This window comes from Tenrec ecaudatus, chromosome 12 (genome assembly GCF_050624435.1).
Source record: "Tenrec ecaudatus isolate mTenEca1 chromosome 12, mTenEca1.hap1, whole genome shotgun sequence".
Taxonomy (NCBI): Eukaryota; Metazoa; Chordata; class Mammalia; order Afrosoricida; family Tenrecidae; genus Tenrec; species Tenrec ecaudatus.
Genome location: NC_134541.1, coordinates 127,296,975 through 127,367,481, shown reverse-complemented (window position 1 = coordinate 127,367,481; position 70,507 = coordinate 127,296,975). Strand labels below are relative to the sequence as shown.

Sequence of the window (70,507 nt, the reverse complement as noted above, 5' to 3'; positions counted from 1 at the left end):
TCCGTGATTCACTCCCTTCACTCAGCATCATGTCCCTGGAATCCATCCAGGGCACGAGCAGCCTCCTCCTTGTTCTGTATTGAAGAATTCCACTGTGCGCAGGCACCGAAGTGTACCGCCACTTGGGTTGTCTCCATTGTCTTGCTCTCGTGATCAGTGCTGTGATGGATGAACAGCGGATACCTGTGCTCACTGTGCTCCTCACTTCTCTCTCTCTCTCTCTCTCTCTCTCTCTCTCTCTCGTTCTTTCTTTCCACAAGGCATATGTGTTAGTCCAGCTTGACTAGAGAAACAAATTCAGAGACGCTCACATGTGTGTAGAGAGAGTTTTATATCCAAGAGCAATTGGATCTTAAGAAAACATCCCGGTCCAGTCCAGATCAGATCCATAAGTTCAATATTAGCCCCAAAGTCCGATATTAGCCCATATGTCCGATACTAGTCCATAAAGTCTTCTACAGACTTAGGAAGCACATGCCATGATGCTGAAAGCAGGAAGGTCACAGGTCAGAGGGTGAAAAGTCTTGTGGAAGCACCTCAGCGCTGGCGTGGCTCTCCACGTGGCTCCTCCAGCTCCAGGGCTCTGGCTCCATCAGTGTGGTTCCATGTGGCTTGTCAGCAGGAAGACAAAGCAGAGAGAGAGTATGTTCTGCCTCCTGGGAGGAAGAACAGAGTTCCCAGAATCTTCAGGAGAAGGCCACGCCCACACAGGCCTGATTGGCGATGGCCTGATTGACAGACTAGACTCCACCCCTTCGCTCAGGTTGACAGGAGATGATGTCACTGCCACAGCATACAATTCTTAGTTTGATCATATCAAGAAGGATTGTACAGGCATCGTCGCGTCCCCTGTTACTGGATTCCCGCGGGTTTGAGAAAGTGCCATACTGCTGTCCCGACTGGTTGGACAGGGAGGTCCACTCTGTCTGCATCCTCTCCAGCCTCCGTTGTTCTCCCCTTCTTTGAACGTGGCTGTCCGTTCTGAGGGCAGGTGGCATCTTCCCGTGGTTTTCGTTTGCATCTCTCAGATGGCTAGTGATGGTAACTGGGCTTCTTCCCATGTTGGTGGGTCTCCCTGCATGTCTTCCTTGGTGAAATGTCTCTTCAGGCCCTCTGCCTGTTTTTTCATTGGGTGATTCGCCTTTTTGTTGTGCCTGTTGACGTTTTCTAGGGATTTTAGAGATTGGTCCCTTGCCTGAGAAGTCATGACTCCCAGTTTTTCCCAGGCTGTGGGTTTTCTTTGGCCTCTCATGGTCCAATTAAAAAAATGATTATTCATTTGGATGAATACATGTATCATATCATTCCATAGTTCAATCACGTCCAGCAGAATTGTATATTTACTACCACAAGCCCTTTCCAAACATTCTTTTTCTCTGTGGACCCCTTGACATCATCTCCCTTTCACTACGCCACCACCTCTGTGCTCCCCTACCCCCCCCCCCAACCCTTATTCTACTTGCTGACTCTACAGGATCATCAGAGATTTCATACACCAAAAACTGGAAAAACAATTACCGCAACTCCAAGAGGGTGACCCCCAATGACATAGCACTCCCGAGAGACCCCCTAATATGTACAACCCAAACCCAAAACACACAATACAAGCCCCCAGTACATACGATGTTGGAACCCAGATCAGGTCCAGCATGCATCCCAGGGGGATCTGCTGACACGTTTTACCTGCTCAAGTCAGGCTTTTGTCTTTGATCTTATGTATTTTTAAGTTCAAAATCAAATGCTTATTTCTTAAATTATAAAGTACATTTGACCGTGTAAATAATAATAGAAAAGTCAGAAATGTATAAGGAAGGAAAATATACCACATTATTTTCCTTGTAAGCAGTTCAAAAATAAGAATCAAAATAATAATTCTACATTCACCACCCAAACAAAACAAAACAAAACAAAACAAAACATCATTACAAGATTTATCTAGTATAACTGCTCTTAATTTTCTGGTCTGGCAGCAGGCGCTCCGGGCGGATACATCTACCGGGACGCCATGTTGGGGGCGGGTCTTGTCTTTGTTGTTCTCTGTTCCACTCAGCGGAGCACTCTGTTTAGTGACCTGTTTTCTCAATCCCTCAACTGTGGATGGAGGGAGGTCATGGGGGGTATTTCCTCTAGTTCTACCAACGCATCTTGGGCTCCCTCTGTCAGCCAAGCCTTCTGCAAACCAGAGTCTCAGACTTCAGGCTCTGATACTCATCCCTCCTTCGACTTTGGATTAAATGCTTCACGATCCTTCGGTGACGGATGACGGTGTGCTTCTTCCATGTGGGCTTAGTTGACCTCTCGCTTGATGTACGTTTCTCCTTTGTCAGAGCCCCAGTCACCGGCGTTGTCTTGTGTTTTGCATCGTCATTCTTCTTGTGCCCTGTCTGGGGGCCCCTACATGTGTCCTTGTTTTTGCTTCCATGGTCTTTACGGTTCACATTTAGGCCTTTAGGCCATCTTGAGCCTGTTGTCTAGAGTGAGGGATGCCAATCTTCCGCCAGAGGAGACCCACCTTTGCTGGCACCATTTGTTGAAAAGGCCATCTCCTCCCCAGTCAATGTGCCTGGACTCTTTGTCAAAGGCCGCTTGTCCGTAGGTGGTTTGATTTCTGTCTGTGTTTCCCACCCTGTTCCATTGCTCTCCTGTCTCTCTATCGTCATCCTGGCTGCAGGCTGGGGATGGCATTGTATTTCTGGATGGCTTTGAGGACTATTGTCTAGTCTTCCCCTGGATGGTCTTTGGCGCTTTGATTGGTAGAGTGCCATTCTGTCGTCTGACTGCCAATCAATCACTTGTGTTTAAGGGCTGAGCCTGTCTTCTTCCAGGCATGTGACTTAGCTTCCGCCCCACCCGATTGTTATGGTTTTAAGGTAACTTTTTGTCATCTAGGGTTGGGTTTTTTTCCCTTCTGTTTTTGAGGCATATGGGTAAAATGCATTCAGGGAGTCCATTGAAAAGCACGCTCCTACAGGTGCACGGCAGACATGGCGAAGATGGCGTCTATTTCCTTCAGTTTTTTTCCCTCACCACAAGAAGAGTTCCAAGACAAAGGATGTATGGATGGTGATAAGAGCTGTAAGGGCCCCCAATAAAATGATCAAAAAGAAAATAGAAAATTTACAAGCAAAAGAAAAAGCATCTTAAAGGGACAGTTGACGAAGGAAAAGTTTCCACTTGTACGTACCCCTGTCAGCACGGCCCAGGCTGGAGGCTGAGACAGAAAGCATGTTCCTCACGGCAGAAGGTTCCTGGGGTCCCGTCCTAGTCGATACCACTGCGCCCCCCCCCAACCGTGTCCCAGGTGACCCCAGCTCTACCTTCTACCACTGGCGAGCTGCCAGCGTGTCTCTGTGCTTCCTATAGGTGGACACACGCTCGAGCTGACGACCATGAGAGTCGCTCATGCTGTCCCATGTGTCACGAGTGTGTTCCTTCCGTCATGGCGGTCGGGCAGTATTCCAATAGGGGAATGAGTCGGCCACAAATTGTGTCCGCTCTCCTGGGGATGAGTATTTGGATTTCTCCCCCAGAGCAAAGAACGCGGCGACTCGGTGCATCCTTGCAAATGTTTCCAGCTCCTGATGAACGCGAGGGTCTCCAGACCCGTGGGATTGCTGGGTCAGAAGATGCGGTAGTCACATCATCTGGTGTCAATTTGGGACTTGATAGGATTAAGAGTGAAGGGGTGGGGGGCGGAGTGTGAAGGAAGGGGAACAAATGAAGAGCTGATGGCTGATGCCAGGGGCCTAGGTGGCAAGCAAATGTTTTGAGAATGATGAAGGAAATGAATGTACAAATGTGTTTTACACAATTGATGTATGTATGGATTGTGATGAGTTGTATGAGCCCCTACTAAAATGATTTTTTAAAAAAAGAGTGAAGGGGTGGAGTCTAGTCTGTCAATCGGATCATAGCCAAGGAGGCCTCTGTGTGGGCATGGCTTTCTCCTGGAATTCTGGGAAATCTGGTTTTCCTCCTTGGAGGCAGGAGACACTTCTCTCTACTCACTCCTTGGCGCTCTGCCCTGGGAACTGGAGAAGTCACATGGACCTACCCTGATGCAACCAGACCTCTGGAGCCAGAGAAGCCACATAGAGACCCCTGCCAGCACTGAGATGCTTACAACACCACCACTAGATCTACAAGACTTCCAACCCACTGGCCTGTGATCCTCCTGTCTTCGATATCATTGCATCTATTTCATGAGTCTGAAGAAGACTTTATAGATAGGTATTGGACATATGGGCTAATATTGGACTGATGGACTTGATCTGGAATGGGCCTGGGTGTTTTCTCAATATTCAGTTGCTCTTATATAGAAACACATTTCTTATACACATTTGCGTGTTTATGAATTTGTTTCTCTCGTCTACCTGGACTAATACAGAAGATGTCCTTAAGCCTCGCCTTGCCAGGAATTACCAAATCATCCTCGGAACACGGTTGGCCACTCACCACGCCCGCCAACCAGTCCTTGAGTTATTGCTTCACATTCCTGCCAGCCCTCTGTCTCTCTGTGGGCGGGAGATGAGATGAGAGCTCAGGGTTTTCATTTGCTGGTGGCCAGTGAGGCTGGACAGCTTCTCGCCTGTCCGTCACGCCTTCCTGCCCGTCGTCTTTGTCCAGCTTTCCACTCGCTTGCCTTGTTCCCATGGACTTGTAGCCCTTTGCTCAAGGTCCCGAGGAGTGGGGACCGTGTGCGGGCCGTGTGGGGGCCGTTAGTGGTCGATCCCTGAGATGAGAGAGCCAGAATCGACAGGATGGCAGTGACTTTGAGCGTTTGGAGTGAGAGCCCTGTAGCAAACCCTCCCCTAGGCCCAAGGCGTCGAGGTCTTCCCTTTGCTCCCTTCTGAACATTTTGTAGTTCTTCGCCCCCCCCTCCTTTCTCTACATTTAGATATTTCACTTATTGCTAAATGTTGTGACCATTGTGAAACATATATATTTCCCACTTGTTTGGCATCTCTTATTGAATTGTCTGTTGCTTTTCTCCCAGGCTTGTTCATCTTCTAAATAGGCTTATCTTTTCTTGGTTTTCTGCTCTGATGTATGAACATTAGGATCAGCTTGTCAAATTCTTTCTTTTTTAATCATTTTATTGAGGGTTCATACAGCTCTTATCACAATACATACATACATTGTGTCAAGCACATTTGAACATTTATTTCCATCATCATTTTGGAAACATTTCCCTTCCACTTGAACCCTTGGTATCAGCTCCTCATATTTTCCTCTCCCTTCCCCCCCACTTCCTTCCATATGAACCCTTGATAATGTATAAATTTTATTATTTTTTCATGTCTTACAATGACTAATGTCTCTCTTCACCTACTTTTCTCTTGTCCATCCCCCTTGGAGGGGGTGATATGTAGATCATTGTGATCCGTTTTCCCTATCTCCCCCCACCTTTGTATGACTACTTCCAATATTGGTCCCGAGGGGTTTATCTGTCCTGCATTCCCTGTTTCCAGCTCTTATCTATACCGTGTACATGCTCTGGTCTAGCTGAATTTGTAAGGTAGAATTGGGATCATGATAGTGGGGAGAGGAAGCATTAAAGAACTAGAGGAAAGTCATATGTTTCATCAGTGCTACACTGCACCCTGACTGGCTCATCTCTTCCTTGTGACCCTTCTGTAAGGGGATGTCCAGTTGCCTACAGATGGGCTTTGGGTCTCCACTCCGTGATGCCCCTCATTCACAATGATATGATTTTTTGTTCTGGGTCTTTGATGCCTGATACCTGATCCCATTGACACCTCATGATCACATAGGCTGATGTGCTTCTTCCATGTGGACTTTGTTGCTCTCAGCTAGATGGCTGCTTGTTTGTCTTCAAGCCTTTTAGAGCCCAGGTACAATATCTTTTGATAGATGGGCACCATCAGCTTTCTTCACCACAGTTGCTTATGCACCCATTTTGTTTTCAGTGACTGTGTTGGGAAGGTGAGCATCATGAAATGTCAGTTTAATAGAACAGAGTGTTCTTGCATTGAGGGAGTACTTGAGTAGAGGCCCAATGTCTGTCTGCTACCTTAATACCTAACATATATATGTACATAGATCTATTTCCCTATCATTATATACAAATATATTTACATATATACATGCCTGTATTGAGACCTCTATAAATGCCCTTTGCCTCCTAGTTCTTTCCTCTATTTCCTTTTACTTTCCTCGTGTCCCACTATCATGTTCAGTCTTCATTTGGGTTTCAGTAATTCCTCTTGGTTACATTGCCCTTGATCAAGCCCCACCAGGCACCCTACACCATCCTTGCCATCGGTTTTAGTTTACTTGTTGTTCCCTTGTTCCTGGGTTTGTTAACACCCACTTCCTTTCCCCCACCTCCCCCTTTCCTGTATCCCTCTCAGAACTGTGGGTCCCATTGTTTTCTCTTCCAGATTGTTTGTCCCTCCTATCTTATCTAGATAAACACTCAGAGACACTAATAAGTAAAAAACAAGGCAGTGCCAAACAGAACAACAAATGAAAACCAACCAACCAACTAGCCAAACAACAAGAATAAAACCATTGACAAAAGAAAAGCCTATAAGTAGTTCCAGGTCTGTTTGTTGACCTTTGGGAGTGTTTTCCAGTCGAGTCTCGTGGTGTGCCACACGCTGTCCCCAGTCTATTTTTGTAGTGCTATGGGTCTATGAGGGACGTCATGTCTTGTCGTGGGTCCTCACTGTGCATCGGCTGCTCTGAACAAGGCAGTTTGTCAAATCTACTAATTCATTACAAAACCAAAAAATAAAAAAAACCAAAACACCTCCATGCCAATGATTTGACTCTGACTCATAGTGACCCTATGGGATGAATTGAACTGTCTCCATGGGTTTCTTCTGAGACTGTAAATCTTGATGGGAGCAGAAAGCCTCATCTTTCTCCTGCAGAGCAACTGGTGGTTTTGAACTGCTGGCCTTGTGGGGAGTAGCCCAGCCCCTGCCCCAGTACACCTTCAGGGGCACAGCAAGTTCCACTCTAAGCAAATAAACAAAAACAGTTGGGATTTTGATGGGAATTGCTTTGAAATTAGAGATCAATTTGGGAAGAATTTCTATCCCTTCACGATAAAATTTTTTATGTATTTCAAGGAGTTGTCAATGCCTGTGGTGTGAGCTGCTATTACGAATGTCCTCACCAATTATATTCTCTTTACGATAAAACAAAACTAGGAGCAACATCACTGAACATACACATTTTACACCGTTTCATTGGCACATCAGCCACACAGCATGCCGCCCAGTAGTTCAGCCAATCAAGAAGATTGTCCAATCTTCACCACAGTCCGTTTTAGAGCATTTTCCTTTTCCCCGCACTCATTGCTATTTGTGTAGTATTTACAATATACACAAGAAAACACCCTCCAATTCCAGTCCCTCTTCAGAAGGGCCACACGGAAGGGATGGTAAATCCAGGGTGCAGTGTGGCACACGGACCACATCACAATCCTCTAGTTCTCTAATCCTTCCCCCCCCATATGGCTTTTGTTTGTTTTACCTCACTAGTCATGTTAGATTCGCATGTGTTCACTTACACGTTTAGGATCCTTTGGTACATGAAAGTCAAGATAGATGACCCATCAGAAACAGTAACAGGAGCAATGGGTCCCTGAGGGTACGGGAAGGGGGAGGAAGGGGGCTAGGAACTGAGAGCATTGGTGACTGTATAACCCCACTAATGGAATCAGACAACAGAATTGTATGTGACTGGATATATTGGGTGGTGTACGACATGGCAAAACCCCCACAAAACCCCAAAAAACCCATTATGGAAAATAAAAAAGGAATAAAGGTTCCTGGGGGTTTGGTGGGGGAGGGAGGGGATAAAGAGGAGCTGGTATCAAGGAGTTCAAGGAGAAAGAAAATGTTTGGAAACGAATTGTGGTAGCAATTGTACAACACTGCTCCATGTGATTAAACTATGAAATGTTATGACCTCTGTAAGTGCTCCCAATAAAATGATAAAAATAAGTCCCCAGTTCAACAGCTTCTGCATGTACCATTGATTATGCTCTTCGTGCTGTTCAACCACTATTATCAGTATCACTGTATTTCTGTTCTTCGCTGACCTTAACTTTTATCACGTCACACGTGTGTGCGTGTGAACACACACACACACACACACACACACGCTGGTTCCCAGGCTGCCCCACTTTATGAGTTTTCTGGAATCTGAGGGATTCATTCTTGCTCAGCTCCCATTAGGAACCCCAGCATTTATCCGATAAACAGCCCCGTCCGCAACTTCCCCCCTTTTTTCAGCTTAAGTACATGGTCCATTTTGTTGCTTTCTGTGCAGAAAACCCTCTAAAAGTGGGCTGTTCTCTCTACCACAGGGACTCAGTCTGCAGTGGGGAGGCCGGGCCTGCCTTGGGGAGACCCATCCACCCATCCACTGGGTCAAGCACATTTGTTCCTACGTGGCCACCATCATTTAAAAAACATTTTCTTTCTACTTGAGCCCTTGGTATCAGATCATTCCCCTCCTCCTGAATGAACCCTTGATAATTTATAAATTTGTTTTTTTTCATGTTTTACGCTGACTGCTGTCTCCCTTTACGCACTTTTCTGTTGTTTGTCCCCCTGGGAGGGGGACTTACATATAGATCATTGTGGTCGGTTCTCCCTTTCTCTCCCCACTTTCCCCTTACCCTCCTGTTACCACTACTCTCATAATGGGTCCTGAGGGGTTTATCTGTGCTGGACTCCCTGTGTTTCCATTTTTTATCTGTACCAGTGACATGCTCTGGTCTAGCCAGAATTGGAAGGTAGAATTGGGGTCATGATGTGGGTGGGTGGGATGGAGGAGGAAGCACTTAAGAATTAGAGGAAGGTAAGCCTCCCCTTTCGCCCTCAGAGCGGCTGGTGGTTCCAAACTGCTGACCTTGCGGGCTGTGGGGCCCGGAGACTTCTTGGAGAGGTGGTTTTTTGAGGACACAGACTTCCCGTCGGGTGGCCACGCTTTCTGCGAGTTCCCTAAGCCACACAGGGGGAATGACCCGAGACAGTGACGGGCTGGATGGGGGCTGCTGAGCAAACTTGGACAGGAAATTTCACCTGAGAGCGACTAGTCTGTGGCATCTCAGGTATGTGTAGTGATAAAGAGTCTGACCTTGGGGGTGGGGAGGGGTCAGTTAAAACCCAATTTTGTGCTTTTCTCACAAGAGTGAGTCACTGGTGTAGACTTTCTTCCTCCTCCTCCCCTCCCCGCCCCATCCTCCTGGACCCCGTGTCCTGCTGTTGCCTCCTTGTCATATGGAAGCTGGCTTGCACCTGCTGTTTCCAGGTGGGTCTGGGGAGGCTTGTGTTGGCGTCTGTCCTCCGTTCTGGGCGCGGTGCCTGGTGATCTGGCAAGGCGAGTGAAGCGCGCAGCCGGGAATAGGCGGTACTGCTTTGGGGAAATTCCCAGGCTCCCGCGGTGTCACCCCGCTACTGGCTAGTAGGCAAGGAGGCGTGAGTCACTCCTTCCTCCCCACACGTGGAGAAACTCCCCCTCCCCCTGGAGAAACTGCTTCCCTGTCCTCAGGGCCAGGTTTCACCGGCAGCCAGAGAGAGGCGCTGCCCAAGCTTGGGGCTCAGTTTCTTCTGTCTTCTGCTGGGCCCCAAGACTAGAGGCAGGATCTGGGGGCTGTGTTCAGGATAAGGGCGCCCAGGGAGACTTCTCAGGGCCTTACCAGGCCAACTCGGCTCTGCGTCCAATGTCCTGCGTCCCTTCGGCCCACCTGAGAGCCCCTACCCCCTAGAGAAGCCCCAACCCTACACGAGACGCACAGGGAGCCCCCAGTCCTTCCTTTGGTCTTCATTCCCCAAGCCTTGCCCCTCCTGAGCCCTCTTTACCTGCTGAAGCCCCGCCCTCAGCGAGGCTCCGCCTTCCCTTTGCTCCCACCAATCCCTTCCCAGTGCTCTAGGACCCCTCTTCTCCTGGGGTCCCTTCCCCTCCCTTAGCTCCGGGAACACTGCGGAGAGAGGGAAAGGGGCTGCGGACAGCTGGCGCGTGTCCAGGGCCTGGCTGGCTCTCCGGGTCCTTATAAACCTGTGGGCCTGGGCTTCTGTGATCTCCCCAGGCCCAGGGGGACCCGTGACCCAGGTGGAGGAAGAGTAGGGAGTCCTGAACAGCTCCTGCCTCCATCTCCCCCAATCCCCAACACCCCAGGTTCTCTCTCCTAACAGAGACGCCCACTCACCCTGGATCACCAAGCGCTGGATCTCTGTCTGCTTGGGCCTTCACCTGTTCCCAGGGCAGGAGAAGTTCTCTCTCCCCCTTATCGCCTGGCCCGCTGGCCTCAAAGCCATCCTGGGGCTAGGCTCCCTCCCTTCCCAGCCCACTCTAGGTGGTTGGCACTGGGAGGGATGTCACACTTTCACTGGGGGCTCCCCTTCAGCCCCGGGGGCCACAGCCGCCTCACTGGGTGGCCTTTCTTTTCTAACCTTCCAAGGGCCTGGGGCTCAGTCCTGGCCTGGGACCACCGCCTCCTAAGCTTCTCCATCATGGCCCCTGCTGTGCGCCATTCAGAGGCAAAGGGCCATTGTCACGTGTCCTGGGCCCAGGCCTGTAGTTCCCAAGGCCAGACACCAGAGGGAGACCCCTGGCCGGGAACCGTCGCTGACCCAACCTTGCAGGGAGCATGGACCAGGCCTAACCTTGGCAGCAGTGGCCGGCTGGAATGCCGGAGGTGTCCCTGCCAGGGGTGTAGTCACCTTGCTGGGTGTCCCAGTTATTCTGGACAGGGAGTGGCAGTTAGGGGAAAGGGGGTTACTTGGAGAGGGACTCTGTACCATCTGACAAATTTTTTGGTGGGGTGGGTGATGTGTGTGGCAGAGCATGCTGGTCAAACCGGAAGACCAAACTCACTGCCGTCGAGTTGATAACGACTCACAGAGACCCCATACCCCTCCTTCTATGTCCCCACACCCTCCCCTGCTCTCGCAACGTCTCAGGCAGGTCTGACCCGCCCCAGCGTGTCCACAGCCCCACCAGGAGCCTTTGGGCAATGCCTGTGAACATGAGGCTCTCCGCAGCACGAGCAGGCTCAGCAATGTCGTGGAAACAGCAGACTCTTGTGGCTGCCTACCTTGGCTTTGGTTTGGAAAATTTCCAGGGTCGAATCCTAGCTCCATTGGCGGTGTGACCCTGGGCAAGTCACTTAGATGCTCTGAGCCTCGTTAGAATGGGTGCAATATGGTAGACCATGGCTTTTCCTGAGGATTCACAGAGGCGCGTGGAGAACCCAGGTGGCATGCGGCTAACCCCACTTGGGGTTGCAATATTCAAGGTTAGTAGTTCGAAACTGCCAGCAGCTCCAAGGGAGAAGGACAGGGATTTCTACTCCCACTAACAGTGATGGTTCCCAGAAACCCCCAGCGGCAGTTCTACCGTGTCCTACAATACTGACTCCTCTCCCTACACACACACACACACACACACACACACACACACACACACACGTTTCCTTTTGTGTCTGAATCATTTGGGAATTAGACAAGGGCATCAGGACAGCTGGCCGCATCATACGCCAGCACGCGTCCTCTCAGAACAAGGGCATTTCCATCAGGCGGTCTGGAGCTTGTGCAAGCCTGATCCTGGCCGCTGGCTCCTGTCATGCTCCCAAGGTCCTCTCACTGCCTGGGGACAGAAATGGGGAGGAGGAGCGGCCCAGGGGCTCAGCTTTCGTTCTTTCCTCCCCTCTTTCATACTCAGAGAGAGTTTCTAAAGAACAATGTTAGATTTACAGAGAAATCGAGAAGGGACTATTGAGTTCCCTCCTCCCTGTAGGCAGTTTCCTGTGTCACTCACACCTCCACTGCTGTGGGGTATGTTGAGAATGAATGAATGAACCAAGAAGGACACATTACACTTCATGAAACTCCGTACTCGATCTGAGTTTCCACAGTTACTAGTTTACGCGTTGGACAGCTAACTTCAACGTCGGCAGTTCAAAACTACCAGCCGCTCCTCAGGCGAAAGAGGAGGCTCTCCTCTCTACTGCTGTAAAGAGTGACAGTCTCAGAACCCCACAGGGGCAGTTCTGCCCCATCCTACAGGGCTGCTGTGAGGTGGCATCGATTCGAGGGCAGTGCGTTTGGCTTCTTGGAATGTGGTCCTTTATTTTCTGCTCCGGAATTCCGTATTACATTGAGTTGCCATGTCTCCTTGCACCTCCCTCAGAGACGGCAAGGGCTCTTAGGCTTACCCTGGGGCTGTGAGCTTGGGGAGGAAGACCTCACAGTGTTTGGAATGTGCACGCGGTAGGTGCCTTCACCAGACTGGGAGTTCCTGAAGAGCAAAACCCAAGCCACACCAAACCAAACACCACATCCGACCAAACGGGTGTCAGGGCAGAACCCCGAAAGGTTTTCAACAGCTGAATTTTCAGAGGTCGATGGCCAGCCCCTGCTCCTGCACCCCTCTGGGCGACCGTGACCTTGCCCACCTTTCAGTCAACACAGCGGTTCTCCACCTTCCTCATGCCTCGGCCCTTTCATACAGTTCCTCATGTTGGGGTGACCCCAACCGTAACATTATTTTCATTGCTACTTCATCATGAATCATCATGTCAATATCTGTTAGGCAGGATGTATTTTCATTGTTACAAATTGAACATCATTACACATAATCAAAGCATCGTGATTCATCACAAAACAATGTCATTCTATATTGTGAAATATTTATGTTTTCTGATGGTCTCAGGCAACCCTTGGGAAAGGGTCATTCAACCCCCAAAGGGGTCATGACCCACAGGTTGAGAACCGCTGAGTTAACATCTGAGCTCATTAATGCCTTGCACCACTCAGTGACTCCACCCCTAAGGCTCCAAACCACCCCCAAAAACAAACTCACTGGCATCGAGTGGACCCCGACTCACTGCGACCCTGTAACTCTTCACAGGAGCTGAAGCTCCATCATTCCCCTTCAGAGCAGCTGGTGGTTTTGAACTGCTGACCTTGCAGATCGCAGCCCAACGTGTGACTACTACACCACCAGGGCTCCCTACCATTGAGGCGGGGAGAGTGAGTTCTCTGTGAATGTTCTACCGGGCTCACGGACTGTGCATCCCCCAGCAACTCCTGGATCTGGTTTTCTGAATTCTTCGCATGACTGAAGAAAGAGATAAGAAAGAAAACTAATCTCGATAAGCATAAAAGATGAAATAAGTCTGTAAAAGGGACCAAGATACAAGTCACACAAAATAATGTATGGCGGTATCTGCTCTCTAAATGAGCAGTCTCAAGATGAGGCCGGCGTGACCCTGTCTTCAAGAACTAGCGATGCACGGGGAAGTGACCCTTGAAGAAGACGGTCTTCGCTGACCACTGGTCTCTGTGATGGGCTGGGTTCTCAAGAGACGCAAACCCAGTGATCCTTGCCTGTGTGTGCATACAGGAAACGATTTATATACCCCCAAATGGCTCACACTGTTGTTGAATGAAGTCCAGCTCAGTTCAAGGCTGTGGGTCAGAGAGATGTCAGCAGAGGGCAGCTCCTGATGATGAACAGAAAACAGGACGATGAAGCAAGAAGACCACAGGCTGGTGGATGCTGAGCTGAATGAATCCGAGATCGAAAGGATCCAAGGGTACAACTCTGCTGATGGGTCCTGGGACTGGCAGGTGACATAACCGGAGTTCGATGACCCAGATAGATGCAGCATCCAAGTCCAGTAGTAGAAGCCCACCTGTGACTAGATTCAGGGGGTCGTGTTCCCCACAAGTGCTTGGCTGCTTCACAGAAGATCCCACTGTGGAGTTGACCACACGCTACCCTAGGTCATATCAGGGGAGAATCCTGGCTTACTCGAGTTGACACAAAACCCAATTATCACAGTGCCCTAGGCCCTGTTGATAGAATTCTGAGTTGCCCACCCCGAGAGCCCAGAGGAAGGTTCTAGAAGATGAGGACAATGCTCCATGGTTACCTTAGGGACCCAGAGGAGAACTCCACAGGCCCCAGCAAGCACTGCTGTGTTCTTGGATCTATTACCAGTTCTGTTTTGTTCCTTTTTTAAATCTTGGGGGAGGAGGAAAGTGGGATTGTGCTAGGTGTACAGGCTGCATCCCCTCAACCATGCTCTGCTCCTCTGAGTGAGGGGCTCTCACCTTGCCTCGCCTGGGATCTCAGAATCCTGCAGGCTCAATGCAGCTGGTCTGGCTCCCCCCACACCTTCATCAGGGCATGTTGGCCAGCAGCAGGACCGCATGCTGGGTCAGGACAGGCAGGAGCTTGTGGGGACCCTGGGAAGGACCAGCTCCACCTATTTGGGATGTGTGGGCACCACCACCACCCCTGGCTTCCTGACTATAGACGGTCTTGAACTTTGGTGACACCCCCTTGGTTTGATCTTCCTCTGCTGTTTCCCTGGCTCCCAGCAGGAGGACTGATGCTGTGGCAGTGACATCATCTCCTGTCAACTTGAGCGAAAGGGTGGAGTCTAGCCTGTCAATCAAGGCATAGCCAATGAGGCCACTGTGTGGGCGTGGCCTTCTCCTGAGGATTCTAGGAACTCCTTTCTTCCTCCGTGGAGGCGGGACACACTCTCTCTGCTTTGTCTTCCTGCTGACAAGCCACATGGAGCCACGCTGATGGAGCCAGAACCCAGGAGCTGGAGGAGACCCACGCCAACGCTGAGATGCTTCCACAAGACTTTTCACCCTCTGGCCTGTGATCTTCCTGCTTTCAGCATCATGGCATGTGCTGCCTGAGTCTGTAGAAGAATTTATGGACTAGTATCAGACATATGGGTTAATATTGGACTTATGGAGTTGACAGATGGGGCTGGGATGTTTTCTTTAGACAATTACTCTTTGATATTAAGCTCTCTCTTATACACACACACCTGAATGTTTCTGGATTTTTTTTCTTTAAAAATTATTTATTTTAAAATTATTTTATTGGGGCTCTTAACACCTCTTATCACAATCCATCCATCCATTGTGTCAAGCACATTTGCACATTTGTTGCCATCATTTCCAAAACATTTTCTTTCTACTTGAGCCCTTGGTTGATATCAGCTCATTGTCCCCCTCCACCCGCCCTCCCTCATGATCGCTTAATAATCTATAAATTGGTATTTTTTTCATGTCTTACACCAACCGCTGTCTTCCTTCACCTAGTTTTCTGTTGTTTGTCCCCTGGGAGGGGTTTATAAGTTGATCATTGTGATCAGTTCCCCCTTTCTCCTCCCACCTTCCCCTTCCCCTCCTGGTATCGATACTCTCATTATTGGTCCTGAGGGGTTTATCTGCCCTGGATTTCCTGTGTTTCCAGCTCTTATCTGTACCCCTATACATGCTCTGGTCTAGCTGGATTTGTAAAGTAGAATTGGGGTCATGATAGTGGGGGGGGGAGCATTAAAGAACTAGAGGAAAGTCGTATGTTTCATCAGTGCTACACTGCACCCTCACTGGCTTGCCTCTTCCTTGTGACCCTTCTGTAGGGGAATGTCCAATTGTCTACAGATGGGCTTTGGGTCTCCACTCCGTGACCCCCCTCATTCACATTGATATGATTTTTTTGTTCTGGGTCTTTGATACCTGATACCTGATCCCATTGACACCTAGTGATCACACAGACTGGTGTGCTTCTACCATGTGGGTTTTATTGCTTCTCAACTAGAAGGCCATTTGTTTATCTTCAAGTCTTTAAGACCCCAAACACTACATCTTTTGATAGCTGGGCACCATCCATTCTCTTTACCACATTTACTTCTGCACTAATTTTGACTTCAGAGATCGGGTTGGGAAGGTGAGCATCACAGAATACCAGGTTATTAGAACAAAGTGTTCTTGCGTTGAGGGCGTACTTGAGTAGAGACCCAATGTCCATCTACTACCTTAATACCTAACATGTAAATATATGTACATAGATCTATGTCCCTATCATTATATATCCACATATTTACATATGCACATGCCTTTATTAGACCTTTATAGTGTCGTTTGCCTCCTAGCTCTTTTCTCTATTTTCTTTTACTTTCCTTTTGTCCCACTATCATGTTAGACCTTCATTTTAGTTTCAGTAATTCCTCATGATTACATGGCCCTTGAGCAAGCCATACCAGGCCTCCTGCACCCTCCTCGCCATTGATTTTGAATCACATGATGTTTCCTTATCCCTGGGATTTTTAACACCCACTTTCTTTGCCCTGCCTCCCCAGAACCGTGGGTCTGGTTGTTTTCTCCTCCAGATTGTTTATCCCACCTATCTTATCTAGATAGACATGCAAAAACAATAACAAGCACAAAAACAAAGCAAAACAAAACAAAACAACACAAGAAAATAAAAATAAAAACAGCAAAAAAGAAAAGCCTATAAATAGTTCCAGGTCTGTTTGTTGACCTTTATGAGTGTTTTCTGGTTGAGTCTGATGGGGTGTCACACCCTGGTCTCATAGACCATTTTTGGTACTCCCTGGACACTTCCTTGCTCTGCTCCCCTTGCTGCTCTGTTGCACACTCTTAGTGTTTTGCCCCAGTGTGGTGGGGTCAGATCGGGCACAATTCTAGAACTGTGTCTCCAGTGTTGTCCCCTGTAGTGCTATTGGTCAGTGAGGGATGCTATGTCTCATAGTGGGGCTGGCCCTATGGTTCTCTCTGTGCCTTGGCTGCTGTGAGCCGGAATATCGTCCTCAGGGCTTGGTGGGTCAGAATGTGTTCCACTCTCTCTCCTTCCCTCTTTGTTTGTACCTGTGTGCTCTGATCCGGCGTGCCCCTCTCCCTGAGCTGTAGCTTCAGTGCTGTCCTTTTTTGGTGCATTCTTCTCGGGGGGGGGGGGGTGTCTATGTAGCTGGGATTGGGGCCAGCTCCTCAGAGCTCTCTACTGGTTCACTGCTTCATGCCAGTACGTTGCATTCCTGCCCTGGTGCACCGGGTTGAGGTCTGGTCTCAATTTCCCCGTGGAGATATAAACGATACCCTCCCCTTGGGTGGGTTGGTGCCCTGTGCCCCCACTATTCAAGCCTTTTTCTTTCTGGATTTGTTTCTTTAGTCAACCTGGACTAACACAGATGTGTTTGGCACAAGTCCACTTGGATCCTCTTTGGGGTTGCATTAGGAAGATGCAGAGAATGTAGATGGTGCATCTGGGGCTTGGGCTTGTCTCCTCTGAGACCACACTAGGGGTGGGTCCCCATCCAGTGGGCACATAGCCACCATTCAGAGCAGGGACCCATCCTGGCTTCTTCCCATCATGGTTGACTGTATCCTGCCATGCACACTGGAGCCCCGCTGGCCTAGTGGCTATGCACTGGGACGCTAACTTCAAGGTCAGCAGTTTGAAACGACCAGCTGCTCTGCCAGACAAAGGGCTTTCTACTCCCGTAAAGACTTGCAGTCTCAGAACCCACAGTGGCAGCTCTACCCTGTCTAACATGGTGGTCGCTGTGAGTCAGAATCGACTTGATGGCAGTGAGATTGTTTTTGTTGTTGGAGCCATTGCTGGTGAGGGACAAAACTCTCCCCACTCCTCCCCTGCTCCTCCTAGAAGGCATCCCCTCCACATAAATACGGGGCTGCGGAAATGGGAAGCAGGCAACAGGGCCAGAGAAAGCCCTGGAGTGGGAGAAAACCTTGTTAGTGCCAGGAAGAGAGAAGAGAGATCCTAGTACTGATGGTAATAGAGAGGGGGATCCTAGTACCCACAGGAACAGAGAAGGGGATCCTAGTACCCACAGGAACAGAGAAGGGGATCCTAGTACCCACAGGGAGAGAGAAGGGGGATCCTAGTACCCACAGGAACAGAGAAGGGGATCCTAGTACCCACAGGAACAGAGAAGGGGATCCTAGTACCCACAGGAACAGAGAAGGGAGATCCTAGTACCCACAGGGAGAGAGAAGGGGGATCCTAGCACCCACAGGAACAGAGAAGGGGATCCTAGTACCCACAGGAACAGAGAAGGGGGATCCTAGTACCCACAGGAACAGAGAAGGGGGATCCTAGTACCCACAGGAACAGAGAAGGGGGATCCTAGTACCCACAGGGACAGAAGGGGCATCCTAGTACCCACAGGAACAGAGAAGGGGCATCCTAGTACCCACAGGAACAGAGAAGGGGCATCCTAGTACCCACAGGAACAGAGAAGGGGGATCCTAGTACCCACAGGAACAGAGAAGGGGGATCCTAGTACCCACAGGGAGAGAGAAGGGGGATCCTAGTACCCACAGGGACAGAGAAGGGGGATCCTAGTACCCACAGGAACAGAGAAGGGGCATCCTAGTACCCACAGGGAGAGAGAAGGGGGATCCTAGTACCCACAGGGACAGAGAAGGGGGATCCTAGTACCCACAGGAACAGAGAAGGGGCATCCTAGTACCCACAGGAACAGAGAAGGGGGATCCTAGTACCCACAGGAACAGAGAAGGGGGATCCTAGTACCCACAGGGAGAGAGAAGGGGGATCCTAGTACCCACAGGAACAGAGAAGGGGGATCCTAGTACCCACAGGGAGAGAGAAGGGGGATCCTAGTACCCACAGGAACAGAGAAGGGGGATCCTAGTACCCACAGGAACAGAGAAGGGGGATCCTAGTACCCACAGGAACAGAGAAGGGGGATCCTAGTACCCACAGGAACAGAGAAGGGGGATCCTAGTACCCACAGGAACAGAGAAGGGGGATCCTAGTACCCACAGGGAGAGAGAAGGGGGATCCTAGTACCCACAGGAACAGAGAAGGGGGATCCTAGTACCCACAGGAACAGAGAAGGGGGATCCTAGGACCCACAGGAACAGAGAAGGGGGATCCTAGTACCCACAGGAACAGAGAAGGGGGATCCTAGTACCCACAGGAACAGAGAAGGGGGATCCTAGTACCCACAGGAACAGAGAAGGGGGATCCTAGTACCCACAGGGAGAGAGAAGGGGGTCCTAGTACCCACAGGAACAGAAGGGAGATTGGATATTTTGGTTTGGACCTCAGTCATAGTGCTTTGGTAACTGACCAAAGCACCTCTTCAAAAGTGGGGTAATGTGGCACTCCCCTAAAGAAAAACCTTCCTCCTGACTCTCCACACAGGTATATACACCAGTCATTGGTTACTGGGGGGCAGGGGGAGGGGAGGAATAATGCACTGATTTCCAGACCTGTCCTCTTTCCAACAGGCCCAAGCAGGAGCTCCGTGGTTGCAGATAGTCTGCTCACTGACGATGCCCTGGCTGTAAAGAGAGTCTAGTGAGCAGGCTGCCCTGACAGGGTGGTCTCCGGTGCCCGACTGGCTCCCTGGGACAGGGACCTGGAGTGTTCTGGGTGTTTCATGATGACTGCACCTCTTGGGGATCTGTGGCCGCTGGTCAATGGCCATTGACACCCAGGGTATAACGTTGGGGTGCAGATCACGATCCTGAGGTGTCTGCAGCTCTAGGAGCCTGGTTTCTGCAATACAAGGAGCAGGAGACGCCGCCCACCTTCCAGGAATTCTGCACTCTCTTTAGTACATACACAGGCAGGGATGTGAGCAGCTCCGGTACCAGGAGTCACACTGGGGCCCAGGTGTGTGAGAACAGTTCACTCACCCTATTGGCTTGTGGGGATATCCACTGGGGGATACTCACAGTGATCAAGGGGGCAGTTACCTCTGTGCTGGCCAATCACAGACTAAAGAGCTTCCTCCACACCTCTAGTTCCCAACACAGAGGAAGGCAGGCACCCCTTGCTCCCCATACCCACCAGGCGACTGCCCCCAATTTAGTGGACCCTAGTGTACCCCTCTCACCACTTCCCAGTGGCTCTGAGTCCAGTCTGAAAGAGGGGCAGACTGGACAGGGCAGCAGACTGGACAGGGCCACTCTACAGCACAAGAGACTAGCAAAGGGGAGACCCAGGTTCTCCACAGCTCCCTGGTGGCCAGCAGGGATGCACACAGACCCGCACTTTTAGAGCCTGGGCGGTGATGGATGCTGGGATTTCCCCCTGGGCTCCCGCTCTGTCAGGAGTGGCCATTGGGGGTGGGGGATTGGCTGAGGGGGTGCTCTGATCCACTGGGGTGCCTTGGGGCTAAAAGCAGCTACATAGCTGCAGGACTGGCAGGTTTTTTTCCCTGTTTATTGCTGTTGTTGTTTGTTTGTTTGTTTTTCTTCTGTTTTGATACATGGCCAGGAGAGACAATATGAAATGGGTAGAATAATCCCTACCACCCCACAACCTGCTGTTAGCCACGAAAGTCGCTACCAACACACTTACACACCTGTGGCTGCACTCAGTGTGCACATCCTGAGCAGGACCTTGATGAATACACACTGGTGACCGAGAGAGAAAGGCAGCAGCTGGCTCCAGCTTGGGCTTTGAGAGAGAGAGAAAGAGAGAGAGAGAGAGAGTTTTCTGTTTAGTTGTTTACTCATTTTTGTATTTTTGACTCTGTGTACTTGTGTTTTGCTTATACTCTTCTTTTGCTGCACCTGATGGTGTCGACTGTCCCCACAGGACCCAGCCACCCTCACACCTCCAACCGTTACAAGCGTGGCAAGAGCCACCACCCACCATTACCACTTGATCCACAAATAGAAACAAAGTATAAGAGCAGCACGATGTCTCAGAGACAACAGGCAGTTTTGATTCATACGAAGAGACAAGACAGAATGGGGCAAGCAAGGGACAAATCAGCTAGCTACAAGACCCTCCTAAGGGAGAAAAGGCATCGGCCCGATCCCTGCACACCCTGCTGATACACACCTGCACCTCCTGCAACCCCACCCAGTAGGTGAGAGTCACAACCCACACAAGCACTGCCTAATCAGTGACCGATGGTGGGCAACACCAATCTAGTTCGCTGTTAGCTTCTCTACATAAACTGCACACATTTCCATCCTCTACTCCAGGGAGAGATGGTGGTGAGGGGCAAAGTCCCGCCAAGCTAGGAAACAGCCATTTAGTTCATTCAAACAAAAAACCCAGCAAAACACACAAGCACCAATTAAGTAAAAAATTTAAGAATATCACAATGTCTCAGAAGCAGCAGACAAGGTGAGGTCACACAACCAAGAGAGTGGCTCAAATATGTGGGCAAATTACAGAGCTTGGCAGCATTTGGAAGGAGAGAGGGCACTGGAGCTGTTAGGCAGATAGGCAGGGATGGGATGTCCATTGACGCATGCCCAGGAGAGCCAGTTTAGGACAAAGGCCTGGATTTTCCCGCCGGTGGGCACGGATAGGCGTTAAACCTGGAGCAGCCCACCTGGGCCAGGTGATTGAATTCAGCCAATGGGACTGACCTGGGGTTGTTCACCATGCCTCCCTCGGGAATCCTTGGAAAGGCAGGAACCTGAGAGGGAAAGGGGTCTTGTCTTGTCTGGTCGTCTTTGTGGGAGGAAAACTTGGGAGAGAGATCTTTGCGTGACCCCGAGCAGTCTCTGCCAGGCTGCATGGTCAAAAGGAATCCTATGGGTGTCGCGTAAAACCTGAAGCTTCTTTTAACTCTCATTAAATTCACTTGGATCACGAGCCAGGCTTCGGCGTGAATTCTTTCTCGTGAGGAACCAAGGACCGAGGTGTAAATCATGCCCGGAGAGAGAGATCTTACAGACTTACCTGATAAAGAATTCGAGAGAAAGATCTGGAAAATTACAGACAAAAGAAAGAAAAACACAGTCCAACTTCAAGAAGAATGCAGAAAAATATAAGAGCAAACCTACAAAGTGATTAAAACAACATACAAAAAAGGGAATAGAAATCCAGAAGATCAGCGCTAAGTTTTCAGAAATAGAAAATACATCAAAAGGCAAAGGAGTAGTCATTAATAAGTGGAAGGCAGAATCAGAAGACATCTCTCAGTACTGGTCAGCTAGAGGAAGTAAAAGGAAAAAGAAAAAAAGTAAAAACCTCAGACCATGGGGTATAAACCATCATAAGGAAAAATCTATTAGTGATTCGAATTCCAGAACCGGGAGATATACAAACAAACAAAGCACAGGGAGACTGTCAAAGGCTTGTTGAAAGAAGACTTCGCTGCCACGAGAGATGCGAAGACGGCTTCCAGAATCTCAGTGAATGCAAGCAGAAGTCATCACTCAAGACACATGGGCAAACGTTACAGGACCAAAGACGAGGAAAGAATCCCCAAAGCAGCCCACACAGAAAAGAAAAAGGAAAGCCATTGATAGTGAGGAACCATGAAGACTCAGCTGTGACTTCTCAGCAGCAAGCACACCGGCAAGAAGGCCATGGAATGACCCGTGTGAAGGTTTGAAAGTACTAATACCAAGCAAGAATTCCATAGACAGAAAAAGAGCCCCTCACAAATAGCAGCAACATCAGGAGACTTCCTGATACACAAAGTTAAGGAGATTTTAAAACACCGGGTCAACTTTATAAGAAACATGAACAAGAGTTCATGGGACAGAAAACCAGCAGCAGACAACACACCGAGATTGACCTAGAAGAATACATTGCCCAGGACCAACCCTGACATTGAAGTGCTAAAAGTAACATACACCTGAAGACTGAAAATAGGAAGCCAGGGAAAGCGATTTTAAGATGAAGACAACTATAAATTAAGAAGAAGGAATAGGTTGTGTAGTTACAGAACTGTTGAATGGAGACTAAGTTCAAGATGATTTCAAGACAGAACTAAGTATTTTAAACTCAGGAGGACACATATAGGGTAGCCACAGTGAAAATCAATAAACCACATCAAAATAAAAAATAGGAGATTCATAAAGATGTAGTAAACCCTAAAACAGTGGTAAAGGAAATGCTAAGAAATCCCCAAAGAAAAATTACCTCAGCACAGGTAATTATGTGGAACAAAGACACCAATAGCATCACACACACACACAGACACACACACAGCAATAACAAAACACACCTACAAAAATGAAAGGGATCACTCATACCTACCAATCACTGCTCTGAATGTCACTGGACTAAATACTTCAGTCAAGAGAGAAAGGGTAGCAGCAACAGACTCTTCAATATGCTGTCTACCTAGGATACAGTAGCAAAAATAGACCCAAGTCAAAAGACAGAAACCAAGACGGCAAGATAATGGCATTTAAAAAAAAGAGCAGGAGTGACTATTGATTTCAGATAAGATAAACTTGAAGGAATATGAGACAAGGAAGAACTTATATAATGACTGGTGTCAACTGAATAAGAGGACAGAGACAGACTATCTATACAACCAATGAACGAGCCACAATGTATGAACATCAAACTCTTAGAGAAATAGCTAAGTCCACAATATACCAGGGTGCTCTCTCCAACAGCACAACAACTTCCCGCCTTGTGCACATGGAACGTTCTGCAGAATGGACAGAAAAAGCAAAGCTTAGGGCATTTAGAACATCAGTATATTATTACACAGCGTTTTCTCTTCTTAGATCAAAATGCTACAGAATTATTTATCAATAGCAGAAAGTGATACAGAAAGTTTCAAATTCACAGAAACAGGATGGTACCATGCTTAGAAATTATTGGGTAATGGAAGAAATAAAAAATGAAAGAAACTATCACTTTAAAGAATAATGGGGAAGAAAATGCAGCCTATCAAACCCTTTGGGACATGGCAAGAGCTGTGCTCAGAGGGCACTGAATTAAATTTTTTGAATCAAATTAATCAATTAAATCATTTTATTGGGAGCACTTACAGCTATTGTAACACTCATAATTCAATTAGCTCAGGCTTCATTGTACAATCGCTGCCACCATCAGTTTCAAAACATTTTCTTTCTTCTTGAGCTCTCTGATATCAGCTCCCCTTTATCCCCCAGGACCTCTTATTATTCATTATCTATTATTATTTGCTGTGTCTTACACCATCCAATGTATCTGCTCACCCGTTATTTGTTCCCCTTGAGTGGGGTTAAACAGTCCTCATTGCTATTGATTCCCCCATCCCCCCCCACCCTCTTCCCATACCCTTAGAGAATCCCTACTCCCTTTACTATTTCTGAAGACTTTCTCTAGCTTGAATTTCATGCATCGAACAATCTTAACTATACAAATGAACATAAGCAGGTCTATCAAGATTAATGAGGTAATCACATTTTATGACAACAAAGGCACACACCATCAAGGAAGAAAGAACAAGAATGAGTCCCTTAATGGAGCCAGCCTCAGAAAAAGACCAGCACAAAAGACCACCCGCCAGGAGACATTAAACCACGCCTCTTTGATGCGGACATGAAATAAATAGGGGGAGTCAACAAGACAAGAAGTCAGTCCCTTAACAGGAGTTTTAATTTTTTTAATTTAAAAAATAATTTTATTGGGGGCTCATACAACTCTTATCACAATCCATACATAAAGCACATTTGTGCATTCCTTACCCTCATCATTCTCAAAACATTTGCTCTCCACCTAAGCCGCTGGCCTCAGCTCCTCATTTTCCCCTTCCTCCCCGCTCCTCCCTCCCTCCCTCCCTTCCTCCCTCATGAACCCTTGATAATATACAAATTATTATTTTGTCATATTTTACACTGTCTGATGCCTCCTTTCACCACTTTTCTGTTGTCTGCCCCCCCAGGGAGGAGGTTTTACATAGATCCTTATAATCGGTCCCCTCTCTCTACCCCACCACCTTCCCGGTATCACCACTCTCATCATAACAGGAGGTTTAAAATGGGTAAACCACTATGTCTACCTATTTAAGATAGGCAGGACAAACAATCCTGAGGAGAAAACAATGGGACCAGTGGTCTGGGGTCATGGGAGAGGATGGGGCGGGGGAGGGGAGCGGGGAGCCAACAATGCAGGGATGAGGTAATGAGAGATCTAAAATGATAGTGAGGAGGCCTGGTGGGGTTTGACCAAGTGCAATGTATCCAAGAGGAATTACTGAGAGCTGAGTGGAGGGTGAGCATGATAGTGGGACAGGAGGAAGGTGAAAGGAAATAGAGGAAAAAAGTAGGAGGTAAAGTAAATTATAGAGGTATAGTTATAGGCATGAATATATGTAAATACATTAATTTATAATGATAAGAGTAGAGGTCAATGTACATATATTTATATGTTAAATATTAACATAGCAGATGGACTTTTGGCCTCTACTCCAGGCCTCCCTAAACACGAGAACACTTTGTTCTAATAACCTGGCACAATGATAATCACCTTCCCTACACGATAGCAGAAGACAGAATGGGTGTCTAAACAAATGCGGTGAAGAAAGCAGATGGTGTAGCGTCTGGGGTCTTAAATGTTTGAAGTTAAACAAGAAGCCATCTAACAGGATAGCAAATACGCCCACATGGAAGAAACACACCAGCCTGTGTGATCATGAGGTGTCGACAGGATCAGGCATCAGGTATCAAAAGATCCAAAACAATCATATCAATATGAATGAGGGGGGTTGGAGTGGAGACCCAATGCCCATCTGTAGACCATTGGACATCCCCCATTTGAAGGGTTACAGGGAAGGGACGATTCAACCAAGGTGCAGTTTAGCACTGACAAAACATATATCATTCCTCTAGTTCCTGATTGCTTCCTCCCCACTACCGTGATCCCAATTCTACCTTACAAGTCCGACTAGAACAGAGTACACACATTGGTAAGAGCTCTCAATACGTGGAATTCAGGACAGATCATTGTGATCGGTTCCCCCATTTCTTCCCCCGACCTTCCCCTTCCCCTCCTGGTACCGATACTCTCATTATTGGTCCTGAGGGGGTCATCTGTCCTGGATTCCCTGTGTTTCTAGTTCCTATCTGTACTAATGTACATCCCCTGGTCTAGCCGGATTTGTAAGGTAGAATTGGGATCATGATGGTGGGTGGGGAAGAAGTATTTAAGAACTAGAGGAAAGTTGGATGTTTCATTGTTGCTACACTGCACCCTGACTGGCTTGTCTCCTCTGTGTGACCCTTCTGTAAGGGGATGTCTAGTTGTCTACAGATGGACTTTGTACTCTCCACTTCATTCACAGTGATATGTTTTTTGTTGTTGTTGTTCTTTGATGCCTGATACCTGATCCTTTTGACACCTGGTGATCACATAGGCTGATGTGCTTCTTCTATGTGGGCTTTGTTGCTTCTCAGCTAGATGGCCGCTTGTTTATCTTCAAGTCTTTAAGACCCCAGACGTTGTATCTTTTGACAGATGGGCACCATCCACTCTCTTCACCGCATTTGCTTATGCATTCGCTTTGTCTTCAGTGATCATGTTGGGAAGGTGAGCATCATGGAATGCCAGTTTAATAGAACAAAGTGTTCTTGCATTGAGGGAGGACTTGAGTGGAGACCCAATGTCTATCTATTACCTTAATACTAAACCTATAAATATATGCACGTAGATCTATTTCCCCATCATCACATATAAATATATTTACATATGTAAATGCCTGTATTTAGACTTATTTAAATGCCCTTTGCCTCCTAGTTCTTTCCTCTATTTCCTTTTACTTTCCTCTTGTTGTTTCACTATCATGTTCAGCCTTCATTTGGGTTTCAGGAATTCCTCTTGGTTACATTGCCCTACCAGGCCTCCTACACCCTCCTCGCCACTGCTTTTTGGATCACTTGTTGTTCCCTGGTCTCTGGGTTTGTTAACACCACTTCCTTTTCCCCACCTCCCCTTCTCCCATGTCCCCGTGGAACCATTGGTCCTGTTGTTTTCTCCTCCAGATTGTTTATCTGCCTATCTTATCTAGATAGACCTGCAGAGATAATAATATGCACAAAAACAAGACAGAGCAAAACAAAGCAACAAAAGAAAGCAAAACACAACAATAAAAAACCAATGCCCCCCCCCCAAAAAAAAAGAGAGAGAGAAAAGCCTGTAAATAGTTCAAGGTCTGTTTGTTGACCTTTATGGGTGCCATGCCCTGGCACCAAAGTCTATTTTTGGTGTTCCCTTGGACTTCCTTGCCCTGTTCCCTTGCTGTTCTGTTGCACGCCCTTAGGGCTTTGCCTCGGTGTGGTGGGATCAGATTGGGCACAATTCCCACACTATGTCTCCAGTGTTGTCCCCTGGGTGAGTAAGGCATGTCGTGTCTCATAGTGGGCTGGCCATATGGTTCTCTCTGTGCATTGACTGCTCTAAGCAGGGATATTGTCCTCAAGGCTTGGTGGGCCAGGATGTGATCCATTCTCTCTTCCTCCCCCTTCATTTGCTCCTGTGTGCTCTGATCAGACTTGTCCCTCTCCCTGAGCTGTAGCTTCAGTGCTGGCCTCTGAAATAAATTCTTCTGGGGGGAGGGGCAGGTGTCCATGTAGTTGGGATTGGGACCATCCCCTCAGACCTCTCCGCTGGTTCCCTGCTTCATGCTGGCATGTTGCATCACATCTTGGAGCACCGGGTTGAAGTCTGGTCCCTCTTTCCCTGTGGAGATATAAACAATACACTCCACTTTGGTGGGTTAGTGCCCTGTGCCCCCGCTATCATTTCTTTTTTTCTCCCCCCAATCCCCGCCTTTTTAGTTGGCTACCATATGTATCCCTGGATTTGATCTGGCCCCTGCCATACTACCTGGACCTCACCCCAGGAATGTTTATATACAGTAGCTTTTTCCCTATGCCCCTTTTGCATTTTTTTTAAGTTTACCTCAGTGTACTCATGTTGTACTTCTCCTTTTGCGCTTGCCTTACTTCACTTAGCATGATTTCCTCCAGTTCTTCCCATGCAGCGATATGCTCTTAAGCGATGTGTACTCCATTGTATGTATGTACCACAGTTTTTTAATCCATTCTTCTGTTGATGGAAATTTGAGCTGTTTCTAATTCCTTGTAATTGTGAACTGTGCTGCGATGAACATTGGAGCACAGATGTCTGGCCATGGTTTTTTTCTTGCCTCTTCTTGGTATATGGCCAGTAGGGATTGCTGAGTCATGTGGTAGCTCAATTTCCATCTGTTTTAGCTATCGCCAAATCGATTTCCATAGTGGCTGTACATACCTACAAGTCCACCAGCAGTGGACGAGAGTTCCTATCTCACCACAGCCCCTTCCAACACTTCTTTCTTTCTTTTTTTTTTACAGTGGAGAAGTGGGTGAAGGGAGATGTCGGATGGTGTAAGATATGACAAAACAATAATAATTTATAAATTATCAAGGATTCATCAAGGGAAGGGGGAATGGGAAGGGAGAGGGAAAATGAGGAACTGATAGCAAGGGCTCAAGTAGAAATCAAATGTTTTGAGAATGATGATGGCAACATATGTACAAATGTGCTTGACACAATGGGTGGATGTATGGATTGTGATAAAAGATGTATGAGCCCCCAATAAAATGATTAAAAAACAAACAATAAACAATTTTGTTGCTCTCTGATTTTTTGAATTGGGCTATCTTTGAGGGTGTTAGGTGGTAACTCATTGGTGTTTTAATTTGCATTTCTCGTATGGCTAATGATCAGGAATATTTTCTCATATGTTTATTAGTCATTTGGATTTATGTCCCTGTGAAACTTCTGTTCAGGTCCTTTGCCCACCTCCTCAGTGGGCAATTAGTGTTTTTCTTTTTGGAAGCTAGCAGAGTATTATAGATTTTAGTAATAAGGCCTTTGTCTGATGTGTCATTGCTAAAGATGTTTTCCCAGTCTGTGGACTCTCTTATTACTCTCTTGGTGAACTCTTTCGATGTACACAGGTGTTTTATCTTCAGTATATCCCATTTGTCAATTTGTGTCTCCTCTGTGTTTGTGTCCTTCCTTCTTTCTGATAGCCTATGTATTCCCTGTGCCAAAGTTCTCAGGTTGGTTCCAATTCCCTCACTGATGGCCCTAACAGTTTGGGGTTGTACCTCGAGGTTTGTGATCCACCTTAAGTTTATTCTTGTGAATAGCATAAGATAAGGGTCTTGCTTCATTTTTTCTGCAAATATCCATTTTTTCCCCCAGCACCACTTATTGAAGAGGGCATCTGCTTCCCATTTGATTATTTTGGGGGGGCCTCTTATCAAAGATCAGTTGTCTGTATGTTGATGACTTTATTTCTGGGTTTTCAGTTCTTTTCCATTGGTCTGAGTATCTGTCATTGTACCAATACCATGCGGATTTGACCGCTGTGGCTGTATAATATGTGCTAAAGTCAGGTAAAGCAAGCCCTCCCACTGGGTCCTTCTTCTTGAGTTCTCTGATAATTTTGGGCTTCTTCCCTCTCCATATGAAGTTGGTAATCAGTTTATTCATTTCTTTGAAGAAAGATGAGGGTAATTGTATCGGGATAGCATTAAACTTATGTAGTGCCTTGGGCAGAACTGACATGTTTACTATATTGAGTCTTCCAATTCATGAGTATGGGATATTCTTCCATTTGTTGAGGTCGCTTTTGGTTTCTTATAATAGTGTTCTGTAGTTTTCCCCCATATAGATCTTTTGTTCTTTTAGTCAGGTATATCTCTAGATATTTCAGTTTGTGCCTGGCTATTTTGAAGGGTACCACCTTTTTGATCTCCTCTTCTGTGGTCTTATCCAATGTGTATAACGGTCTGATAGACTTCTGTTTGTTGATCTTGTATCCTGCCACTCTGCCATATTCCTCTATTGCTTCCAGTACTCCCCTTGTGGAGCCTTTGAGATTTTCCATATATAAAATCTTATCATCTGCAAATAACGATAGTTTCACCTCCTCCTTCCCCAGCAAATACCTTTGATGTCTTTTCTTTGCCATATGCTGTTAGCTAAAACCTCCAGTACAATGTTAAATAAGAGTGGGGACAAGGGGCATCCTTGTCTGATCCCCTTTTTCAGTGGGATTGTGTTTGTCTTTTCTCCATTGACTACCACGTTGGCTAGATTGTATTATCTTGAGGAATTTTCCTTCCATACCTATCTTCTTGAGTGTCTTAAACAGGAATTGGTGTTGGATGCTGTCGAATGTTTTTTCTGCATCTATTGATATTATCATGTGGCTCTTACAATGTTTCATGTCAATGTGATGAATGATACTAATGATCTTTCGTATGTTGAACCATCCTTGCATCACTGGTATGAGTCCCATTTGACCATGGTGAATTATTTGTTTGATATACTTTTGCATTCTATTGGCCAGTATTTTTGTTAAGGATTTTCCATTGATGTTCATTAAGGATATTGGTCTGTAGTTCTTGATTCTTGTGGGATCCCTACCTGGTTTTGGTATCAGAGTTATACTAGCTTCATAGAAGGAGTTCAGGAGTTTGCCGTCTTTTTCTATGTTCTGGAAGAGTTTGTGTAGGATTGGTGCAAGTTCTTCCCTGAATGCTTGGTATAATCCTCCTGTGAAGCCATTTGGTCCAGGGGATTTTTTTGGGGTAATCCCTTGGTAACCCTGTCTATTTCTTCTATTGTTATGGGTCTGTTGAGATTCTTGACATCCACTGGGGATAGTCTAGGGAGGGATTGTTTTCCCAAGAATTTGTCCATGTCTTCCAAGTTGTTGAATTCATTGGAGTACAGTCCCGTGTAATTATTGTAGTACTGTGTAATTATCCTTTTGATTTCATTAGGGTGCATTGTCTCCCATCCAAGTAATAACCAGGCCCGACCCTGCTTATCTTCTGAGATCAGACGAGATTGGGCATGTTCAGGGTGGTATGGCCATAGGCTCATTAGGGTGCATTGTAATGTGCCCTCTTTCATCCCTCATCCTTGCTATTGAAATTTGTTACCTCCTTTCTTGGATTAGGTTTGCCAGCAGTCTGTTGGTTCTGTTTATCCTTTCAAAGAACCAACTATTATCAGCATTAATTTTTTCCATAATCTTATTTTTCCTATCCTGAATCTCAGCTCTGATTTTTATTATTTCTTTTCTTTTGCTATTAGGAGGATTGTCCTGTTGACTCGGCTCTAGTTGTTGTAAATTTTGTGCCAGCATATCGATCATGAGTCTCTCTTCCTTTCTCAGGTGTGCATGTATTGCTATGAAACTTCCTCTGATAACTGCCTTTGCTGTGCCCCATAAATTTTGGTATGTTGTATTCTCATCGGTTTCTAGAAGTTTCCTAATTTCATCTCTGATCTGTGCCAGTATGCACTCCTTTTGCAATAGTTTTTCATCCTTCAATTGTTTGCTGTTGTTTTTTGCATCTTCCTTTTGTTGATTTCCAGACTTATGGCACAGTGGTCTGAGACAAAAGTCTGTATGATATCAATGTGCTTAAATTTATGTAGATTCGCCTTAGGCCCCAGCATGTAGTCTATCTCCAAATATGTGCCATATAGGCTTGAAAAGAATGTGAATTTTTTTTTTTTGTATTTGGATGAAAAGCTCTGTAAATATCTATCAGGTCAAATTGTCTAATTGTAGTGTTTAGATCTCTAGCCTTCTTGTTGAGTTTCTTTCCCTGTGATCTATCTTTCTCAAAGAACAGTGTATTGAAGTCACCTATTATAATTGTTGATGATGTGATTTCTTTTTTTCATCTTTTGGAGTGTTTGGTTGACATATTCCGTGGGTCTCTCATTTGGGGAATATATGTTTAAAATGCTTAGTGGTTCTTTGTCTACCATTCCCTTTAACATTATATAGTGTCTCTTCTTATCTATTTTTAAGACTTGTGCTTTGAGGTCAATTTTATATGAGATTAGGATTGTAAGCCCTGCTTGGCTTGAATTGTTTTTTGCTTGGCATGCCTTTTCCCAGTCTTTGATTCTCAGCCTGTTTTTTGTCTGGAATCTTGAGATGTGTCTCCTATAGGCCCCAGGTTGATGGACTGCGTTTTCTAAACCAGTCTGTTAGACTCAGTCTTTTGATGCCTGAGTTCAGTCCATTGATATTCAGGGTTATTTTCTCCATCTGTGGACTCTGTGATGTCATCTTATATTTTTTGTTGGGTGTTTTCCTACCTCCCTTTCTTAGTGTGCTGTATGTGTGTGTGTGTTTGATTTTTGACTTCTTTTCACCCTTAAGCCAATGCTATCTTGGGGGCTGTTTTCTCTTTGTTTACCTATGGGTGAGGTTGTTTTATGTGGAAGTCTCTTATTTATGCTTGGTGAGTGCTGTTCTTCTGCCCATACTGGGTCAGCAAGGATCTTTTGTAGGGCTGGGTTTCTTCTAATGTATTCTTTGAGTTTTTCTTTGTCTGAGAAGACTCTAATTTCTCCATCTATCTTGATTGATAATTTGGCTGGGTAGAGTATTTTTGGGTTTGTGCTATTTTCCTTCAAATTTTGGAATATGCTACTCCACTTTCTCCTTTTCTTCATAGTTTCCGCTGATAGTTCTGAGCATATTCTTATTTGGGAAACTTTATATGTGATTGCTTGTTTTTCCCTAGCTACTCTCATGATTTTCTCATTTTCTTCAAAGTTGGATAGTTTAACTATAATGTGCCTTGGTGACTTCTTTGGATTCACTCTAGCTGGTGTTCTTTTAGCCTTTTGAATGGTTGCCTGGTTTTCATTCATTAAGCTGGGGAAGTTTTCTTCCAAGAAATCTCTCACTATTGTTGCAGATGACTTCTTTGTTGTATCTTCCTCTGGTAAGCCAATTATTCTGATGTTGTTCCTCTTCATAGCATAAGACATAGCTCTTAGGTTTTCTTCAGTTTCCCCAATGATCTTATTTGAATGTTGTTCATGTTTGTTAAAGTGTGCTTGGCTGATCTCTAGGTCACTGGTGAGGTTCTTTGTCTCCTCCAGTCAATTGGCGAAGTCTTTGAGTCTCCTACTGGCTTTTGTTATCTCCTCCCTAAGATCTTGTATTTCCCTGTGGTGTATGGACTTTATCACCTCTTTCATTTCATTCTTTTTCTGTATTGTTTCCCTCATATCCTATATGACTCTAAGCAGCATTCTGAATTTTTCTTTCTGTGGCAGATTAATATCTGCTTCTTCTATGCACGTTTTTAGGCTGAGGATATCTTCTGCCATTGTCTTGTTTTTCCTGTGTTTTTTTTTTCATTGAGGTCGTTATGGCTGATTGCTGTTTTCCTTGTGTATTTTTTTAGAGGAGTCAGGTGCCATTTTCCAGGGAGTTGAAGAGCACTGGATCTCTCTGGGAGACTCGTAGGAATGCTTCTCTGAGCCTCCTGCAGCTAATTTCACTATGGGGTTGGCCTACCACTTTATCCTCCTGTGGCTTCACTCTTTCCCTAGTCAACCAGTATTCTGTTATTTGGAGGGAAAGTTGGATGGTCCTCTCCAAGGATGCTGGTTGGGTTGTTGTGGACCCACGAGGATGGTGCTGTACTGGGTGATCTCACAAGAAGCTGTGATGGTGTGGCCCTCATAAGCTTGGGGCACCACAGAGGGTGCCGGGGGTGCCTGCTGCAATGGAAGTGACACAGAAGGCTGGTGGGTCTCCCGCTTTGGTGTAGAGAACTGTGAATGATGGGCGGAATTGCCCTGGTCAGGTAGATCACTGCGGAGGTTGGGCCGAGATTCCTGCACTCACCTTGGTGAGTGTTAGCTGAGCTGCCTTAGGCCATGTGAGGCACTATGGCAGGCGGGAGGAAGTTCCCTCAGTCATGTGGGACCACAGAGGATGGACAGGAGCTCTTCCTGCCACGCAGGCAGGATTTCCCCCCAAAGAAGGTGGGAGGAACTTCCCTAGCCAAGTGTTAAGCACTGCAGAAGGCAGGTCGGTGGAATTTCCCCAGGAAGAAGTTGGGTGGGATATCCCCTGGTGGCTCTGGTTGGACTTTCCACAGCCTCAGGTTACGCTGCAGTGGGTGGAGCTCTCCCAGCTGGGTGGAGAGCAGGCGTAAATGCCCGAGGCTAAAGGGAGTGGTCTGGAGGTTGGCAGTGGAGTGTGAGAGAAAAGGGAAGAGAAAAAGGAAAAACAAAAAATAAGCCTGCTGAGACAGTGGGGGGATAGAGAGAAGTGAAGGAAACAAAAGTAACAATAGAATTGAGCCCTGAACACTGGCTGTGGGACTAGAAGTGTTTAATCCCTGCCCCGGTGTGGCAGGAAGCTGTGGCTGTGCTGAGATAAAGCCCCTCTGCCAGCCCCCAAATGATTCCAGCTCCAGTCAAGACAGTGGTGGGGCTAAGGTCCAACCCTAGCTGACCTACACCGTGGTAAGCCAAAATCCCCCAGTTCCTCAAAACCTAGTGGATCTGTGCCTCCTTATCTTTATGATGCTCCTCCTGCGACCTTGACTGTGGAAGTTCCCTCTTAGTAACTCTCCTGAGCTGATTTCTGCGGAGTCCCTCTGGTATGTGTTCCTCAGTCGCCATCTTCAAAATTGATATTCTTTTAGTTGTTTGTACCAATATTTGGGAGTCAGCCAGTCATATTGGTCCTATTATTATCAGAATGCAGCAAAACACAATAGCAAAGTATCAAGAAGAAATGAGCTAGGGTTTATAGTTAAAACAGAATGGAAGGGTAGATGTCATTCATGCAGCTCCTCATGGCTTAACCTTCCCTGACCCCTAAATTGTTCTTTAAGACGACTCCAAAACCTATAAATTACAAATAACCCATCACCACCCTTCTTTGTACTCTCAGTTCCTATTCCTGAGGCTAGATCCTAAAGCTCTCCAAGGCAGTATTTTATATTGTTATTACAGTCAGGGGCCTCTTTTGAGCATGCTGGTGGGAGGAAGCAAGGTAAACTGTCAAGAGGCTATTGCTGAATCTTTCGTGAAATAGCAACCACAATCTCTACCCTCACACCTGCCCTCCATACAACAGGAACAAGGAAACCCAGGCTGCCAAGGCAAAGAGTTCTAAACCAAGAAGTCCTACAACGAAGGCAGTCATGCAGCCAGGGAGCCATCCTCTGATGTCTATCTTCAAACGCTTCAGATTGTATGTTTGTGGACGCACTTCAAAAGAAATCTAATGTGTGTCTGGCTCCAGATCGCAGATAGAGGCTTACCTGGAACTGGGGCAGCAGGAGTTCCTCACCACAGTGCTGGAACAGGTAGCTCCAGGCCTGGATGTTCCAGGATTGGTTATTCCAGTTTGGGTGCACCAGCATGGCTCTCCCACACCTGGCTGCTGTTCCAGGTCTGGTTGCTCCACCATGTAAGGTTTCCAGAAGGCAGGCCTCGTTGGTGGTAGGAAGCACAGCAGTGCAGCTGTCACCACGGTCATTCTTGGACCAGGTGGTGGTTTTTCGGCCACCTCTTCCATTTCCTTCTCTGGTTCTGGAGCCAGAGCCTCCCCGGTCTGTAGCACACATTCAGGACTTCGGAAAGTTCCTGTATCTGCTGAAGGCTGAGGTCTTTTTGTTTCTGACACCCATCCGTCTTTGAGTTGAGCATGCACGGCTGGGTCAGAGAGAGCACCGTTTGGACCCTCTGCTTCTTGCCCTGACCCTGACTTTCCTTTTTCACGGGCTCCTCTCTTCAGAAACCAGCAGTTGTGCTTCGGGATTGGTGGGAGAACCGGGGCTGTCCTGAAGAAGCAGGTCCACGGAGAAAGGGAGCGAGAGAGGGCAGCCTCCGAGTTGGGTGCCTCTGCAGATGACACTTGCAAGGATGTACAATTTCCTTCAGCCCCCAAATCATAGTTATAGGTAAGGGGCTCTAAAATCGGAAGCTTCTGGAAGGTTCTGGGGAGAAGTTACATTAACACTCATGATGCTGAGTAGGAGAGAGAGAGAAAACCCAAACAAACAAACAAACCACAAAACCAAAGCCCTAGGTTGTGTAGAAAGCAAGGCAAACTTGAAGAAAGGCTCTTGGGATGGATGAGATCAAGGTCTTCAGATAGAAAAGCATTAGAGGGCTCAAGTGAAGGGGGAAAGTCTTAAGAGCCACAGGAAGCGATCAGCCCAATCCAAGAAAAATAAAATAACGATTTTGGCGTCTCCTCCCCATCCTCACTCTTAAGGAGCGTCCTCGTTGTTCTCCCTCCGAGACAGACCCATGTGCACGTCTGGCTGCCCATGGTGCTTTCAGTCCCCTTGACCGATGCCGTCATTCACGTGCATCCGTTCTTCCCCATCTGCCTGGTTCCCCGTCCAGCGCCCACATGCGCATTGGCCACTAGAGAGATGCCCATCAAAGGAAATATGAGATGCCCTCACCCGGCATGAACCGCTGATGCCCCCGCAGCCCCCGCAGCAATGGAACAACAAATGCTGGTGAGAGCTTGTGGAGAGACAGGAGCCCACGCCCACGGATTTGGGGATTGTGAACTGCGCAGCCTCAGTGGAAAAGGGAATAGGGCGTCATTAAAAAGGTGGAAATAAAAGCACCCCGTAGTTTAGAAGCACCACTCCATTACTATGTTGGGATGATAGGTGATGAGGCATTGAAGACTTTGGCGGAAACACCCTGATCGGGCCATCTCATTTTTCTGAACGCTGTGACGCTCCAGGGGTATTTCTGCAGAGGTGTTTCTTGGTGGAGTCCCGGTGCCCTGGTAGGTTAAACCTTGGGCTACTAAGCCAGGTCAGCGGTTCAAATCCACAGGCCACACTAGAGAAAAAAGACCATACTGTCTCTTCCTAAAGATTTAGGCTCAGAAACATGCTCTGTGGTCTCTGTCTCAGGACCACTCAATAGCAGTGTTTTTTTAAATGTATGGAAATATAACCTGTACCTAGGATAGCATAAGGGAGCAAAGTTATGAAAATCCATAGCTAGGAAATACCTTGGCAGAAGGCATCCCTGGACTGGAGACTCGGGACCATCGTTTCAAGGACCACAAAGTTCATTGTCAAAACATAATCTGCAGAGAGAATGGCCTACCTGCGACTGAGGTGAACAAAAATCAGTGCCATCAAGTTGATGTGGATTCACGGTGACCCTGAAGGACAAGGCAGAATTGCCCCTAAGAGTTTCCAAGGTGCTAACTTCTTCCAAGACAGATGTGTTTGTCCTTTGGCGGTCCACGGTACTTTCCATCTTCTTTGCCAGCCCCGCAATTCAAAGGCACGGATTCTCCCTCTGATCTGGACTCAGAGCAGGGAATACCAGAAAGATGTTTGCTTGTGCTTTGCGGACTACGCCAAGGCATTCGACTGTGTGGATCCTAACAAACTCCAAAGAGCCTTGGGAAGAATGGGGGTTCAAGAGCACAGTGTTGTGCCCACGTGGAACCTGCACCTGGATCAGGAGAGCGGGGAGAAGAGAGCGCAGGAATACCGTGTGGCTTAAATCAGGAAAGGGATGTGTCAGGGTTGTCGCCTCTTGCCATACTTACTCCATCCGTGAGCTGAGCAAGTCATCAGGGCAGCAGGATTCTGGGAGGAAGAGTGTGGCATCAGCATCGGAGGAAGGTTTCTTATCCACCCGTGGCAGGCAGATGGCACAACCTTGGCTGCTGAAAGCGACGAAGGCTTGAAGCACCTGGCTGATAAAGCTCAAGGGCTGCAGCTTTCAGTGCGGACTACAGCTCACTGCCAAGACCAAACATTCCGTACGATCGGAGCACTAGACAAGCTCGTGATAAAGGGAGAAACACTGAAGGTGTCAAGGATTTCAGCTGGCTTGGGGCGGCCCCGATCAGTACATGAACACAGTGGCATGTGAACACCTGCGGCAGAGAAGCACCCTGGTGACAGTTCCTTGGGCCTGTCATCCATGTCACCGAGGAATCAGGCCATCCACCGAGTGCAGAGCTGCCCAGACAGGAAAGCCCACATCTGAGGTCGTGTTCCCCCTACCTGAGGAGGCCCGGGACACAGATGGCTCAGCCAGTGGCAGTCTGCCTGTTGCAACAGCCATTTAGATAGCCATGAAGGAAGCCCTGAGGGCAAAGTGGCTATGCACTGGGCTGCTAACCACAAGGTCAGCAGTTCAGAACCACCAGGGAAAGACAAGACATTCTACTCCCATAAACAGTGACCTTCTTAGAGCCCCACAGGGGCAGTTCTGCCCAGTCCTTCAGGGCCATTAGGAGTCAGCATCAAAGTGAAGGCAGTGAGTGTGGTTTTTGGTTTATGGATGGTGTGCAGTTCAACAACTGGGCAGAGTGGAGCAGCCACTGAGCTGCCTGCATGGCCCGGATGCATGCACCCAGCCCTGTTGTCCTGTGCACGGACAGCTGCCCAGGGGGCAGGGGAACACAAAGACGTCCACAGTGGGAAGCACAGGACCGGCTCCTGGACCCTGTGGGGAGTGGATTTCTGGAAGGACATCTGATCCCAAGTACAAGGTGTGGACATGGTCACGTTTCATGTACCAGCCCATAGCCCACTCACCCCACCAGGAAATGCTCAGGTGGTTGACCCAGCTCAGCTACACGCCAGACAGCATACCCCGCTGAACAGATGGCAGAGGGGGTCCATTGGAAGACAGGGCCTAATGGACAGCGGACTAATGAGATAGTTAAGGTTTATTGTGCCAACCTGGCTGATAAACACATGTGGGGTTAATTGAAGGGCGGAGGGATAAATGGCTCGATGAGCCTCACCTTTCTAGTTATTAGGTTCCTTACTTTGTGATGGTCAGACCAGTTCCTGCTTCAGCTGGCAAGGCTCACTTCCTGCAAGACATCCCCAAGGAGAAGCTGCATGGACCTACCCTGATGCAGCCCTGGGTGCTGGAGCAGCCGTGTGGAGACCCCTGCCAGCGCTGAGATGCTTACACACTCACTGACTGAGCTTTCCTCCTGCAGTCAGCGTCATAGTACGTGTTTTGTGAGATGGAGGAGGACTTTGTGGATTGGTGTCGGACATATGGGTTAATGCTGGACTTGTGGGCTTGGGCAGCACTGGGTTGGGATGTTTTCTTGATGCGCCCTTAACCTTGATATAAAACTCTCTCTTAGACATGAGTCCTTGTGGATTTGTTTCTCTAAAGGACCCAGACTAACACAACCAAAGAGATGGGATTGTGACTCTCTGTGCAGCAAAGCGGAGGAGCTTCCCTGGGTAGGCACACCTGTTCACTCAAAAGTGCAGGCCTGTCACCTGGTGGCTGGGAAAAATACCTCATGCTGACACACCTGCCAAATGGTGACAAGTGGACGACATCAGGCCCCTCGTGTGTTCAGACACTGACAGTGGCCAGCCGCAGGGCTCTCCATGTAAGCAAGCGACCCAACCCTCTGCCACGCACGGCCTCTCCCGGCGGTGCCCTGCTTAAGCACCCCAGCAGCCGTCAGCAGCCACCAGGAGCCCATTTCACCAGCAGGGGACCGAATGACAGCCAGAGGCCCTGTGAGGCATCTCTGAGGACCAATGTCCAATGGCACCACCAAACCCAAACCAAACGCACTGCCGTTGGGAAGATTCCGACTCACTGAGACCCTATAGGGCAGGGTAGAGACTGTATTCTTTCCAGGAGTAGAAAGCCTCATCTGTCTCCCATGGAGCGGGGTCAGTGGTTTTGAACTGTGAACTTTGAAGGTAGCAGGACAACCAAACCAAACCAAACCAGATCTGGGAGTCTCATGGGCTACTTTCACGGACTGGGGGAGATGGCAGTGCAGCCACAGAACAGACGCTTTCCTTTGAAGGGATCCTATGCTGCCCACAAGAGGGGGGAATGAATAGAAAAAACATCTAAATAAAAACAACATGAAAGTGAAAAGAGAGTCACAGCCTTGAACCAAAAACCCTTCCAGATTCCTTCCTCATTTAGACCCAAACATTGGTCCAAAAGAGATCCCCATCACAGGTGTAATTTAAAGAGAACATGTGTGAAATCTTTTTTTCCTGTAGTTAGTTCAAGGATCGTCTGTTGGCCCTTAGGAGCGTTTTCCAGTCCAGTCTGTTGGGGCACCACGCCCTGGCCCCAAAGTCCACTTTCAGCATTCCCTGGGGACCTTGCCGCTCCATTCCCTTGCTGTTCCGCTGCACTCCCCCAGTGCTTTGCCTTGGTGTGGTGGGATCAGGTCAGGTGCAATTCCTGACACAGACACGCCATCCGGATGAGGGAGGCCACCAGCACGGGGTCACGATTGAGACTCACGATTATGAGGACATGGGAGTGGGAGGCTCAGGAAACTGCCACCAAAGCATGGGTGGTGGCAGGTCAACACGTCACAGTTACAGGTGGCACTAGAAGCTGGAGCGGGGCCATGACTGGGACAGGTGCGCACACTGTTAGACAGAAGGGTTTACTAGATGGCTCCCGGCCTTCTGACCAAGACAGGCGGGCAGGGCCAGACTGATAGGGCATGACTCAGGACCATGTGACTCCCTGGACTGTCCCCAGTACAGTGACCTCCATCAAGGCCACAGCTAGGCAAGCCCCTGAGAAAGAGGCTGTCCCTCCCTGGGCTGACCGGGTAGGTGGGGAGGCAGCCCCTTCTACAAAGCACTCTGCCTGAGGACAAGATTATCTCCATCCTTGGTTGATGATCAGAAAGTAGTCAATGAAACAAACAAACAAACAAACAAACAAAAAGAAAGGAGTCAATGGAGGCTTAATCTCTGTGGTGCCTCTGCAGATGGATTTTGGGCTGTCACTGCCATTCATCCATAGCCTTTTGCAAACGGGGTGCTCAGAATTTAAGCTTGAACAGCAGGAGCTGTAAAAGGAGGAAAAGTCAAAGTGGAAAAGACTTGGATTCTTTTGTGATAACAAGTTAGTTACAAAAAAAGGAATTCAAGGATTTGACAAGACACAAGGAAGTCCTCTGTGTCTACCCAGAAACCCCAGCCAGCCCCAGGTGTTGTTGCCCCGGGACCTGACCCCTGGGAGCACTGCTGTCCCTCTCCGTGGACATGCCAAACCAGTCCCCAGTGACACGCTATTTCTACCCTTGGGGGAAAAGGGCTAGGGTTAAATTTGCACTGCCATTATACTCCATACCCCCTCAAGCTTGCCGGTAACTACTCCCAGTGGTGAGAAGATTTCCCAGGAGACCCCTATCCTAGGCCAGTGGACCTCTGTAGTTCCTGAGTTGAATGACACGAGCCTCCCTTCTCAGGAGGGTGTGCAGGGACTCACAATCCACACAGCACTGTGAGCCTGGAGCCTCTGAGCCCATAGCTTTGAGCTCGGTTTGGTTCCTACCCCTGCATGGCCTTCACCTGACCAAGAGGATTTGATTCTCTGAACTAGTGCTTCCCACCTCTCTGTCTCTTCAGCACCAGGGTTCCCAGTAATGGTTTTCTTAGCGGGGCCACTGTGGTTGCTGATGTGAGCAATGCACCAGAATCCTGGGTATGTGGACACATGCCAGCATCCTTTTCTCTTTTTTGCAAAGGGGAGATGACGCTAATTTAATTTTGTTGCATGCACACCTAGTAAACCAGTGTCTACATTTACAATTCAGTGACACCGATAACATTCTTGCGGCTGTACAAGCATCTGCCGCCTCGGTCATTACCCTCTAACAAATTCATTAGCCTATAAAGTCTATCTGATCTTTCAAGTCTGTATTGTAAACTGGTCCCACGCAGACTGGTGTTAAAACAGCATTGTGCTCAGGCAGGCGGGCCAACTTTGAGACGCCTTCAGGAGATAATTTTGAATAAGGAAGAAAGATTTTAATATCCTTCCAGGTAACCGAGCACACCTCTTCGATACAACACCCAAACGGGACAGATGGTAGATTCACCAATACTTTATTTTTAATAAACGATTAAATTAAAATCACTGGGACCCTTTCACGTAGAATGGGTTTTTAGAAACTTTTGGAAGATGTCGTTTCACCAAGTACTGCAATACACAGGGCTTCTAAATGTTGGCCTATGACATGGTTCAGAGAGCTCGAGTGTTGATGTCACCTCCACTTTCCTAGTGGCAGGAAAGGGGTCTCCTTCATCCTAATTTCCACACAGTGACGTACGTTTTGTCATGGCTGTGTATTGGAAGTGACAGGCAGTTGGAGGACATGGCTGCCCATTGGCTGTGTTTAACTACTCATTCTTTCAACCAAAATGGTCTGTGAAGCAAGTGGGCAGGCCAGCTCACAGCTCAATCCCACAGGTGCCTTCTGTGATTAAACCACCCTGTTTGGGTCGGCAGCAAAGCACATTAAACACCCCTCCCCATTTGTCACATAGCATGCCAGCGTCTCCGGCGCCAGGATGCCGCAGAAAGCCACCTCGTCCAACACCAGTGCCTGGGCATGCCTACCGGACTGGCAGAACCAGTCTGGGCTGGGGGAGGTTCCCCCGGCCGCCCTCCTTTTCAAGGGAATTGTTCTATTCATTGACTCAGTCTCTAACCGGATTGTGCCTTTCCATGGCACACTGCATTCTTGTCCAGCTGGGGAATTCTTTGCCTTGGGGTGGTCTTTTGTTGTGGGGTTTGTTACTGTGGGGTCCCTGGCTAAAACTCCCCAATGCCCAGGCCTGAGGGATCATGCGGAAGACGGGCGGCAAGATTGTAAGAGGCGTTTCTGGGGCATTAAGTTAACAGAGTTCAGCTAAGCCGGCATTCATTCCGTGTCCTTGCCCCCCCCCCCATCCCCGGAACACACCCTCCCCTCAGAGGTAGCCAGGGCATGGAGGGCCACGCAGGGACACGGTGCACACTTCCTTCTTCCTCTTGTCAGAACAGCGTCAAGCTGACAAGGAGCTCCAGGCGGGACTGTCTGATGATGTCAGCAGGTTCAGCACCCCATCTCCCTGAAAATCGTGACCTGAATGAAAAAGATAATTACCCCCACCCCACCCCCATAGCAGGTCTTCTTGGGTCCACTCAGCCTCGCTGGGAGCAGCACCGTTCAGTTGGAAGCAGCACCGCTCAGTCCTGGTGCGTGAGCTTCCCAGTGGAGATGATCGGATGTCTGTCTGATTGGTTCTCGGTCAATTTCTTGGTCCATGGACAGGGCATCTCTCCCTCTTTGGGGTGGGAGCCCCAACAGAAAGGTAAAATCATTCTCAAACCAGGTGGAAAGAAATCAGAAAAGGGAATGAAGGAAACCAGAAATGTTAAGTGTCTGGGCAGAGGGTGGGGGAAAAGAACTATTTTTCTCTCGATAGTTGAATTATCTTGAAAAGAACATCTGGTTCTAGAAGTCAGCATTGCATTGTGGGATTTAGAATGTGTAGAAGTCAAAATATGGCAGCCATACGGAAAGGCTGATAGCGAGGGTCTTAGGTTCCATGGGAAGTGGCATTACTGCGACGGAACCCATAACCCGGTGGCTGCCCTGTCGGTCAGCATGGTCAGCATGCAAGAATCCTGGGACAAACATCCTGGAAATCCCAGCCCCTCTGCTGCCCCGGGACACAGAACTAACGGATCTGATCCATGGTAGGACTTTGCGCTCGGCCCCTGGGCTCCCTGAGGTGCTTGGGCCCCTTGAAAACTTCATCGACAAATGAATCTGCTGCCAGATGGGCGGAGTCCCCAGGTGCGTAGAGTGGCCCCTGGGGCAGCGTATGTCCCAGCTAGTATTGTCTGAGCAGCCTGGACGTGGCCTACGGGCTCCATTCCTCATGGATGATACCTTAAATGCCGCTGTGGAGACAGGTGGGACCATTTACCTGAAGACATCAAGTTTCGTGGGCTTCCTGGGTGGCTGGCCAGCCAGCCTACTCAGGCCTGCTCAGTTGTGGGGTGGGGGAGTAGAGACCAGGAACAAAGCCTCCACCAGGGACAGGGCTGGGAACAAGGAGAGGGGGAGGGGGACAGAAAAAATGAAAAATGGAGGATTTAACCAGGATATTATTGTTGATTTCATTTCTTGAGATGGCCTCTGTAATACATATATGGTATATTTCTTTAAGACCCCCCCCCTTCCTCTCCCCACCAAAAAAAAAAAAATCCCTCCAGATTCCTTATCCTTCTAATCTAAATAGTGGTTTGAGTAGTTTGTTGGGTTTTTTTGAAGAAAAAGTCAAATGGAGGTGGACATGGAGTCTTCAGTGACAAACAAATTCATCTCAACAACAAAAGCACGAAGCCCCCATTGCCCAAGAGCCCCAAACCCTCTGACTCTGTCTACTCTGGCCCCTGAAGGCCTACAAGGCCTCTGCCAACGACCTGGGGGACAGGCTGCAGCCTCGGGGGGCCATCTGCAGTTGAAACACAGCCCGGGCTGATCTGTGGCTTTGCTGGCCAGACCAGCGTGTTCCTGCTTGTCGGTTGTGTTGGCTCTCCAGGGTCAGGAGTGCAGCCCATCTCTCCTTGAAGGCTCCTTTGCTCTCTGCCAGATCTCCTCTGATGATCCACCCCGGTCCCTTCCTCTCCCACCTGCCCCAATCTGGGGCTCTCCTTCGGATCAGTACATTGGGATCCGGGTGCCACGTTGGGGTCCAGCCCAGCGTGAAGCCTGGGAGTAGCCCCTCCTCAGTGGCCGCTCCCCCTGAGGTGGGACTTGGCAAGTCTTTCCCAGCGGGCACTGGAGACCACGCTGAGGCACAAGCATTTGGCCTCCCTGTCAGGGCAGCCTGCTCACTGGAGTGTGACGGCCAGGGCATCGCCAGGGAGCGGACCGTCCGTAATCATGGAGCTCCTGATTGGGCCTGTTAGAAGCAGAACGGAGACGGGCAATCTGAACAGGTCCTGGGCTGGGCTCTCTAAAGGGAGACAGCCCCCGGGGTCCCTGAGTGGTGGACAGGCGGAGGGAGGATGGAGAAGACACCTCTGGACAGCCAGACTGCTGTTGTAGACCCACGTGCAGCCTCCAGCTGACCCCACTGGACTCTCCCCTCAGGAAACTGTTCCGGCGGGGCCGCGGGGCAATCCCCTGCAGGGGAGGGAGTGCAGGGACCAACAGGTGGCCTTACAGGAGAATATGCACATGAGGCAGAGCCTGCACCTTGCTCCAGGACAAAGCATTGAAACTCCCTGACCCTCCAGACATTATTTTAAAATTTTATCATTACTTTTTAAATCATATTATTGGGAGCTCTTACAGATATCATCACATTTCATCATTCAATCTTATCGAGCAGCATGTACAGTTGCTACCACAATCAGTTTCAAAACATTTTTTTCTTCTTGAACTCCTTGGTATCAGCTCCCCTTTGTCCCCTCCCTTCTCCACCCCACCCCCCTGGTCCCCTTCTTCTCCTTTACCGTATCCTACTGGGAGAAACGGAACCAGGAGGAGGGTGTGAGCAGACAAACTCTCCACATTCATTCCTTAAGGAGTCTGGAAGCCAGGGCTCCTGTGGAGGGAGCCTTCACCTCCGTGGTTGGAGATGCATCCCCCTCACATTCTCCTAAGGAAAGGTTATTCCCCACGGTGTCCCCCCATCATCATAATGCCAAATCTAAGGTGCTGTTTGCAAACACATGGTCGCTTGCTATAAGCCTGAAGGTCAACTGCTTGAAGGCTATCTCTTTCTTTTCTTTTCTTTTTTAATCAGGGGAGAGTGCAAACGCAGTCCCCCAGGACCACAAATTATGCAGTCGAGTTTCCCACATTTGGGGAAATCACAGGGGTCAGCACACCCGGTGTGCAATGGAGAAGCCTCGCCCTGGGAAAACCACCTTCCTGATCATGGTCTCTCCCCTGCCAGGTGAGTATTTGAAGGCTATCTTCCTGAAGGTTGCCTGTCATCAAAAGCAAGCAGACCCTAAATACGGTCCACTCCCTTCTGATAAGGATCCTAGATGGTTCCCCTGGAGAAGAGCTCAAAGACACCCAAGGTCAAGCCAACCAAGTTAGGTTGCCATCTTGACTCTAGGGCCCACCCATCTTGCTACGTGGGTATAGTCCTGTCACCTGTATGCCCAGTGCCTCCCTCTTGGACAGCCCCTTCCTGCGACATATGCCCAGTGTGCCCAAGATCATACAAACTTATGGAATTACATTACGCTCTCTCTGCTCGGACCCGGCTCCTGAAGCAATTGCAGAGGTAGGCCCTTGCATGCTTCATCTTGTTTGCTGCCTCTTTAGTTTACCCCTCAATGACACATGTGCCCCTGGGACCCATTCAGTTGTGGGGAGCCTGGTCCCCCACATCTTACACAGTCCGACATGTCCATTCACAGACATGTCTGGTGTTCAGTCTCATTGAGTCAATGTTATCAGTTCCTTATCCCCACCTCCCCCGTGCCCTCAGGGAACCATTACTTCTGTTACTGCTTCTGAAGGGTTAGTATTTATCTAGACTTTCATGTACCGAACAGTCTTAAATACACAAATGAACATACAAAATCTAACATGATTAATGAGGCAAACAATTAAAAACCATAATAGTAAGGGGGGAAATGCTAAAGAACTAGAAGATAGCTGTGTAGTTCATCAGTGCCATATTGGATTGATCGCCCCTTCCGTGTGGCCCTTCTGAGAGGAGCTGTCTAATTAACTTACAGGTGGGGTTCGGGTCTCCACTGCATCCACACCCCTTCACGTCGACTTGGTTGCTTGTTTTTGAACTTCTGATCCCTGGTCCTGTCGACACCTTGTGATCACCCAGGTGGTCCACCAAACATTACTGACTGTTCCAGAACGGGCAGAGCTGGGGCAGCAGTGGGGCCTGGTGGGGAGACTGTGCTGGGGACAGAATGAGCTGCATCCAGAGCAGTGTCCCTGGGTCCTGCCCGCCTCGCCCCACAGCAATGTGGGCGCAGGAGAGATGCCCAGGCAATGTGCCCGCAGGAGGAAGACGTGGGGAACAGCTCCAGCCTGGAGGAGGCTCTGTTAGGTAGGCTAGCGTAGGACTAGGGAATGCCCATTAGCGCATGCCCAGAGAGCCAAGCCACGGAAACACATGCTCAGAGGTTCAGGTTTCCCGCCTGTAGGCATGGGTGGGCGCTGAACGTGGATTGGCCCACCTAGGCCACCTGGATTGGCCCACCTAGGCCAGGTGAATTCAGTTCAGCCAATGGGGTTGATCAGGGGTCGTCCACCACACCTCCCCGTGGAATCCTTGAAAAGGCAGGAGCCCAGAGTTGAGCGACACTTTCTGCATGATGCCGAGCAGCTTCCGCCAGACTGCATGTTCGAGAGGAGTCCTATGGGTACCATGTAAACCTGAAATTTCTTCTAACTCTCATAAAACTCACTTGGATCATGAACCAGACTTTGGCGTGAATTCTTTCTTGCACGGAGCCAAAGACCGAGGTATAGATCTAGCTCCAGAGAGATCTAACAGCTACTTCCCCAAGCCTCACGGGCCTGGGACTCAGCCCAAGCACCCACTCTGGCAGAGAATATGGGGTCCTCAGAGGACCACGGGGAAGGGGCAGGAGGGTGTAGGCGGACCGCAACCAGAGCAAACAAACACCCTCACTGAAGATCAGAGGAACACCACCCCCACCCCGAGGTCCCTGGGCACCATCCTTTGATGCTGTTATTAGGTGCCAGGTGTGCTGTCCCCACTCTCATCTCATGCCCGAGCCACTGTGCCAGGCCATCCTCTGACGCAGCTCTGTGGTCCTGTCAACATACTCCCCAGCGCCTTTCTGTGTGAGAGCACCCAGAGGAGAGAGACTCTAGGGGATATTCTAGATGGGGCAGTCCATCCAAGCTGAAGTTCATTGCCGAGCTAGTGGGGATTACCAAGACTTTCCAGGCGGTGATGGCCCAGCCTCCATAGGGCCAACCTTGGTGGGCCCAGGGATTCAGGAAGGCCAGGTGAGACCAGTCCACACTCACAAGAAACAAAAAAACCACAAACAAACAAAACCCAAACCAAGCTCACTGCCAGCGAGTCAGTCTGACTCATGGTGATTTTCCCCGACGGGGGTGGGTTCCGGAGACAGGCACTGTTTAGGGGAGTAGAAACCCCACTGTTCTCCCCATGAGGGCCTGGAGACTTCCAAGGGGGTTGTCCCCACATCCAGTCTTAGAGGGTGCTGTAGGAAGGAGGGGCGTGGAGCTCCCCGCCCACCTGCCCAGGCAGCACCCATGGGAATTTAGGGAACTGAGAGAAGATAAAGGGTCAGGGGCACCTTCTGAGCCATGGCGGGTGGGGGGTTTGCCAGTCCTGAGTGGACCTACAAGTGGGAGAGGCACTTGCTCCGGAGGCCAGTTCCCACAGGCCCAGCTGGGAGGGGAGGGGAGTGAGAAGTGGGGTGGGGGGCAGAAGACCTCAGCACTTTGCACAGCGGAAACCTACCCAGCTTTCATGCAGAAAGAGCCTTAGAAACAAAAGCCCTGAGGCCCCGCCCCCTCAAGTGCCTTCGTGGGGAGGGGGGGGAGAGAGAGAGAGAGAGAGAGAGAGAGAGAGAGAGAGAGAGAGAGAGAGAGATTATGCGCTTCCTTGGAGCTCAGTGGAGCCAGCAGCCAGCAGGAAATGAGAGCTGGAGGGTGGGGATGGAGGTGGGGGCTGGCCCAGTCAGTAAGTGCACCTGGACCAGGAGGAGCTAAGTGGCCAGGAGTGGGTCCTGTGTGTGGCATCTAACTTTCCACTTCAGGGGCCTGGGAGAGGTGGGGAGGGTGGGCTGGGAGCATGGGGGCAGGGGAGAGGCTGGATCATCAGGGAAGGGGGACCTGGGGTGGGGGTAAGGGGGTGGCGAGAGACTCAGAACAAGGCTGAGTCACCTGGAGCAGAAGGGAAAGGTCTATGATGGGTCTGACCCTGTCATCGCTGACTCACTGACTGCCTGGGAGTCCCCAAGTGGGCCTCCTGGGCTCTCTCTCCCCATGTGCCACAGAGGCAGAGGCAGCAGCTGGGGGCCCTGCCCAGACTTCCTGAAGGGACAGACCCATGTCTACCCTGGTATGGGGCTCTAAGTCCCATCCCCGGGCAGGGCCACCTCTCCTGTCTCTCTCCCATCATTTCACCTTCTCAGTTATTGCCTCACACCAGAGCTGGCCAGGGGCAGGCCCTTGCTCACAGCCCCTCCGGGACGCCCCTGGGCGCTCAGTGGAATTGCATCTCTGGAGCTGGGGAAGCGGAGGCTCTACCACAGGATGCTCTCAGCCGCAGCTCCACCAGAACTGGACACCTGCTACTCTCATGTCCCAGGAGAAGGACATCAGCTCCGTCAAGTGGAGGGGAAGCCACAAAGAGGAAGGCCCTGGACAAGATGGACTGAGCCAGTGGCCGCGGCAATGGGCTCGGGCAGAGGCACCACTGTGAGGATGGTGCAGGACCGGGCGGTGTTTCGTTCTGCTGTCTATAGGGTCGCTATGGGTCAGAGCCTGCTTCTTTCCGTTATGCATAGGGTGGCTGTGGGTCGGAACCGACTCGGTGGCAGTAAACAACAACAACAATCTGCTTGGTGGGGATTCCTCCCAAGTCTCTGAGCAGCTCGCCTCCTCACCTGCCACCACCTCCAGGAAGGTCACCCTGAGCCCCAAGTGCAGGGGATGGCTTCCTCCCCAGAATCTGCACACAGGGCCCGGTTCCTCTGGTGCAGGGTGGGGGCTGTGCTTGTGGACCTGGAGCCTGGAGGATGGACACTGCCACCTCTGAGGCGCCCTGCTGTGCTCAGCACTCAGTCTATCCTTTGCGAGAGAACAGAAAGATAAACGATTGCACACGTCATTAAGAGCGAGGAAGAAGCAGGACCCAGAACCAGACCAGGCTGGGTGCACTATTGGTAGCGTTCATGTTGGTCGTGTTGATCATATTGATCATGACCCTGGTCTGGCCATTACCCCTGTGGCCCTCAATGTCTGTGCCCAGCCCGCTGGGCATCAAGGAGACGCTCAGTCGACTGACAAAACGTGGTCGTGACCCAGGGACCTCAAGCCACCCCCTGAGAAAAACACACACCCAGTCCCTGCCACTGAGTGGATGCCGACTCACAGTGACCCTCTGGGACAGGGTAGGACTGCCCTGGTGGGTTTCCAGGGCTGCAACTCTTTATGGGGGCAAAAGCCCTGTCTTTCTTCCAAGCAGGGACTGATGGATTCTAACTGCCTGCACCTTGGATCCACCCCCGGACACATCTCCACCTCTGGCCAGATCTGGAAGCAGTGTCCTGTTGATTGTAGCTCTCTAGGGGACCCTCCTTCCAGAACCCTCCAGAAGAGCAGCCTTCATGGACAATCCTGCAGGCATTGCAGCGTGTCACCCAGACTGTGCGCCGGGAGTTTAAACCGGCCTCTCTAGGGAGAAAAGCAGCAGGATTCTAATTTCTCTCTGTGGCCGAGGGTTCACGCGACGGGAAGAGAGCCAGCTTCTGCGAAAGAGCATCATTTGAAATCCACTTCCAGCTAGACTAGGTGTTGATCCCCCAACCCCTTTTAAAAATGTGGTCACAAAAGCCACATTTGGAGGGGGGCGTTGGTAAGTGAATTGTGCCTTGTTGGGCGGCAGTCTGCCAGTTTCCAGACTCTTGTCTCAGTGGCAGTGGGGTGGGTGGGGTCTGCATCCAGACTCCGTCTCTTTCTGGAGATTCCCAGGGGGTTCCGGGGGGTGTGTGTGTGTGTCTCTCTGTGTGTGTGTGTCTCTGGGAGGGTGTGCATCTGAGTTTGTGTTGTGTGTGTGTACATGCGTGTATGCGAGCGTGTGTGTACGCGAGTGTGTGTGTTTGTGTATCTGAGGGTTAGGGCATACGTGATTTTTTCTGTGTGTGTGTATGTGAATGTGTGAATTGGAGGACTTGGCTGAGCCTCCTTGGGGCTCTGGGGACAAGAGTATGAGGAGCCCAACCAAGCGAGGCCTAGCTGATGGCTGAGAACTGTTCCCTCCTCTCAGCGGGGCCGTGAGCAATTGAGTGGAGTCCAATTCACTGCTACCCCATCGACCTGAGCCCCACAGGGTGGACTTGCTTGGCTGCTAACTGAAAAGGTTGGGGGACCAAGCCACCCCAGCAACGCCTTCCAGAAAAAAGCCTGGGAATGGGTTTTGGAAAAACCAAATCACGCCCCTCCCCCCCCCCCCCACCGGGAGCAGAGCTCTCCTCCTGCCCACGAGAGGGTGCCAGCAGTCCCAGCGCCTGGAGGGTGAGCAGGCACCAAACTTGCCGGCACCCTCCTCGCCCCCCCCCACACCTTCTAGCGAAGGGGAAGGGGCTTCAGTGCTCACTCCTTATAAAGGAGGAAGCAGAGGCTGGGAGATGGTTTCCCTGAGGCCTTGGGAGGCTTAGCATGGTGGACAGGGCTGGGTGAGCCCATCAGGGAGGAAGAGGGGGATGCTGTCCCCGATCATTATCAGCGGGTCTGATCTAGTTCTGTTGTCATGAATTAAATGACCTGGCGCCTGCTAGGACAAAGAAGGAAATCCATGCCAGGTCTGCCTCTTTCTGCCCCCAGGCACAGGTGAGCGTGTCAAGTCAGGTACTTGTTGAGGGTCGAGGGTCAGGGTGGAAGGCTGGCCAGGCTCTGGGCTGGAGGGGACTTTCCTTGTGTCCTGGAGTCAGACTGGGAGGGCAGGGGCAGACAGAGGTCTTGACTGTGCGGGCCTTTGGATTTGGTTTTGCCCTGGCCCGAATCTCCTTCCTGTTTCCTGCAACCTGCTCTCTGCCTCCGCTACGCTCGGCTAAGCGGGGGTAGGGCCAGTTTGTTCGTCATTCCCTTGGGCCGCAGGCGGAACGTTCTAGAGCCTGCTGTGCTGCCCTGCTGACTCCCCTAGCCTGGTGGATCATGTCCCCGAAGAACAAAGGCCAGAGAAGGGCGTGGGTTCTGCTTCATTCACTGCCGTACTCAGACAGCTTGGGCAGGGCAGGAGGAGACGGATTCAGAGACTGAGACGGGTTCTCGAGGAGGGAGGGCATATTCAGCCCTGGGCTGGCTGGTCCCTGGGTCTCTCAGGGACTCAGTTTACTCATCTGAGCCCAGGAGGCTGCGATGAGGTCATCCGCAGGCAAGCACTCTCCTCAATTACCAGGGCGGGTCTGGCCGCTGTCTGGCCTCTAGGCTGTGTGTGCCAGCTTGCAGACCGGGAGGGAGGGCCTCAGGGGTGTGTGGTCCAGGGAGAAACCAACCCCGTTTGTGTTTTGGGGGGTGTGCATGGGATAGGGTGAAGGGGTGGGGAAAGGGCAGCTGAGAGCCCACAGAGCCCAGGCCGCCATCCATGGCCCCCCGCACCCAATATGCGTCTCTGTGTGGGTGCAGAAGCAGAGGAAGGCATTGCCTTGGTCCCAACGAGGCCCCAGCCCAGTCTTCAACGAGCTTCACCCCACAGCTGTCGGGGTGACTCTGACTCACCATGACCTCTGTCTTGGTTTCTGATATCTTTCATCTTTCTCCCGTGGAGGATGGTGGGTTTTAACCGCTGACCTTGCGGTTAGCAGCCCGGTGACACCCAACCCACAGGTCACCAGGCCTCCTCATGAGTGGGCATGGGGACATTGCCCCATCCTGCCCCGGTGTTCAGGGGCTGACTGTGTGCTGCGGCTCACAGCTTCTCTCCCCGAGCACCCGTGATGATTCTCCCCCAGGAAGTTCAGGGGTAGCTCTTCTGGGTCAGAATTGCATACACAGCCACCATGGGGTCCCAGGCGCTGTGGAACTGGGCAGAGCAGAGCGCTGCTCCCTAAGGTGCTTCCCCAGCATCAGCAGGGACATGGGGGACCCCAAAACCAAACTCACTGCCACTGAGTCTACCCATCCTGACTCATAGTGACTCTACAGGACAGGGCTGAGCTGCCCCTATGGGCTTCTGGGGCTGTGCATCTTTACCAGAGTAGAAAACCTCTTCTTTCTCCCAAGGAGCGGCTGGTGGTTTAGAACTACTGACCTTGCAGTTAGCAGCCTAATGTGTAACCCACTAGGTGCCACCAGGGCTCCTTAGTATGTGGATAAAAGACCCCAAAATGGGCTATGTAGGGGTGAGGGACCCCTTATGCAGCTGTGAGGAACCGAGTCATTCTCTTACCCCAACGGCTCCTTTTTCTCTGTCCCTCAAAACCCTCACTCTGGATCAGGTCCTTCCTGATCCTGGACCCCTGTCCCTCCATCCAGATACCTTCCTGCATAGTGGGTGGGCACTCAATCCCTGGCCCTGTGGGTGGCTGGGCACAGCCTGGGTGGGGCCAGGCACGGTTGGCTAGGGGGGTGGCTTTGGAGTCTGAGTGAATTTGGGGAGCAGAGGCTTTGGACCCTTTCCCCTGCCTCTGGCCAAGCTGGATCGCGCACCTTCCCAGCACTGCCGGCTTTCTCACCCAGCCTCGTGCAGATCCAGGGGGCTGCTTCATGTTGATGAGGGTGCCCCGTAACACAGCCCAAGAACACCAGGGGCCCCTCTGGTGTCAGGCCCCTACTCCCACCCTTGTCTGACCCTCTCAAGGGGACTTTGCCCCTCTCTGGGGCAATTTTATCAGGTAATTATGTGTGTTTTCCTTCCCAGAGAAAGCACCTGCTTGCTGGCCTGCTATCCCCAGAGTCTGGTTCCTGGCTCACTCTTTGTGGTATTCCTCCCCACCCCCCAATTTCCGGCCAGGCTGGCTCAGCCCAGGCAGTATCACAAAGTGGGGTGGGGTGAGTTTCCTCCACTTTGCCCCCAAATGGGTCACCTCCAATGGAGGGAGAAGAGGAAGGGGGTGAGCAGGTGATGGATGTATGAGTCCTGGGTCCCCAGCAACTTGTTCCCTAGAACTAAACGCAGTGGATTACAGGTTGCACCCTGGCAGTTCGAATCCATCCGCCACTCCCAGAAAGTAAGATGTAGCTTGTTGCTTCCTTCAAGATGGACAGACTCAGAAACCCCCAGGCATGGTTGTCTTCTGTCCTCTGGGAGCCAGGACGGGCTCCCTGGTGAGTTTGGACTTTGGTGGGGTGGTGAGACTCATCTGGCCCATGCCAGGAAGCTGGCCGGGGAGGCCGAAGGTCCCCGCAGTAACCATCACCAACGTTACTACCCTCACCCTCGTCACCACCCTTACCCATTAGCGCCTAGTGTGGATGATAAGGGCAGGTTGACATTCATCAAGGTTGGCCTGTCTTCCAGTTCCCGGGGCTCTGTCCTCAGCCCCTCGCCTGGAGAGGCTCCACCTGGGTCCACCTGCCCAAACCTGGACTGAGGGCCCCCTATGAGGGGGACCCTGGTCTGGCGCCCTGTGCCTGCCTCCCAGCCCCACCCTGCAGGCCCCCGTGGCCATGGCCTGTGACTCAGTGTTTGTCTCCCTGATGACCTCAGCCCAAGCCTGGAGGCAGGGGCGAGGGCAGTTTCCTCTGATACCGGCTCTCCAGGACAGCCACCCAGAGGCCCAGGCTGCTTTTGTTGATCTGGGTTCAGGAATCTAGAGAAACTAGTCAGGGGGCGGCCCCAGGGACCGAAGGCCCTCCCTCCCTTGCAAGAGCCCTATAACTACCCCAACTGGCAGCTCCAGGAGCAGTCGGAGCAGCTGTCGCCACCGAAAAGGAACTGGTCTGGGTTGGGCACCTGTACGCTCAGCACGCAGCGGTGAGTGGCGGAGCGGACTGGCTTGCTTCCAGTGAGAAACTGTTCCTGTGAGCGCAGACTTCAGCACCCGGACCCCTGCAGCCGCCCGTGTAGCCTCTCTCGCAGACCGCTAGCTTGCCCGCTGGAGCCATGGCTTCTATGGGGCTGCAGATGATGGGCGTCGCGCTGGCCGTGCTGGGCTGGCTGGGCGTCATCGTGAGCTGCGCGCTGCCTATGTGGCGCGTGACGGCCTTCATCGGCAGCAGCATCCTGACCGCGCAGGTCACCTGGGAGGGCCTGTGGATGAACTGCGTGGTGCAGAGCACCGGGCAGCTGCAGTGCAAGATGTACGACTCGCTGCTGGCGCTGCCGCAGGACCTGCAGGCCGCCCGCGCGCTCATGGTGGTCTGCATCATCGTGGCCGCGGTGGGCGTGCTGCTGTCCGTGATGGGCGGCAAGTGCACCAACTGCGTGGAGGATGAGACCGCCAAGGCCAAGACCATGATCGGCGCCGGCGTGGTCTTCCTGCTGGCCAGCCTGCTGGTCATGGTGCCCGTGTCCTGGACGGCCCACAACATCATCCGAGACTTCTACAACCCCGTGCTGGCCTCTTCCCAGAAGAGGGAGATGGGCGCCGCGCTCTACATCGGCTGGGCCTCGGCGGGCCTGCTGCTGCTGGGCGGGGCCATACTCTGCTGTAACTGCCCGCCGCGCAATGACAAGGCCTACTCCGCCAAGTACTCCGCCGCCCGCTCCGGCCCGACCAGCAACTACGTGTAAGGGGCCGCCGCTCCGCGCTGTCCATTGGTTCATTCCTGGACTGGGCTTGTGACCCGGGAGGGGCTTTACTCCGAGGGGGCTGCACACGCAGGGACTGAGCCAGCCTCTGGCTCTTCGGGACCACCCCGGAGGACCCCTGGGCTGCCCTCCTCTGACCGGCTGATGGTGGAAGCTAAGGAACGCCTGCTGGCCAGGATGGCTTTGCCTCAAGGATGCTCTGTCTGCCTGTGCCGGGAACCTCCCCCCCTCTGATCGTTCCATGACCTCAGATCGCACGGCTGGGGACCCCTCCAGTGCCTCTTCTTGCTACCACCGCTGGCGCCCGATCCACTGCTGGCCAGTGGTGGAGTGGGGCGTGGGGGGCGCCACCGGCTGGGCCTCGCCATCGAAACTCGGAGGAGGCCCTGAGAACTGGCTGGGGCCTCGCCCACCCACCTGCCCCTGGGGGAGGAGTAGAGTGGACAGACGGGTTCAGGAGGGGAGGGTGATGGTGCTACAACTGGTTTGGGTGGTGGCAGGGGAGAGGTCATGGGTGCTTTCCCCATGCTTCCCGCCCCCACCCTGCTGCTGCCTCAGGACTCTCTGCACTCCCCTGCACCGGAACCCTGATGCTGCCACCTCTGAGTTCTCTGGCCCTGCCTGGGACACTGGCCTTCCTGGGAGGAGGGGGAACTCTGAGAACTGTCGCCCCAGGAAGCCCTGGGCTCCTTGCCTCCTACGCAGTTTCTGTTTTGTAATTTAAGAAGATCTATTCCTCAATGTAATTATTATTATTTTCTACAATAAATGGGACCTGTGCACAGGAGGCCCGAGGTGTGTCTTGTCTATGGGGCAGGGGTTGGGGGTTGGTGAGGGGTAGGGGGTCAATGGGGAGGTGGGGGAAATAGCTTTGTCTTGTGGCCCAGACTTGAGGGTTTAAATGATGGATTAGAAAAAGTCAGAATTAGCCCTGATCTCACTTCTTTGGAAGGTGAACCCTGTCTGTGTCCAGGAGTCCAGCCAGGGGCTGAGGGGCCCCCAGAGGAATGCCCAGGTGGTGACTTCCCCCACTTCCTCACTGAGCTTTGCTGAAGCAGCCGGGCTGGAGTGCCCTCCAGCGCTGGGCCACCCTGCAGGATCCCCCTCAGGCTGACCCAGCCCTAGGCCTGGAATGTCCCATTTTCTCTCCACCCTCCTGGATCCTGCTTTTCCTGAAGGTACAGCCAGACGCAAGGCTCAGCCCCAGTCCTGGCCCAGCCTCTTCCCTGACAGTCACCGCGCCGGTGCACCTGCTCCAGAAGGACACCAGGCCTGGCCATGGAAGGACCTGTGGCTGAGATCTGGCCGATAGTTGGGCCCTGTGACTCCCACTTGGGGGGTGTCTGGGAGCGGCTTGGGTCCCCGTGCCCTGTCACTGGTCTTGACCTTCGCCCTGCCCAAGTCAGAGCGCACATATTCAGACCCCCACTCTCATCGGTGAACCGAGGGTGCCCACCACACCGGGGACAGGGACAGTCACCTGAGCATCGGCCAGGGCTGGAGGCCCCCCTGTCACCCTCTCTTGCTGAGAGGGCCACTTCGTCCAAGACTGTTCTCTCCTGCGCAGCTCATTTAATAGGCAGCACATTCTTGGGGAGCATTCATCCAGCACCCTTTTACAGATGAAGCCGAGAGGCCCTAACAGCTGGGGCTGATACAAGTGGGCGTCACAGGCCCGGCAAGGGGCTGGGGGCTGGGCCTTGTCCCCAGGGCTTAGGCCACCTCCTGCTTCCGGTACAGGTAGACGATGCCCGAGATGAAGCCAATGTCGTTGGCAGCAGTGCTGGTCACCACCTCTTGCTGGGCGGTGGCCAGCTCCCACTGGTCCACAGGCCAGGCCTCCAGGCGTTCCCATGCTCCAGCCTCCTCTAGCCCCTGCAGGGTGGTCTCCAACGCCTCCTTAAACCGAAGGTTGGACGGGTTGGTCCGGGTGGTCAGGCACACCAGCCCACCTAGGGAAGGGGGCAACCGGCGAGGGGTGAGTCAGGAAAGGCTGGCCCTCCCTGCTCACATCTTCTTCCGGTTCAGCCCCGGGGCGGCCAGGTGCCCCAAGACCCAGCCCAGCAGCTTACTCATGGCGGTTCTGAACTAAAGCACTAGAAAGAGGCTCCTGCCTGCCTGGCCGCAGGTGGACCTCCCCCCTCTCCCGCCCCCCAGCCAGCCTCTCCTCTCCAGCTTGTGGGGGTGCAGGGAGGGCAGGGAGAAGCCCTAGGACTTTAAACCTAGGGAAGGTCCCTTGACTGCTCTGAGCCTCAGGCTCTCAGTTGGCCAAGGGGACACTGCCTCACCCCAGCGTTCCCCTTCACTGGAAGTCTGGTGTGTATGGAATGCCTGGCTCACTCCCAAATTCCAGGTGGGATTACCCTGTCCCTCAGGTCTCATCCAGACATCTGCAGTGAGGTGGCACAGTCACTGAAGGGCAGGGGAGGCCGGTGACTGCAGAGAGCACCTGGTGACGGACATGTGAGAGGTGGCCCGAGTGGGCTCCAGCGGTGGGGTTGGGATGGGCAGGGAAGGTCCAGTACTGCCATATTGGGTTTCAGGTTCAATCTCTAGCCCTCTGGCTGACCTCACCAATGTCCTCTCGCTGCACCCCAACCTGCCCGGACCTGCCCAGGCTTAGCCGGGAACTGAAGGCAGCAGGGATGGGGATCTGGGTGATCTTTTGGGGATAAGGACATCCGCTGACTTCCTGACAGCGTGTTGTGGCCAGCAGAACCTCCAGGCACTCAAACTGCCTTTTCCTTTCCACCTGCAGGGCTTCCCCGACCCTGGACATGGATGGACTACAGGCCTGTCCTACCCCTTGCCCTGCTTTGGTAGCCGTGGGCCTCCTGCTGCCCTCCTGGACCCCGCAGCATCAGTGATGGAGGGCCCAGAGAGCAATACAGACATCTCCTCAGAGCACAGGGCAGGGCACACAGTAGGTGTTCAGGAAATGCCGCCTGCCCCTGTACCTTGGCCCACCTGTAGTAGACCAGACCTGCCCAAGGAACTGAGCAGGAACTGGGTCGGGAGAAGGGAAAGTGTCTGACTCAAGGGCAGCTGAGAGTCTGTGAGAGGAAAGACAAGGCTTTCTGCTCCCGCAGAGTTAACCCTAAAAAAACCACAGGGGCAGCTCTCCCCTGTCCTATAGAGGTGCTGTAAGTCTGAATGAATGACTCAGAGAACGGATGGATGCATGAATGAATCAGAGGAGCTGGCTTCCACGAAGAAGAATGTGGCATCAGGATTGGAGAAGGCTTACTAACAACCTGCGGGATGCAGACAGACGGCAGGACCTGGCTCCCTGACCGTGAGGAGGACTGGAGGCAGTTGCTGAGGAAGAGCAAGGACTGCAGCCTGCAGCGTGGATCACAACTCAATGCATAGAAGACCAGAATCCCCACCACTGGACCAGTAGGGCACATCATGAAAAATGGAGAAAGGATTGAAGTCGTCAAGGATTTGGTCTTGCTTGGGTCCACAATCAATGCCCAGGACAGCAGCCGTCAGGAGATGCAAAGATGAGATGCGCTGGCTAAGTCTGCTGCTCAAGATCTCTTTAGAGGCTTGCAGAGCAAGGATACTTTGAGGACTCAGGTGCCTGCACGAGCTCAAGCCATAGTATTTTCCATTACTGTCTATGCACGTGAAAGATGGACACCGACTAAGGAAGACCGGAGAAGAATCGATACGTTTGATTGGTGGCGCTGGAGAATAAGGCAAGTGCCACAGACTGCTAAAAGGACAGACTGAGCTGTCTTGGAAGTACGGCCAGAGTGCTCCTTAGAGGCAAGGATGGCGAGACTTGGTCTTGGACATGTTATTGAGAGGATGGCGCAGGACCGGGCAGTGTTTCCTTCTGTTGTGGGCCAGAATCGACTGGACGGTACCTCACAACAAGAGTCCTAATTGACTTGATGGCGGTGAGTGTGGCTTATCTGTGAGGAGGTTGGAGGGTGAGGGAATGAAGCTGAGCACCTGCTGTGAACCTGAGAACAGCCTAGAGGCAGTGTCTCACTCGCTCCTCACTGCCAAGAGGGGTCAGGGCCGCTCTGGTGTCTGGGGAGGAGTCGGGCTGATGACCAGAGTGGGTTGTTTCCAAGTGCTCTCTGAGTGGTGAGCTGGCTACTTGACAGTCTGTGTCTGGGACGGTGGCTGCTGTGGCCATACCCTGCGGGACTAAGGGCAGAGTCTTGGCCTTCCCTCGGCCTGTGTGAAGGGAGAAGACCTGTGTCCTTGGGAATGCTCTTCACCTGGCTTTGTGACTCGAAGCAGCTCGGCCACCGCACTGCAGGGCACCTGGCCTTCACTGAGAGCCCCCACCATCAGCACTGCGTCATAGGTCCCTGCAGAGGGTGGGGGAAGGGGTGGCGTGGGGACGTGATGGGGGGGTGTTCATCCTCAGGTTACCCAGGAGGGGTCAATGTCCTACGAAGAGGGCCTGGGGAGGGGCAAGGCCTGACACCCAGGTCTTGTGGAGAGGATGTGGCAGGTGTGGCCCAGGCCTGGGCTGTGGTCAGATCATACACAGGGTAGAGGGTTCAGTGAGGGGACTCCTTGGGCCTCTGAGATCTCCATGAGGGGGTGGGTGAATGGGGGTATAACCGGGGGGTAGAGGATGGGACTTGGGAGGTGAAGGGGGGTTTGGTGAGGACAAGTCATTCTCAATGAGGGAACTAAGGACAGGGACTCAGAGGGGCCTCAGCAAGGGGGCGGGGGCTTCGGGCTGGGCAGTACCTTCAGGGCTGGGCAGGGGCTCCTGGCCCAGGGTGCAGAGGCTGAGGTGCTGGTAGAGGCCTCGGGCCCGAGCCTGTTTCAGCATCCCTGGGCTCCCATCAACTCCATGCACCTGGTGGAAACCCCGGGCCTGCAGCTGGGGTAGGGGCCAGGGCTCCGGTCATGTCCCAGCTGGGTCCCCATATCTGGGAGGGCAAGGGGTCCCAAACTGGAGGTGGGAACTGCGAGCCAAGGGTGGGCAGGGTGGCATGCTTGAGAAGTAGGGTGGGGGGCTGGCAAGGACAGGGAACCTGGGAAGGTCTTACCTCCACAGCCACCAGGCCAGTGCCACAAGCCACATCCAGGATCAGGGCTGGTTGGGGCAGAGCTGGACTAGCTTGGATGAGGCAGTCCACGGCCAGGCTTGGGGCACGGTACTGCAGGGCCGCCACGTCCTGAGGACAGAGTGCTGACGGCCATGCTGTGTCCTAGGGCCTGGGGGACTTCTCGTGGGAGTCAGCCAGGTCCAGTGGTGTGTGTGTGTGTGTGTGTGTGTGCGTGTGTGTGTTTCTGGGGCACAGTTGGGAGACCTGCCCAGAGGGGGGAGCACAAACTCTGCTCTTGGGTGTTTCTCTCCTGGCAAAAGTGGTTCTCAGTTTAGAGTGCGATCACTCTCAATGGTCCCTCCTCCAGGGTGTTCCCGGGTGGGACTGCAGATCTAAGGTAGGAGGGTCTTAGTCCTTGCGGTCTGGGTGCAAGGCAAGTCTGAGGGCAACTCTGAGGATGTGCAGGGAAGGGGTCACCGGCCCCCAAGAGAGCAGGACTTCCAGAAGCTGGCCCAGTCACCCTCCCTTCTCACAGCTGTCCCAGGACAGCTAACCATTTCCAGTTTACAGATGGCGAGCAGGGCGAGGCCAGGCCCCTGGGGGTTACCTGATCATAGTCTGGGGCCCAGCCATTATAGAAGTGGAGTTTGCGGGCCAGGTCGGTGATGTCGTGCGAGGCTCCCACTCTTGCCCGCACCTCGGGCAGGCCAACTTCCTGAGCCATCCTCCTGTGGGGACAAGCGTCCCTGGGTCCCTGTACCTGCTGCCCGACCCCCAGGGCCAGCTGTCAGAAGCTCCTGGCCCAGCCACCAGCGCCAGGTCTCATTTCACAGGCGGGGACACGAAACGGAGAGGGAGGGACATCTGACCCCCAGCCCCCACCCCCACCCCCAGCTCTGGCCCCGGGACTGCAAGGCTGTGGAGAAGGGTGCCCTAGGGGGCGGGAGGGTCTCTAGGAGGGTGGGGATCAGGACTCACCGTCCCTCCGGCCCTCCAGAACCCCAAGAGCCCGGGGCGGGGCTTGCACGCAGACCTGCCCCCTAGCCGCCCTCGCGGATTGGCTCTCCGCTCACAGAAACGGGCCAATCAAAGGAAAGCCCCGGCAGCCCGCGCAACACGCCCCCTTCCCGAGCGCTCCAGCGGCTCCGCCCGCCCGCAGCCCGGAAAGATGCCCGCAGGACTCGGCCTGCATCTCTGCGCCTCCTGCCCGCCTCTCCGCCGCCCTCCCCAAGCTGCCAAGGGTTTCCAAAGTTTCCCGACAGCATGAGCTTTGAGGCAGGGAGGAGCCCGGAATTCTTAGGGGGCGAGAGAGAAGCAATTTTAATTTTTTTTGTTTTGTAATTTTAATTTTAAGAGACTCACCAAGGAGCCCCATTAGCGCTGCGAGTGAGACGTGGGGTTGCTAAGCTCGGCGGTTCAAACCCACCAGCCCCTCAGCAGGAGACAGAGGTGGCTGTCTGCCCCCATATAGATGTACAGCCTCCTGGGCAACCCTTTATCAGCTCCCTAGAATGTGGAAATGCAAGGCGGTTACTGTGAGGACAGAGGTGCGCCTGACCCGCGCTAGTGTGTTCAGTCCGCTCCTATGCATGTGGAAGTTGAACGTTGAATAAGGAAGCCCCAAGAAGAATTGATGCGTTTGAATTGTGTTGCTGGAGAGAAATATTAAAAGTACCACAGACTGCCAAAAAACACAGAAATCTGTCTCGGAAGGAGTGCGCCCAGAATGGCTTCTTAGAGGCAAGGATGGGGAGACTTGGTCTCACATACTTTGCACATACTGTCAGCAAGATGCAAGACATCTTGCTTAATAAAGTGGCGGGGCTGGGAAAATGAGGAAGGCCCCTGACAAGGTAGATCGACCACAAAGGTTGCATGGATGGGCCCAAACACAGGAACAATTGGGAGGTTGGTTCAGGACTGGCTGGTGTTTCATTCTGCTGTGCACGGGGGTCGCTATGACTTGAGGCTGAGTCGACAGCACCTAACAACAGGAGAAGCAAGGCAGTTGGATTCTTAAGTCGATGGCCAATTTCTATTAAGCCAATTGGCTCCTCAATGGACTGTCAGCCTTCCCTCATTTAGTCTGTTGAAGCGGTGTTGGCAACACCGTCCCAGACAACAAGACTGGAAGAGATCCCAGTGCACAGACGTCACCTGCTGGAGTCTCAGCATCCCCACGCCACTTTTAAAGCTGCAGCAACCAAACCTATGATCGAATTCTAGCTGCAAAGCACCATCAATTGCCGCTGTTGTCTGTCCCCAATATCTTGGAACAGCCAGGGACAGTCTGAATTTTCCAGGGCTCCATTGCCAGACAGGGACCATGAGAACATCCCCCGTGATTCTTTGTGGAGAGGCCTCCAAGAGCCCAGAGACGTGGGCCTACAAGATGAAGGAGTCAGGAGCCCCATCGGATTCCATGGGGCGCTGCCCTCTCCCCCAACCTGCACAAACCAGTCACTTTCATTGTGGTAAGCCCCTGAGATTTCATTATAAGTACTGTTGTCACTGACTTTGGACTTGTCAGGAGAGACCAGTCCTTGGAGAAGGCCGTGATGCTTGGTAAGGTAGAGGGGCAGCAGAAACGGAGGAAACCCCCAGAGAGATGATGGCCGGATCCAGGGGTGTGGCTGCCACATGGGCTCCCACTTAAGGACGAGTGTGAGGATGGCGTGGGACCAGGCAGTGTCTCCTTGTGTTGTGTATCGGGTCCCTATGAGTCAGAACCCCCTCCACAGCGCCTTCCCTCCACAGCAGCATTGCCACGGGCTCGTGGTCAAGACCTAGACCTGGATAAAAGCAAGTTCCAAACAAGCGGCCATCTAGCTCAGAAGCAACAAAGCCTGCATGGAAGAAGCACACTGAGAGGCCAACACTGAGACACGCAATGGAGATAGAATTGAGACAAAAGAATGGGAGGTTAAGAGAGGCTTTATTAGGGGAGGGAAAGAGCTCCCGGGAGGGAAGGGAGAGCAGAGAGAGGGACAGGAGCATGGTGAGGCGGTGAGAGATTATAGGGCTCGAGCTAGGGAAGTATACCCTGACAACAGGAAGGGAGATTTTTTTTTTTCTGCTTGCAGCCCCAGGACCTTAAGTCAGGATGTGATCTGTGGGAAGTGCCTTTGTTGTTTGCCAACCTTCTCCCTGGAGCGCTGGGACAGGGGCTCTACAAAGGGGCCTGGGAAGATAAGTTGCTTCCTGGAGTCCTGGGGAAGAGGCTGCACAAACTTGGTCTGGAGAGATAAACTCCTTAGAATGTTGGGACAGAAGTTGCAGACTTCAATAGGTCATTTATCTTCCTGAGAGGTTGGAAATGGGGGCTTTGAAGTTGTATCTTCTCGAGGAGCCCGACAAGAGATGGGGGCTGCCTAGTCCAGACCGGCCCAGACACACACCAGCCTGTGTGATCACGAGGTGTCGATGGGATCAGGTATCAGGCATCAAAGACCCAGAACAAAACCATAGCTAAGGTGAGTGGGGAGCCAATGCCCATCTGTAGACAATTGGACTTCCCCTCACAGAGGGGTCATAGGGAAGAGATGAGCCAGTCAGGGTGCAGTAAAGCACTGATGAAACACACAACTTTCCTCTAGCTCTTTGGTGCTTCCTTCCCCCCACTATCATGACCTCAATTCTACCTTACAAATGGGATTAGACCAGAGCATGCACACAGGGCCCAAAACACAGGGAATCTGAAACACAGGGAATCCAGATAAGAGCCCTAAACACAGGGAATCCAGGATAGATAAACCCCTCAGGGTCAACAAGGAGAGTAGAGAGACCAGGAGGATTAGGGGAGGGCAGGGGAGAGAGAGACTCAATAACAAGGATTAACCTAGAACCCCCTCCCAAGGAGAAGAATAACGGGAAAAGTGGGTGAGGGCGATGGAGGACAATGTAAAATACGGAAAAATAATCTATAACTGATCAAGGCTTCGTGAGACCAGGCGGGGGAGAGAGGGGGAAGAAATGGGGAGCTGATATCAGAGGCTCCAGTGGGAAGAGAATGCTTTGAAAATGATGGTGGTGGCATATGTGCAAATGTGCTTGACACACTGGACGAGTGTATGGATTGTGATAAGAGATGTCAGAGCCCCCAGTAAAAGTATTTTTTAAAAAGCGAGTTCCGGGGAATGGGGGGTGCTGAAGGAAGCCCAGGTGTCGGGGGCCCCCAGGTGCGATGGTGAAGGCTGCACGTGGACCTCTCCGTGGCTCAACAGTCACTATGTGGCCATCCCTCTTGGGCTCACACATAACACGTGAGGATAATTATAAAGTATCAAGGGTGTGGGGGGAAGGGGGAGGGAGGGAGGGGAAAAACGAGGAGCTGATATCAAGGGCTCAAGTAGAAAGCAAATGTTTTGAGAATGATGGCAGCAACAAAGGAGCACATGTGCCTGACACAATGGATGGACGGATGGATTGTGATGAGTTGTACGAGCCCCCAATAAAGTGATTTAAAAAATAAAATAAAGTGTTGGGAAAAAATAACAAGAACAATTGTGAGGATGGCCCAGGTCCGGGCAGTGCTTTGTTCTGTTGTGCACACGGTCACTATGAGTCGGAGGCACCTCATGACAAACCAACAGCAGCCTCCTTCAGGATGCGATCTGGAATAATGTAGCCCCTTCCAGGATGAGATCTGCTACGAGCAGTCAATCAGTTAGAAGGGATTTTTTTTTTCTTTTTTACTGGGGTGTGGCCTGCTTCCAAAACAGATGGATGCTTGGGTAAAGCCCTCCCGGTTGTTTTTTTTTGCCTCCTGCTTCTGGCCCCTCCCTATCACCTAACCTTTGCTTCACTGGACTGAGCCATATTGCTGGCTTCAGCCAGCCACCTGTCGCCTGACTTTACTGATCTTGGGTGTCATCGCTGCAGCTCTGGGAATCAAGAAGTGTCTCCCACCTGATGTCTGCTCATGGACTTGGGACTTGCTAGCCCCTACAACCATGTGAGCCATTTGAGACAGACATATGGATGTTTTGCTTCTTAGGAAACCAGGTCCAAGACGTCAGCTTACACTGAAATCGTACTTTTCCTTCTTGTTCAAGAGAGCAAAGCAGAACCCCTGTGTGCTGCTGCCGCTAGAGTCTCCTCCACCTTCCTCATGCCGGGACCCTTCCGCACAGTTCCTCATGTGGTGGTGACCCCCCAACCATAAAATTACTTTCCTTGCTACTTTATCACTGTCATTTTGCTACTGTGATGAATCAGGTGACCCCTGTGAAAGGGTCATTCGACCCCCAAAGGGGTCTCGACCCACAGGTTGAGAACCGCTGTGTTTGCTGCTGCTGAGCCGGCCTCAGGCGCACAGTACAGAGCGCGGCCTGCGCCTTCTTGGTGACTATTGATAGGCTTGAGGCCGCGGTTGTGGCTAATTTTTCAATCCACCCCATCCAGGGCTTCCTCATTTTCACCGACTCTTGGTTTTACCAAACAGAATAGATCCCTATCTGGCCATCAATCTTTCCTGGTGTCCGAAGTGAGTAAGTGGAATCCAACCGCCATGAATCACAATGAAAACCCGATGGGACTCTAGATCCCCACTACCCCCAAGGTGATGTGACTCATAGACCCCCTACAGAGGGGGTAAATCTATATGGAGCAGACAGCCTCATCTTTTCTCCTGAGGAGCAGCTACTGGGTTTGAACCCCTGATCTTGAGGTTAGCAGCCCAGAGCATCTACGGGATCATGCCACCAGGGCTCCTAGGAGCCCCCCCCCCCACCGGCAGTGACTTAAATAGATTTATGAGGCGAATCTCCGTTTTGCTGGAGGCCCTGCCCTGTAAACACCTGCTTGGTCGTCTTGCCCAGACTGGCTCCAGTAACACTGCTGACTAGTCGCTGAGAGGGGAGTGGGGAGGTGGAGGCTGAGGCTGTGGCTGGGCCAGTCCACCATCCGTGTCGGCGCCATCTGGGACACCTTATCCTGGGTCGAGGCCAATAAATATTTCTCGTGCACCTCACCTGCTTAAGAGGCCCAGGGCAGGGCCCTGGAGTCACGGAGATGAGTCAGCCCCAGCCCCACCCCTGCCCATTCTCTCTTGTGGGAGGTAGAGATAGCTGGGAGGTTCTGTTCCATATCTCTTTATCTCCTAAATGCAGCCCTGCAAGCTTTTCCTTCTAAGCCAGTTCCCCACCCCTGGGGTCTGCAGGGCTCTCCTTTGTCCTGGGGAAGTAGGGGGTGGGCGCACTGCTGAGGGAGGTGGGGAGAAAGATGGAAGGAGGTGAGTGGGGCCCTGCCTGTCCTGCTGGAGCAGCTGGCGGTGGCACCTGTTGCCCCAGGAAGCCCCTCAAAGGGCCCCATGGGCCTGCCCAGGGAGCCCCCATGGAGTTCCCTTAGTGGTGTGTGGATTCAGTGTCAGGCCACGATTTGGGGCTCCTACTGGGACGGCTCCTGGGTTCTGTCTGAGGGCAGGAGCTGCTGCGTGGGGGACCCTGGGGAAGGGTGGTCGTCTCCAGACCCCTCTAATTTCCCTCCCAACAGCCTTCTCCCTTTCCCTCCCTCCTCTCCCTGCTGCCGGCAGGCCCAGCTGATGTCTTCCTGTGCCTCATCTGGTTGGTTGTCCCCATCACCCTGCAGCTCCCTCCCTGAAGCCCTGGGGGCGTCATGGTGATGCAAGGTCAACCGTTCAAGACCACCCGCCGCTCAACTGGAGAAAGATGGGGTTTTCTTCACCGTCTCCGAAACCCACGGGGGCAGTTCTACCCTGTCCTCTCAGGCCGCCGTGAGTCGGCATCCACTCGGTGGCTGTGAGTTTTTGGGGTTTTTTTTGTAGTCCCCTCCAGTCCTCAGGGTTTGGAACTCAAAGGCTTTTTCTGTGTCTTTGACTGGAAATGCCCAGTTGCTCCCCAAAGATGGGGGCAAAGGTTTGAGGTTAGGGAAACAGGAAGTAGCTTGGGGGTGGGGGAGGCTAATGAAAGCATCTATTCATATTTCCAAACTGTCACCTGGCCTTGCAGGTTCCCGCCAACGGCCACGGCTTACAGGAGGCCCTCGTAGGGGAGAAGGTGAGGTCAGACAGTAACACGCAGGGCATGGAGATTCCAAAGGGCATGGGTTTGGGGGAAAAGACATGTCTCTCCGTGGTTGGGAGCACGTACTTGAGCAGTGGGGACCTGGTGAGTTGCTTCAGTCATGTCAGGAAACTCAGCTCCGAGCGGCTCACGTGGCGGGCCTTGATCTGCCTTTTTGCGTGGTCGTAGGGTCACCAGGCTGGCCTCATCCCTTCTACTCATGCCTCTGCCTGTCTGTCTGCAGAGGAGTCCCGGTGGCCTGTGGGATAAGGCCGGTGGTTTGAATCCACCGTGGAGAGCAAGATGGAGTTGTCTGCTCTCCTAATGAGATACCGTCACTGAAACCCTGCGGAGTTTCCGTCCCATGGGCTGCTGGGAGCTGGACGGACTGAAGGACAAAGGGTTTGTTGGTTTGGGTGTGTCTGTCTGTACCTCTGGTCTCTTGGGGCCACCAGATGCTGGTGGTAGCACCGGCCTCATATACAAGGCCCTGAGGTCGCTGAGGAAGGGGCGGGAGATTCTTCTCAAACCCAGAACCGAACCAGCGGCCGCTGAGTTGGTGGCCAACCAAGTCCCTGCATCCCAGGGCTCCGCCGGGGCTCAGGGCTTTGACTTTTCAGAAGCACGTGGCCAGACACCCCTGGGTGGCTTTGAATTGTCAGCCTTGCACCCAACAGTGGAACATGGAGCCCTCTGTACCCCGATCTTTCCCAGAAGCCTCCAGCACACTCCCAGGGTTGGCTCTGATGTCCAAGCCAATACTGCAAAGGAGTCTGGGAAAGGTTTGGTGTGGGAGGTGAACCCTGCTTTCAGGGAGAAGGGGTGGCTGCTGGGGAAGGTGACAGTGCCTGCTCATATGTGTGTGTGGTGTGTGTGTGTGTCCACATGTGTGTGCGTGTGTGTGGCCCATGTTGCTGCTGGCCAGCAGGGCCAGACTGTGGAGCATGGACGGAGGGCTAATTCTAGGGGAGGTGTGCTCGTGCATGAAGTTCTGCCCGGCAGGGGCAAGGAGCAGGGGTGTGTGTTTCCCACAGTGTGGCAGCAGGCAGTGTGGATGGTGGACTGAGTGTGTTCGGTTTCTGGAATGGGTTTCCCTGTTCTTGCAAAGCTGAAAGAGGGTGCGGGGCAGAAGCACTTTTGTAATGCAAATGACGTTTTGGAGGGAAAGGGGAGTTTCAGGTGGTACAAACTCTCTCTGGAAAGCGTGCCAGGCCCCATGGCCGGGGCCATGGGAGAGTTTGGGACTGGAAATGGCCTCTTCGTGCAAAATCTCATGGAAAATGGCTGTCCAGGGGAATCCACAGAAGCAGAGTGCCCAAACTGAAAGCGGAAGACAAGCTCGGGGTGGCCAGAGGGCGGCCCGGGAGGGCCTGTGGGAGCCGTGCCCACACGGCAGCGATCCCACACTGCCACCTGCAAGAGCAGCACCTGGAAGGGACAGTGTGGCCGGCCCTCAGCCTGCTATGTATCCCCTTCTGTCCCCACTTGGGGGTGGGGCATGGTTGAGGGTATTGGCTCATCTTAGTGGCTGAGCTCAGGCGCACCTGTGAGCGTGATGTCTCTGGTGCCTAGTGGGTAAGCCCAGGGTACCCTTCACCTTGGGCCTGGGTCACTTGTCAGCTTGGTCTGAGCATGCCCAGCTTTGGATCATCCCCATAGGTGTCTAACGTGTGCCTGATTTCTGCCCCTCCCCACCTTTATTAATGGCAGGGCCAGCTAAGTTTCATTTAGCATAGGCATTCGGGGAGACAACCCCCTTTATCTCTAATCTCTCTGCCTTTCAAACGGACTTCCACTATGGGGCTGTCAAACAGCTCAGTGCTGGTATCTATCCAGCGACCAATCAGAGCTGGTGTGATGGGCTGCAGGGGTGAGGGGTGAGGTGGGAGGGGGGGTCAAGGGAGGTGTGTGAGAGTAACTTCCTGTTCTGCTGACTGTCCTATTCCTTCCCAGTCTCCTTTGCTGCCCTCCCTGCCTTCGAGTTGATGCTGACTCAGAATAACTCCTAGGACAGGGTAGACCTGCCCCGGAGGGTTTCTGAGCCTGGAGACAGCCTCATCTCTCTCCCATGGAGTGGCTGGTGGATTCGAACTGCTGACCTTGGGTTTGGCCGCTCATTCTGCAGCCTGCTGTCTCACCAAGGCCCTTTGCTGCTCTTGTCTCTTTTTCTCTGCCCACTGAGGTTGAGTCTCTTCAGACTCAGTGACCCTGTAGGACGGACACGGTATGCCAAAGCCCCATTGGGTTTCCAAGGCTGTAGGGGTGCCAGTGGGCAGCCTTTGGGTTAATAGCCGAATGCTTTAACCACGGAGCCACCAGAGCCCCTTCCTGTCTTCCACCCATGTCTAAACACAAAACAGCCTCCGGGCTGGGTCCTGGCCCTCCCTCCTTCTTCATCCACCCCCACTTCCTGTTGGATCACATCTAGTCCAGAGGCTTTAAACACTGTTGATGTGCAGCAAGTAACTCTCTAATTGGAGATGCCCAGCCCTGACTCTCCCCTAAACTCTGGGTTTGTCCACTCAGCCACATTTGAACACCTCCCCTGGGGGCCACAGGCCTTCTGTTGACCCGATGCCACACCACCTCTTGCTCACCTTACCCCCAGCCCCACTACTCCTGGGAAATCCACTTCACCAAGCACCTCCACAGCCATGGACCCAGGAACTCAGCCCAAGTCCCTGCTCTCTCATCCCACCTCCTGTCCGTCAGCTAATCTCCCTCCCAAAGGGGCCACTCTGGTCTCTGCCCCACGTCTCTTGTTGCCCAGAACCCTGCAGCTGCCACCTCGCGGGCCCACCTCTTTGCCCCGGTATGGTAGCCAGAGGCGCAGGCACGAATCTCATGAACTTTCATAAAAGAATGTTGAATGAGGGTGTTGGTGAAGAATATTCGTGTGCCACGGACTACCAGGAGAACGAACAAGTCTGTCTTGGAAGACGTAGAGCCAGAATGCTCTGTAGGAGCAAGGATGGTGAGATTGTGTCTCACCTACCTTGGACCTGTTCAGTCCTTGGAGAAGGACGTCAGACTTGTTAGAGTGGACGGCTCACATAAAAGCCACCACGTGGTAACGTGGAGGGGCAGCGAAGAGGAGGAAGACCCTCGCCAAGATGGACTGACCCGCAGCAGCTGTGACCCTGGGTTCACGCTATGACCGTGGAGCAGGGGTGCCCGGTGGTTTCCACTGTGGCACACAGACGTGCTGAGCGTGGAACCAATCTGAGAGCACCTAAAATCACCCCCATAAAAAGAAACGATTAGCATAATAGCACCCCCTCCCGTCGTTTGCTGACCCCCAATAGCCAACATAACATCCGACTGAATGATGGTTTGCCAGTCTACATCCGAGCTTACTCACCTGCTTAGCATATAAAACCCAAGTTCCTGCCCAACCTCATCCTTAGCCTCTCCATTGCTGGATCCGACAATCTGGACCATGCCAAGGCTACCCCCAGGCCCTTGGCATGACTATTCCATGGCCCGGGTCATGCCTGCAGCAGATCTCTGCTCGCCTGGCTGGTTCTCAGCCTTTAGGGACCCACCAAACGGAACGAACACACGCTTCGGCCTTTGATCCCTGTGCCCTGGACAGCTTGCATTCCGAAGACAAGGATGTCCCTCTCTCCCCCAGCGCCTGCCCCAGAGCTGTGGTTCCCAGGGGTGGGGTGGGGGGCACCACGAATGAATGAGCGGGGGACCCTCTAGGTCTTGATTCAACATTCTTGCTGCACGCTCCACTTCCTCTCGGCGTTTTGAAGTCTTTCCATGTTGATGCATCTAGAGTCCTCTTTCGGATGGGTCCACACAGCCATTTCCCTACTGGCAGGGAGGT

General features: G+C 51.5%; 2 protein-coding genes and 1 non-coding gene across 3 annotated transcripts; 1 reads left to right on the top strand and 2 right to left on the bottom strand.

The window, feature by feature from the left end:
- Positions 1-44,963: 44,963 nt before the first annotated feature.
- Positions 44,964-45,127, bottom strand: LOC142423704 (U1 spliceosomal RNA). The gene has a single exon (XR_012779306.1). It is a non-coding gene; the product is annotated as a U1 spliceosomal RNA (small nuclear RNA).
- An 8,681-nt stretch (positions 45,128-53,808) lies between these two features.
- On the top strand, positions 53,809-55,272 carry CLDN4 (claudin 4). Its single transcript, XM_075528489.1, has one exon. The coding sequence runs from the start codon at positions 53,976-53,978 to the stop codon at positions 54,603-54,605; it is 630 nt and encodes a 209-aa protein (XP_075384604.1). The 5' UTR covers positions 53,809-53,975; the 3' UTR covers positions 54,606-55,272.
- A 923-nt stretch (positions 55,273-56,195) lies between these two features.
- Positions 56,196-60,684, bottom strand: METTL27 (methyltransferase like 27). Its single transcript, XM_075528487.1, has 6 exons — positions 60,629-60,684; positions 60,258-60,378; positions 59,651-59,779; positions 59,346-59,481; positions 58,862-58,954; positions 56,196-56,575 (listed from the first exon to the last, which is right to left on the bottom strand). The coding sequence occupies exons 2-6, from the start codon at positions 60,372-60,374 to the stop codon at positions 56,337-56,339; spliced, it is 714 nt and encodes a 237-aa protein (XP_075384602.1). The 5' UTR covers positions 60,375-60,378; positions 60,629-60,684; the 3' UTR covers positions 56,196-56,336.
- Positions 60,685-70,507: the final 9,823 nt, after the last annotated feature.

Excerpts from the sequence above, each read along its gene's own strand:
- CLDN4 (XM_075528489.1), top strand. The coding sequence starts at position 53,976 with ATGGCTTCTATGGGGCTGCAGATGATGGGCGTCGCGCTGGCCGTGCTG.
- METTL27 (XM_075528487.1), bottom strand. The coding sequence starts at position 60,374 with ATGGCTCAGGAAGTTGGCCTGCCCGAGGTGCGGGCAAGAGTGGGAGCC. Across the intron at positions 59,482-59,650 it reads CTGGCCTGGTGGCTGTGGAG|CTGCAGGCCCGGGGTTTCCA; the intron begins GTAAGACCTTCC and ends CCCCTACCCCAG. Across the intron at positions 56,576-58,861 it reads GCTTCGAGTCACAAAGCCAG|GTGGGCTGGTGTGCCTGACC; the intron begins GTGAAGAGCATT and ends CCCCTTCCCTAG.